Genomic DNA, 72,089 nt, shown 5'->3' with positions numbered 1-72,089 from the left:
CGTTACTGCATAATTATATGTCTGGATCCAAATGTGAGTATATACTAGTTGTATCTAGTATCGCCGTTATATAGAAATAGTTTCGATATCATTACCGTTACTTGGGCTTCCAATATAAACCATATCTTTGGAAAAGTAAAGCCATTTAAAAGAAATTATTAAACATTTCCGCTTTTGCAGATTGCTTTTCGGAGTTTAGGTCGGGTAATGGTTATTCGATAATAGTTTGAAGAATTTAAGCATATTAGAAAGCAAGCAATGGCAGAAACTGTGATCGAATATCATTTTTATTTTTCACACAAGGGCATAGTATTGTTGTTTTTATTGTACCAGGCTTAAAAAATAGTAATTAGGGAGTTCGGTTTTTTGCAGAAAAAATTTGTCCAAAGCGCTGTACAATTATGGTTGCAGTTTAATGACTAAAGCAAGATAATAATAAAAAATTAATACAATTCTTCTGAAAGTCGGCCCATATCAGTTGCTGTTTCAAATAAGATCAAATTTTAGGGAAATATTTTGATGTTATCGTATTAAAACTCTAATCTATGTATATCGAACGTTAATCTGACGACGACTTACTGCAATGTGTGGATCATTATTTTCAAACGCTATTCATCTATTCTTTTATTTGTTTCATTATTTGACTGCCGCCATGCTGGAGCACCGCCTGTTACTCGTACAAATCAACCCCAGCATTTATTCTTTGCAAGCCTAGTATTTATTCTGTCTGTCGCTTTGCCGAACCCCTAAGTTACGGGGACATGAAGACACCAGCATCCATTATGAAGCTATATTGGGGCGGGGGACAAACACAGACACACAAAAATACACATAAACACACACACACACACACACACACACAATACACACATATATATATACGGCAGCCTTCTTTCAGTTTCCATCTACGGAATCCAGGCTATAGAAGTAGGCCCGAGGCTATAGTAGAAGACACCTGCCCAAGGTGCCACGTGGTGGGACTGAACCCGGAACCATGTGGTTAGTAAGCAAGCTGCTTACCACACTGCCACTCCTGCGCCTATGTGCATGTGTAAATTGCTGGGATTTAAAAACTATATTTTGAAATTTGAGGTTTCCTTCACCGAGGGACAAATATGTAAATATTTAAAGAAGCGCGTTTTATTGGTTACAGAGTGTATCGTGTGATTCTTGTTTATGTAATGCCTTACACGAGCTTAAGGAAACATAACAGTGTACAATTAGGTTTAGACTTCAAAATCCATAATACAGCCATGTGGTTCTTTCAAAATATCAATATAGCAATTTGCGGGGAAATATTTCTTTTGCATTAACACTCTTGGATATGGGATTGTGTATGCTAGGCGGAAAAAGACAATTATATATAGACGGATAAACGCAAACATATTTAGATTCGTACGGACAGAAACGTCACTCATATAAACATTCTTATAATCATATATATTTTGCGTATTTCCGTTTATTGTATGACAAATTTCGTAAAAAAATATCTTTTCTGTATAATTATGATTAACTACTTATTTTACTCGAAGGTACGTTTCGGTAGTCATTGAAATAGGATGCAATGTAATTCATCTGATGCAAAATAATCAACCACTGTGTTTTACGTGATGAAAGAAAACAAAGGAAATACGAAAGATGCAGCTGAACACACAAAGCGAAGCATATGCCGAAAAATCAACATGAGTGCATTGCTCTCTTTTCTATACTAATATCATATTTTCTTTTGTTCTGCACAAATGCATTCCTTATTTCTAAACACAAATATATTTTCTAAGCAAATCGTTGCCAATTCGTAAGAATCCTTTGTCTATATATCTATTCAATCAACCCGCGCGACCGAACACTCTGGCATTGCGTACTTAGTTCTTCCTTGGCTTCTCAAAATCAGGAAAAAAAATTAATAGGCAGGATATCATTCTAAAAATACAGTTACGATAACGTCCTGAAAATATATGTTTTATTTAAAATGATCACTAGAGAGAATAGAGACCTTATTTTAATCTAGTCACTCTTATAGGTTTGAGTATTAAACAAATTGATAGACACAAATGCGTTTGCGGCAGCACAGATGCTAATAAACACAATATCAAAACATCCATTTGTATGATGTATATCTCTCTCTCCTCTCTTTATCTCTCCCTCTCTCTCTCTCTATCTATCTATCTATATATATCAAACTATATATCTATCTATCTGTCTATCAATCTCCATAAATTTCTATTTATTTATCGATCTACACACCCACCTACCTACCTACCTACCTACCTACCTACTTACCTACCTACCTACCTACCTACCTACCTACCTACCAACCTATCTTCCTACCTACCTAACTATCTATCTGCCTACCTATCTATTCATCTATCTATCCATCTGTCTATGTACTCACCTACCTACCTACCTACATAATACATACTTACCTACCTACCTACCTATCTATCTATCTATCTATCTATCTCTCTATCTACCTTCCTATCTATTTATCTATCTATCCATCTATTTATGTGTTCGCCTACCTACCTACATGCTACCTACTTACCTACCTACCTACCTACTTACCTACCTGACTATTTATCTATTTATGTATTAGCAATCTATCTATGTATGTATCTATCTATTTACCATTTAGCTATCTATCTCTCGTATAAGAATGTGTATACCTGATATATTTACACTGAAATACATGTATAATCACAAATGCTATATGCATAAACATACATATACACATGCATACACACATATATATATATATATAGAGAGAGAGAGATATGCATGTGTTCATAGCAACATCAACATGTATATACACAATTAACTATATGTAAATAGAAATAAAATATATGATTCCAGTATACATTTCTTGTAAACCCGAAGCTTAAAGGCAAGATATTGATTGCGGGATTAGAAATTTAAAAGATTATTAACCATCAAGCGTTTGCAACGATAAATAAACGTTTACCGTTTGATTTTTTATGAATAATATATACTTTACTGCTTATTTTATACATTTATTCTTTGGTTTTAATTGTTTAACTGTCTTTTTGTTTACCTACACACATCTTTCCTTCCTCCTTTCCCTTCTTTAGTTCGTTCTTTATTTCTTTCAAGCAAATGAAGTATTTAAAACTGATTGATGTTCAACTGGCATTCCACTTCAATTTGGTTGAAGGCTGAATAGTATTGATTCGACGTCTGTTATAAAGAAATCTCTATTGACAGAACTTTATAACTTGACTAACAATGCTGAATTTGTGTGATTCAAGATTTGATTTAACAAGCGTAAATTCCGTTAGCCTCATCTCATGTTGCTGCTGCCTAGAAAAGTAGCTTTCTGTATGATTTACGCTGAGGATAAAGCTAAGGTATATAGGGAATCATTTGATTTATCTATTTATCTGTATATTTATTTGTTTGTAGTATATTTATTCAGCACAAACAGTATAGATTTAAGAACAGATGTTTTTTGTTACTCTTTTTTATTTCTGTCTTATCTGACAGAAAACAAGGAATATACAAAACTGGCTTTTCACGTAGAATGAAAATAATTGTCTTCGTTAATCTTACTGATGGTATTGACAGGATATTAAATAAATAAATACAGAATAAGAAACGTTCAGTTATTTATTATCTAGATAACGACGAAAGAAATATGTTTAGTTAATTTAGCACGAAATAAATTCTGTACTTTGCGCACAATTCTTCCATTCGTTTTCGCTATATCGTTTATTTCCCTTTAAAATGACTCCTAAAAATCTATTAAATTTGCAGAAGGATTGAGGACTTTTGTTTTAGAACAGTATATTATTATTATATTGTAGTTTTCTTTTTTTCTTTTCAAGATGAATATTCGTTGGAAATATAATGATTATTAAAATTCGAAATTAAAAAGAAATATTTGTTGAATATATTATGAATATCGTTTTTTCTAACACACTGAACATAGAAAATTATATTCTAAATCTCAAATTTAAACTGACACGTATTCAAATAAATTTAATGATCATAAAATTTCTATTAGAATTATACAACGCCAGGCATGAAGACACACTTATACGCAAACCAATTAGAGGTACCGCACATACACACGCGCGCACATATATATATATATATATATATATATATATATATATATATATATATATATATATATATATATATATATATATATATGTATATATGTATTTATATATATATATAGATACACATATTCTTCGCGTCTATATACTGTAAATACTTGGACTGTTTAATAAATATTGTCATCATATTTTATCTGGCCTCTTGAAATCTATCTGTACCCACCATCTATTCAGTTTGTCGCAATTATATATTTTTTCAATAAATTCCTATTAACAAATGTGGCAATATAACATCTGTTTAAGAGTTTCCATTCTCATGTCAAGATTGTTAATGACATTCAGAAATATTGCGCACGTAAGCACACACATAAAACCTCACAATACACACCTGTGCATACACATTCAAAGACACACGCACACATATATCGTTTGTTTTCTCCGCAAGAACAAGATTTTCTTGTAATACACAATAAAGTATGCGACACTTCACGCCTTATGATGAAGTTCACCTAGGATCGAAGCCGAGTTAACTCCATGATCTATACCTTTGTATTGATATGTGCTCATGAATATGTTTAAATATAATTATGTGTGTAGATGCATTATGTGTTTGCTTCTATGTGTGCATCTGGAAGCGTGTATGTGCGTAGATATATGCGTGTATGTATATGTGTGTTCATTTGTGTATATATACGCGTATGTATGCATGTGTACGTATGCACATATATAGTGTGTATGTATACATTGGTCTCTCTCTCTCTCTCTCTATATATATATATATATATATATATATGTGTGTGGTGTGTATGTGTGTGTGTGTTATGTATGCATGTATTGATATGTTATGTATGTATGCATACGTACACATACACACATAGCTCTTGGCAATTTTTAGTGTGTGTAAATAAGCGTATATGAATACATAATGTTCACTATCGATTAATAAATGATTTAATCACTTTTATTAACTCAAAACCGTTTGTTATAAGAAGCATTGCTCTCCTGAGGCCTAAAACGATATCAAATAACTTCTTTGGAGCCATTTATATGTGTATAATATATCACACACACAGGTACACATATGTATGTCTACAGATTTCAATAGGAGAGTTTATTGAATGTTTGTAAAATGAATTACCTCTTTAGAAATTGCAGGTACAAAATCAGAAGTAAATTATAATTTCGTGAAATAACAGTACTCCCCAATGAAATATATTTAGTTGTGATACTTACCTGAAGGAAACATGTATACCTGTAAGTGCAAGTTCTAAAAATAATATTGAAATCTGAGCCTCAAAATGACCATTGCATTTTGGAAATTATGTCTAAGAAATCCGCTCGCAATCTTTGCTTCACTCAAACTTTGACAAAGTTACATTTACAGAAGTTTACATATGGAGTATGAGTGTATGCAACAATTCGCAAATCATCCTTTATATAACTTCTGGTACATCGAGGCAATAACACACAGCAATGAATACAATTTATCCGCAGGCTTTAATATATTCAGAACAAGTTTTCAGAAGAAATACCTTAACCAACTTCTTTCTTCTCTCTAAAGTCTCATAAGTATATTGCTAGTCGCAGGATATATAATTAAAGATATTTTATTCCGATTTCTTACACGTTTTCTACATTTACTTGAAGTAAGTTACAGGCGATCCCACTAACTCTCATACCTATTTCTTACTACCCACAAGGGGCTAAACACACAGGGGACAAACAAGGACAGACAAACGGATTAAGTCAATTATATCAACCCTAGTGCGTAACTGGTACTTATTTAATCGACTCCAAAAAGATGAAAGGCAAAGTCGACCTCGGCAGAATTTGAACTCAGAACGTAACGGCAGACAAAATACTGCTAAGCATTTCGCCCGGCGTGCTAACGTTTCTGCCAGCCCGCCGCCTTACTAACTCTCACACCATTCGCATACAACACACAGACACACAGAAAGACATACAGACACACACACGCGCAATGAAGGATATGGAAATTTCCAGGAAGGGACTGGGCATCCACGTTTGAGAAGCGGGTCGCATAAAAGCTGGTGCCATTCAGAAAGACCTGTAGATCCCATTTTGCTCTTGACTGAGGGCTGTGAAATCCTCTGAAACAAAGTGTAGTTATTGATAAGACTGCAAGTTATTCAAAGGCACTAAATATCCGTTCTCCTGGATATTTCAAAACAAATGCAAGCAAAATTGGTTTTCGAGTTCACCTTTTGCGGGACAATTATTTTGTCAAATTTCAGTTGTTGTACATCAGGACAGAAGCGACGAAAGTCGAACTCTCCATTATGAGTTATACGTAATACATTCATCCATGTTGACACGAAAACTAAGGTGGGGTAGCTTTTAAAAAATTGCCAAAAAAACTTTCGTTTTGTTACTTATTAAACCATTAAGTAAAGACTTTTTGTCACTGTATGTCATACTATGCAAAATTCTGGCGAATATATAATTGCGTGAAACGCCTCTGTCAGGCGCATATTTTTTGCGCGTGGAGAATAATTATTTAACTATAGATAGTGACTCTACAGAACATACAGCATTATTTTTGTACAGATAAATGCGCATTTCTTCACGAACCGTATATACGTTGTCATATTTGCCTGAAGAGACCATCCTCTTTTTTTCTGTCAGCCACACTTACGTCAGGCAGGAAGCTTTAAATCATGATCTTCATCGGTAAAACGGAAAGTATATTGAAGCCGATGCGGTGGGAAATTTTATTTCCCGAATAAGGAAATAACGAAACACAACATGTTCATTTCGAACCGGAGTACATTATTCTGAGAAAATTACATTTCCAGATAGTGTCATTCCGTTACCAAACACTCTGAAATATTCTGGCACATATATCAAAATGCTATCATCTTCACACATAAAATAAATTATATGAAGATAGAAGAACCACGATGTTAAACTTTACCCTACTTTCTCGTAAACGCCATCAACAAAATTTCCGTGAAACATCCTTCAGCATATTATGACACAAACACAGAAAAGTAACAATTTGCGAATTAAAATAGAAAACCACATTGACAAGCTCCATGTCCGATTTCCTTTCATAAATATCGAATGAATGAATTAGACCAGAACAGTGTATCCGTAGAATGGATGATAACAGAGTTTGAAAATTCACCCAATATGGTTGAATGTACATGTATGCTCTCATATAAACATCCATCTTCCAGAAGGCATTATTTTGCTGGAAAGCAGTCACAACGATTAATGATTGTGACATTAAAATAGTGTTCAAACAATCATTATTCTACCGTGACTATTTTTACTGTGATAGGAAAATAGGACTGCTGTGGACACAGTGCTAAACGTTTCCATGGGGATCTATGATTGTCCTCGATGATCGATTGTATGAATTTGCTCATACTTAATCTTGAAAATGAAATAGATCTGCAGAGCTGTACTAGGGATAACGATAATGGCCTGAAAATATCCTATGTTAATATACATCACGCTAGGGGATGATTATCGATGTTCTTCACAAGCGCAGACGAGAGTTTTACTTCACATATACCTATGCTTACCAACATAGAAATGACTAATTTCTTTGATATTGCAATTGACCATACGATATATCTCCCTGACTACCGCATTTGCAAAAAAAATATTGACTTTACATAAAAAGAAATTCTAAGAAAATTTCAACGATTTCACCGACTGCAAGAGGAATATTGGAGAGGGATTTCTTGCATGTGCACAATGATCGCTACTTTTGAATGACGGAAACGACGTTGATTGGCTGTTAGATGAACGCAGCGTTGTATGCTTTGGAGAGTTTTGCGTTCGTGTGTGGTCTGAATTCATATGTTGTCTGACAACACATATTTCGTGGAGATGTATCAATAATAAAGAATTTAACCAGATATCCTACCACATACTCGTTACATTTTCATGGATTTCGTTGTTCCTTGTCAAGAATAAATTCTTTGTAGCTGCTGTGAGACTATTTAACTTCACATTGTAAAACTACAATTTCTAAAGATATAACACCGAGGGGTATTTTAGAAACAGTTAGAAACACAGCTTTTTATTTCGTATCTTGAACGCGGTGTATAGAATAGCAATTAAATAAACCATCAAGCCATCTGTCACAATATCACAAGTATTTATAATATTTATCAGGTTCATTTATTAAAAGAAAATAGTAAAAGAAACAAGATATACGTTTGCAACACAAAGAAGAAAATATGGTAAGTTTTATATAGGAAAATATACAAGTACGAGTAATCACACCTGATTTTATATTAGAATATGTACTACGATATCTGATAAATTATTTAAACAACTAAGGATAACTATTTGTTTTAATCTAACTTATAAAATAATTAGCTTCAAGTTAACTCGCATTAGGAACCTATACAACTTCACGAATTTTTTCTTAAGATAACGTAATTCATGCAATGAGGAATTGAGAAAATTATCCGTTATTTAGGTAATGTGGCATATTATTACAGCAATCGTGTTAGGTGGGGTGGGGGTGATAGCTGCAAACTGGTTTGGAAGCTCTGTGGGTCTATGGTACGAAATTCACTTCCCAGCTACATGTTGCTCAGTACAGTACCTCTGCTTGATAACTTGGACAAGTGCGTTCTAGTATAGCCTCAGGTCGACAAAAGTATTGTTAGTGGAGTTGGTAGACGGAAACTGAAAGAAGCCCTTAGCGTATATGTATCTAACTTTATCCCACAACCACCATTGACAATATGTGCTGATGTGTTTGAATCAATGTAACTTAGCAGCTTAATGAAAATACCGATAAATGCCGGTCTCAAAATAAAATGTACTAGAGTCGAATCATTCGACAAAAATTCTCTAAAGCAGTGCTCCAGTATGGCCGCAGTCTAAAGCCTGGAAGAAGCAAGATGATAAATATATGGATATGAAAAACTTATGTTCTCTCAGTCATGGTTGTCATTGCCGAAGAAATTAAAACCAAACGATTACAACACACCCTACTTATATCTAGACACCTTTAAAGATATCTATTCTCGCAGAAGGCTTCCAGGTGACTTTTAAAGAGCTGCGTAATTCTCTGGATTTGATTCAAAGTAAATTCCTGATTGATACTGAAATTGTGATCCCAATATTCGAATATCTGAATACACTCTTCACTAAAAACTTGAATGTATTATTATTATTATTATTATTATTATTATTATTATTATTATTATTATTATTATTATTATTATTATTATTATTGGCCCCGCTTTAGCGAAGACAGAGGTATTGTTTTCCACTGCGTTTGTTTGTTTGTTTGGCCGTGGACGAGATATCTCAAGAACTGCTGGATGGATTCGGATGAAACTTTCTGAGATGGTTGACCTCGTGACTGGAAGCGAAATGAGTAGACTTTGCGATCGATCCAGTACAGGACAAGGATACTGGATTATTTATTATATTTGATTTACGGGTTTTCGGTCTTACGTTCACTTTCAGGAAATTCTCAGTTATCTCCCTTTAAGCTGTATCTATTTTGAAAGGTGAATTTGTTAACTTTGGCTAGTATTAGATAAGGATAAAGTATTTATTACTATTACTAAATTGTCTACAGCTACCTGCACGTTCTATGATTACCATTGGCATCGATCAGGTAACGGCAAGGATTCTGGGTCGTTTTTCTGGGTTTCTTACTTAACTGATGCCATCTGATACTGTTCCGAAGGACCCAGTCATAATTGACACTATCTTCACCTTCTTCATGTTCCATAGCCGTTTCTATTTTGTACTTAAGACGGTTGTATCTATATAATTTTCGTCTTCTTGGTTATTCGTAGGTCAACTTGGCATGCAACATCAATTAAATAGCATATATGGTGCATCTTGTCCACATCCATTAGGTCCGGTCTGGTAGGATCTAGCACTTGATCTGTTTCGATTAGGAAATTCGAGATGATTTTACTCTTCTCCGACTCTGACATTCTGCAGTTTGTTTCATTCCAAGTCTTGCCTCTCTCTGGACTCGACTTGCGGTGGAAGCGGTGGGCAGAGTTTTGTAGGCTGTGATTTCTACAACCTCTCCCCATTGACACGTCAACTTTGGTAATAGCGCTGTGCCAATTCGCTAGCGATGTACCTTATCGACGTCTCTATCGGTGGTGTTGTCGATTCTCTTCTTCATATCGTCCTTAACGCTTGTTTTTGGTTAATGTGCTGCGTATATAAATGCTTCTGTCTCCATCTCCGGGTCACTCCTCAATTTGTTTTATTAGTTCTCCGTTAAGTAATTCTATCCTTGCTAGGGACCATACCTTCCTCTTTTCATGTACATTATGCCACACTACTCGAGTCCGAATTCCATTCTAATATCAGCACTAAAACTGTGGACCGTGTTCATCAAAGAACTCCCTTGTGCCTCACACCTGCCATGCAGGTTCAAATCATACACGAAGTGTAGATGGTTGATTGTCTGAGATTGCCTCTTGAGCTGATATCACAAGTTCATTTTCCTAAGTTCTAAGGTCAGCTGGACCTTGAAGAAAACAAAATGCTATCATCCTGGAAAAATCCCTATTCCAATGCCCAGGGTACCCAAACTTTTCCACGGCACCATACTTCTCTCTAGAAAACACGTTACATTCCTCGCAATTCCAAACAGATCTAAGCACTCAATGATACCGAATGTGGAATCATATCGTAAGCTTTGCGATAGTCAATCCAGGCCATTCCCAAATTTGTTACCCTCTGTTTAAAATCTTGCATTACCATTTTGTCTATCAATAATTCCACTTTGGCGACTTTTCATCCCCTCCTACAACTTTTTTGTTCCATCGGTAACATATCGTCCTCCTCAACAAACTTGTACAGTCCTTCAGCACTTTCTCCTAACAGTAACTTCCATATAATGGGGACGCAGAAAATTGGTCTTTAATTGTCAGCAGCTCTTTCTTTTGATGAAATCGTTCGTTCTTTAGTCAAACAACCCAAGGTTTCCTCCTCTCCATCGATCAATGCATTATATTGCTCTGCGATCAATTTATAGCACGTATTGAACTTTTTACCGAAAATCCTTATACATCATCAGGTCCGGCTACTTTCCACGTGCTTATCTCTTTACTCATATTTCTAATGCTGTCGTCTGTGAAGTGAATAACCTCTTGCCGAGGATAAGAAGTAATTTTTATTCAGGCTGCAGAGCCATTCAGCTGTAGTATTACGTCCTTGCTCGCTCTATAACTTACCCCCAAACTATCAGCTTTCATAAACATCGGGAACTAATCTTCCCCGTACTACATCATTAATTTATTGATAAAATCGTTTTTCGTTGGTTCAAAACAATTTGTTTTGCCGCTATTGCTTCATTCCCTGTTCAAATGTAGCTTTCGTTGAAATTTTGGCAAGTATGAGCTGCTTCCGTTCTTCAATTACAACGATCAGACCTTTTGCATCTACACCATACATTTTGCACTCATTTACAAATTTGCGATCATTCTACATTCTCCAATTCTTTTCCTGGCAAGTATTGACACTAACATATTCAGGGAGTTTATATCTTCTTTTCTAATTCTTCTTTTCCAACAAGGTTGTTTATTTCCTCTTCTGACAGTCGATGTTCTGTTCTCAGTATTCTTCGATCCCATCTTTTCTGCGGCAATCTTACTTGTAGCCTTGATGAGATTATTTATTTGTGTTATGTCCGTTGTTTCAGTGTACATCAAAGCATTATTGACTTCACTTGCCTCTTGATTTAGTCTCCACTGGTTAGCCTTCTTAAACTCGCACATAAATTCTGTCCCTTCTGTATTTAATAAATCCTAAACTCTATTATCCTCCTCCTTCCCATCATCATCGTCATCATCATCATCCTCATCATCATCGTCATCATCATCATCATCATCATCATCGTCATCATCATCGTCATCATAATCGTCATCATCATCATTGTCATCATCATCATCGTCATCATCACCATCATCATCATCATCATCATCATCATTACCATTACTATTACTATTATTATTATTATTGTTATTATTATTATTACTATTATTATTATTATTAATATTATTATTATTATTATTTATTTATTTATTTTCCCCCCATAAACATCATTATTTCCTTCTTTCAACATTGTTCCCAATCCTTGTCGATTGTCTTCCAATCATAGAGGAGGTAGAACCCCGTTGTATACATTTGTAGGCCATTAAAATAAACATACCAGATAGTTCATTTACAAAGGCATGTGATAGGAAACGAAGGGGAAGAAAGACCGAGAGAAAAAAGGGAAAAAAGGAACAAAATGTGAAAATGAAAAATATGAAAGAGAAAAAGGAAAGAAAATCCAGTGTGACAAAGCTCTTCTGAATAAGCTCCACCTACCTGTAATTCAATCTCTTGTTCGTCCTGTATGGACGGTAAGACAGAGTTCATTCTTAGATAATCTTCAGTTCTCTTTTTTTTTTTCATCATTCCAAGTGCTCCTGAAATCATTGGTTTTCGATTTCAATGAGCAAATCTTTATATTTTTTTATCTGCTCAAATTCTTTTGCTGGGATACTATAATTAAAATGTATGCTCACCTCAGAATATAAAAAAGATGTTATCGCTTTGGTTTTTCACAACAATATCTCGATATAAACTTTGATGGTCCAGTCTGTATGTACTGGAAAGGCCCAACATAGCATTACATTTTCTTGCTCAGGCTAGAACTTATACCATTTGTGAGCAGTTTTGATTTTATTATGCCGACATATCGTCGAGTTTAAATATTGACCAAATCTGTTATATCTTGATTTATACTCTACAGGTGTTAAAAGCAGAGATTAGGTGGTCCACTGCTTTAGTTTCGTATTTACTGTATCGGAACTTTGAGTCTACTCCATTTTCATCCCAATAGCTTAATAGTTCCGAATCAAAATGCTCAGATATTGAGTGGGTAAAAATAAAGCTTTCGCTCCTACATTTAGTCATGATCTCCGTAGCCACACAATTTGTTTGCTCCGGGCGACATATTTGCCATGTACAGGTTTTTGTTCCGACCTTCAGCTAATTGTTCAAAACCATTTTCTCCTTTGTTATTGATCTCATCTTTGCGACAATTGCTGCCGCACTTCCATTTTCTTTCATACATAACATGCATGGCAATATCATGCCAATAATTCTAACAAAACTGTATAAAAGTTACTAAACCATTTCGTGAATGTCGCAAAAATTCCTCAACTATTTTATATCCACCTATACAATGCTGGGTTGGGACCTCCCGCGTCAGAAAAAGACAAATATCAAAATATCCAATAAACATAGCTGAATCTCTTGATGGCATAAAGATGCTCAGGAACACAAAATAACCACCACACATTTATACCGCAGGTTTATAGATTGTTCAACGTCTTCCAGTTAATCTGCAACTGAAACTTCTTGCTTCTTGAAAGAAGAAAATAGTGGATCCTCTTCAAATTCTATCCGATATATTTGCATGATTGTGTCAGCTTCGACGTCTTAATCACGGTCTCATCTGTTTTCTTAATCTATTCTTCTTTCCAGAATGGTAAACGTTAGAAATTCATTTCACAAAGCAATTCTCTTAAAATATTAATATATTTAGGTCAATGTGACCGGAATACACAAGTATTCAAACAAGACATTTTTTTCTCAAACATGAAATATTTATATTACCGTAACAATTATTACCGTAACATAAAATGTGATAAATGAGTCCGTGCTCGTGTCAGACTAAGCTGGGATCTGTGTATACCATTAATTATGTTTTTAAATGTTTTGAACATTTTTGGATCAGAATGAATTCGAAGTTATCTCCAAGTGTGGAACCTTATTAAATCACAAGAATAGAACTAATTAAAGACAATTCACCATTCTCCCACTGCGAATGAATTACGTGAGTTGTTTGAGACAAGCATTTTTCACTTCCCGTCTTTAACGATTTATAATATGTAGACGAATGCTTGTTCAAAATGGAAATGCAGCCAATTTTATAAGAGAATTATGGAACCGTCATTTTTGATAAATGTGCGAGTGCATTACTTAGTATGTAATGTATCCTACTCTAAAAGCCATCTTTATTTCAATAATCGTAGTTTAAAGAATTTTTCGTTTTTCCTTGATGTAGGAATTATATTCAAAATCATGTAAAAGTGATCACCGTCTATTTCAACCCCTTCACAACCTGCAGATTGTAGAAGGGAGAAAGATTTACATATCATTTTACGTTTTGCGAATTAGAAAACTCTCTATTTTAGCCCTTCTTCGAATTCCTTCTGATCCAGTAATCCACAAAACATTGTTAATAACCTTAGTATTTGCATTCGCAGATCAGAGCTTATCTGGTGACAACAAGAGCTCAGTTATCACATTTCCTGAGTTACAATTACAACTTGGTATGCGCTTACTAATAATGTTAACTTCATTTTTTCTTAAGGATTACTGGAACGGAATGTTTTAAGAGTAAGCCTAAAATTTGCAGTCGTATTACTTCACAACTTATACATTTTCAGCAACCATTTCTCTGAAAAGCATAACTAAGGTGTATGGAGAAAAGTGTGTTGAAGTGAAACAACAGGTACACTAAATAGGTTGCTGCTTCTGTAGCCAAGTGCCTTTTCTAGTACGAATGGCAAAAATTTTCTTTCTTATTGAGCTACAGTAACCACAACACATTTATTCTGAACACTATATTTTATTCCTTAAATAGGATTTTCATACTAAAAACATTCCAGAACATAATATTAAAATAGAACGCTATATCTAAAACGAAACCGTCATCATCTCTCTTTCATTCAGCCTCTTTCTTCTGCTTATTTCACATCATGCTGAACCGTTATTCCCTTCACGTTTCTTTTCTTTGTTTTTTTTGAAAAGAAATTCATTCACTCTTCTGTTTTCCCCTTAATCCTTTTCTGGCTAATGCATTAAAATATCGTTATAATTCACATCCCATGTCATCCATACTTATTTCTATATTTCGAAATGCCGTACAATCTCGCATAACACTTTAAAATGGAGATGGGCAGCAACGTTTCCATGTGGTACGATTGCAAATTAGAAGTGCCTTCAGCAAAAATCATTGGTAGCCTTGTTAACCCACAAACAAAAAGTGCAAACACACACACACAAACCCGTTCCCCCTCCACACACACGCACGCATACATATAGATTGGGTGGGATACATCTACCGTTTAGATTGATTGTTTCCTGTTTCCTGTGGACCGCTGAGGACTTGGAGAACAAGGGTCTCACTGGTTCATATTTTTTCCCACTCTAGGCTTCGCACCTCAATATTCTTCTCGGTCAAGTTTAAGCGAACCAATAAAATGGTTATTTCTAGTCTCAAATATATAACTACTTAAAACATTGAACGAAAGTTTTATACAATCTAATATGTTTTGCCTGACACTGACATCAAAGCGAACTTATCTACATGTGTATAATATATATATATATATATAATGTGTATGTTTGGGTGTGTATGCCTGCATGTAATAAAAGTCCATTCCTTGCGTAATAAATATAGTTTTGGTTGTGAGTATAAGATGTATTAGAGTACCAAAATATAAGCATTAAAATAGTTATTTCCTTCAACATCACGAGTTTAGATGATAGAGATATTGATTTTGCTCTTCATTTCACTGAGTTTGGTAAACTAAGTACCATTCATGCTCTATAGGTGATTCAATTTACTGTAATCCAGCCCACAAATATTTGGCTTTGATACGTCGTGTGAAAAATCAATACTGGTTTAACATCTAAACCAGCAATAAATAGCAGCAGTAATATAAATCTATGCTTCATTCATAGGAATTTGAAATATTTCCTTAAAATCAGAATCCACAAATTTTCATTTTACTTCTAGTATAGGTTAAGTAGACGTTATGGACTGCGTGGTACACTGAAATTTATTGTTTATGAGAAACAAGTCTACGGGCGTGGATATTCCTTTGAGTAGAAAATTCGAAAGCTATTTCTGATCATCCACATCAATAGCTCCCATGAAAGACATCATGACTATCACTGCTACTTTCAATGACGGATCAAATAAGGGTTATATTTATTGTAGGAGACATTAGAAACTTCCTTGGTTTACTCTTCAATCTAACCTGCATCGTATAAAAACAAACTAAACGTCCCACTTAGACGCAGAATATTGTAGTTTGTCAAAATACTTTCGTTATGGACTCGAATGTTTAATGCATGAAAAGCAACAGTTTTAATATTTCCTATGCCTATACGGCATTTATAGTTAGTAATATAATGGATGCGAGATCCGGGAAAATATAAACGGAAAATCTTTATAGAATAATTTCTGATATTAATAATCGTACGTTCCCTCATCATCTACGCATTTATTCATGAAATAATAATAATGTGTAGAAGCAGCCTCAGAGAAATATTTGCTACTTGAAAGAGTAGATGCCAATTCAATTTTGATGACATCCATATTGTTTAATTTCCCAATACACCAGTTTTCATGTAATATTGACGGGAAATCAGATGCTAACTATTGGCAACATATAAACCATATTTACATTCTGTTCTATTGTTAATGATATTGCCTTTTTGCGTAAACATTTACACTTTATTTCTTGCTCATAAGTCAAAAGCAACAATAAATTATACAATTTTGGGAGAATATATGAAACAACTTGTAATATATTAATACAGAGCACTATATTAACTCATAACTAGATATTATAAACCTAGACTTACTAAAGGACCGTTTACTGGAAATGGATTGGAAGGAAAAGAGGTAATGATTATTGAACATATTTAAAGGACTTTGATGTTACTAATGTATTCATCTACAACACGGTCGTCATGGTATTTCACCGAACCTGAAAGGAATAAAAGAACCAAGATTTGCGTGAATGCAAGTAGGGACTTGGTAAATACCGAAAAACATCATCCAGTGCGTGTGTTTATGTATATATTTGCGTATGTGTCTATGTGCATGCGTGTGTTTGTGGGTGTTTGTGTGTGTGTGTGTGTGTGTACATATACTCTTTTACTCTTTTACTCTTTTACTTGTTTCAGTCATTTGACTGCGGCCATTTGACTGCACCGCCTTTAATCGAGCAACTCGACCCCGGGACTTATTCTATCGGGCTCTTTTGCCGAACCGCTAAGTGACGGGGACATAAACACACCAGCATCGGTTGTCAATCAATGCTAGGGGAACAAACACAGACACACAAACACACACACGCATATATATATATATATTATATATATATATATATATATATATATATATATATATTATATATATATATATACGACGGGCTTCATTCAGTTTCCGTCTACCAAATCCACTCACAAGGATTTGGTCGGCCCGAGGCTATAGTAGAAGACACTTGCCCAAGGTGGCACGCAGTGGGACTGAACCCGGAACGATGTGGTTGGTAAACAAGCCACTTACCATACAGCCTGCGCCTGAATATATGAATATATGAATATATTTATATGATGATGGACTCTCCCGTCGTTAGACCACGTATGAGGATTTGTCAATTCCCTATCGAACGACCACACAGATGATTTGGTTATGGTGATCAAATGTTTGGGAACACATAAGCTCACTCCCTCCATCAAATCGACCTCACCTGTACAGGTGGAAATGTGTGCCACATGTCAGATAATGACATGACGGCAGAGCGACATGGAATGAATTGCTTTGCTCAAGAACACAACGTAACGGTCTGGGAATCGAACGCAACTCAAGAACACAACGGTCTGACAATCGAACCAAATATCTCGAAATCGTGAGTGGAACAACCTAACCATTATATGCATTTCAAGTGAGGTCACTCTTAGCGCTTTTACTATCATGTAACCCTGCAGAGCCTGTCTCATGGTCAGTGAATAAACTGACAACCTTACGATGCCTGTCACGCAAGAAGGATGACTTCCGTTGAGATGAAGAAAGGCAAAACTTGGCGAAGGAGAAATGAACTCTGTCAATGGCCTTTCCAACAGAAAAATGAGATGGCCCTAGCATCTCTTTAGTTATTTCTCGAGAAGGACATTCAGAAATAACTCCCGACTCACTGCGACACTGGAAATCTTGTTCGTACTTGTTTAGAGAATTATTTGGAATTCTATGCTATTGCATAGAATTCCAAATAATTCTCTAAACAAGTACGAACAAGATTTCCAGTGTCGCAGTGAGTCGGGAGTTATTTCTGAATGTCCTTCTCGAGAAATAACTAAAGAGATGCTAGGGCCATCTCATTTTTCTGTTGGAAAGGCCATTGACAGAGTTCATTTCTCCTTCGCCAAGTTTTGCCTTTCTTCGCGTTATTGGGCAAATTTTTATTGACATTAAATTTATCACGAACTGCCATTGTCTTATAACCTAGGATTAGATAATTTTTAGCGATGGTCACGACTCGACAGTCACCGAGTATGTGTCTGTGTCTCGGCTTAAAACACTCGCTAGGAAAAGTGCACAAGATGAAAGAAAACAAGCCAATGAAAACATTACTAAATAAGTGGTGATAAATTAGCGAAAACAGAGACGATAGAAATGTCTGCGACAGAATTTAAGACAGAAAGATGAGAAACAAAAGAAAAGACAATTAATGACAAATATTTTACAGAAGAGGTAAATCATGACAAAAATAAATTACGAACCGTCATCAGCCGCCAACTAAATCTTCATGATGTTTCTTGTAACATCTGACAGGAATGATGTGCTAAGCGGTGTTTCATAGTGATAGCACAGAGTTATCGGAATACTGAAAAGAGAAAATATGGAGAGGCCAAATTGTTAGGTAGAGGGTTCAAGTAATATAAGAAATTAATGTTTAGTTCAATATTTTTACTGAAACCAGAAGGCTAGCTTGAATATATATATATATATATATATATATATATATATATATATATATATATATATATGTGTGTGTGTGTGTGTATATATATATATATATTTAAGTAGTTGAATGAATTATCCTAGTATGGATAATTCGGTCAACCGATACCTGGGTAGAATATGCAGTCTTCGAAACATATGTCGAGAATAAAGGAATTTTGTTAAATCGTCGTTCGACTCCATTCTTTCATTTATATATATATTTATATATATACAACTTATAAACAGGGGCATTAGAGAAATTATTTCAATGCCAATATGTGATTTAAATACAGACATCCATCTAGACGTATACGAACACTCCAAAATTCTTGACGCATATGTGACACACGAAATTGCATAATCCGTCTTCAAGTATATTTTCACCAAATTTTATAAAATTAGTTGTGGATTCGTAACTAAATATTTGAATTATTTCCATGCCAATATGGTGAGAACAGACTTTAAATCGTCAATTTCCACATTTCATTTTACAATCACTGTGAATACACGTCGTGCTGAAATACTCGATTTCAGCAGGACGTGTATTCACAGTGATTGTAAAATGAAATATGGAAATTGATTATTTAAAGTCTGTTCTCAGCATATTGGCATGGAAATAATTTTTTTTTTGCCCTTGTTTATAAGTTGCTTATAATTTCAAACTTTAAACCTATTTTGATATGCTGCCACTTGTGATAATTTTTTTCTTTCTGAAAACAAAATGTTATCTCTCTATATATAAACGGCAGTTTGTCTGTGCGTGTTTCTGTGTGTCTGTTTGCTTGTACCCTCACCCTGACCACGGCTTTCAACAGATTCTGATGAAACTTGACACACACATAGCCCAATGTCATAATTCAAAACTAACGCAGCGAAAATTTTGAAAAGTTTCCCCCAGTTCTCAAAAAAATCAATAAATTCGACATGGGGTCGAGAATCAGAAACACAAACCTCAAACTGTCTAGGGGACGCAACTCCACCTATTTTTACTCTAAAAAAAAAATTACCATCATCTTCTTCCATTTTGTTGCGATTTTTTGGCTACAACTCTCTAAAAATGCTTTATAGTTATTTCCCTTACAAACCTGAGCAACGCCGGGCGATACTGCTAGTCCTATATAAATGTTAGTAGTGGTAGTAGTAGTAGTAGTATGTATATATATATATATATACATACATCAATTGTCTGCGAATTACTAACAAATCATCCGCATTATCGATTCAAATGCATAGCAAATAACAAATATTTTGATGGAGGTGTTGGAATGTCGATCACTTATGACTTAGAATTATATACATTATTATCTTGTTTATTGGACAGTTAAGCATCTTATTAAAGTTAATTACAAATATTTATTTACACGAGAAAATCCTAAATAGTATTCCTTGCTTATGTAGTGGTTGCACAGTTATTCTTGTTTTATGTATATATATAAATAAATAATCAGATCAGCAAAAGGGGAAATAATTATTTTAAGACTCAAGCACCAACAGATTCCTGATGGCAGCTATCACGTGATTTAGTGTTAAGCACTGTGTCACTTTCTTATTTTCCTTTCTGCGATTTAAATACAGACATCCATATAGACGCATACAAACACTCCAAACTATTGACGCATATATGTCACACAATGTTGCATAATCCGTCTTCGAGTATATTTTCACCAAATTTTATAAAATTAGTTGTGGATTCGTTAATAAATATAAAAGACTTGGTGTCCGACAGATGATATATATCAGCAGATACTGTTAAAATATAATGCAGGTGTAATATCATCTCCATGATTCAAATCAATATATCAGTTCATTGAGGATAAACATAAACAAATTATTCACATAAATGACTCATTGGCACCGTGAATATCGCCACAGGTTTAGCATTGCGGCGCAAATGGAATTTTGCTTCATTTCAATGCGCTTTCTGAGCATATTTTCGTGAAAATAATTATATCTTATAAGCACATCTTCTACATTTGGACATAATCCTTTAACGATAAACATTTTCAAACTTCATTCATCCTGTAGTGTTTTCCTTTTCTCTGTTTGAAATTAAACATGCCTTGTCGTGACAAAAGACCTTTTGGGAAACTAAAGGACATATATATTTTGAACAACAGTGCTTCTATAACATATTTGCATATTAAGCTCTTCTATGTGTGGACAAAATATAGCAGACATAACTAGGAAATATTTTGTCTGCAGCGTACGTTTTCCGTGGTCATTGAGAACCTGTTAAAATTCCGTGATTACAGAAGATTAGAGAAGTATTTTGGTTTTTAATATTTTCCATAGATAGTTCTCAGATTCAAAACATGCATGTATATGTTTACAGAAATAGAAATTAGTTTTGCAGGCTAAATTAATCTACAGACATGCCTTACGGATATGAATTAATAATTTATTACTCTGATATTCGCTAATAAATTGTATGCATATATATATATTATATATATATATATATATAATATATATATATATATATATATATATATATATATATATATATACATTGCAACGTCGAAAACGATATATGTAGACTTGTTCCTCCTTACCATATCCACTAAAGGTGATCTTTGTAAAGTTTTAGCATCACATTGATGCCGAATTCATACGGCAGATTTTATTGAGAATATGTATTTCATACGTTATCTTTCTTATACATGAGGTGTTGGTAATTAAAAAAAATATATTTCTGGGTGGAAAACTATCTAAGACCATCGTCTAAATATCTTGTAATTATATATATTTTCTCATTCCTGTTTAGGTTCACACTTCTCTATGTGGATCCCACGCGTCTTCCATACAAAACCTGAGTCTAAATCTTCTTTGCAATAGAAACTAAGCGGTGGCTTTTCAGAACGAAATATCAACTACATAGACAATTCGTTATGAAGAGTAAGTATAACAGATTGTCTGTGCATATTCATAAATATATGGCTTTATTAATTCATTGCATCGTGAATAGTTCTTTTAGAACTTACTCCAAATATATTATGCTTTACATATATACAAACAACACATCCGTTTATACAAATGAGAAGCCATAAAGATGAAAAGAGTTGACGGAAAAAAATGGAGGTAAAATGGAATTACTTCGGCAGCTCAACATTAGCAGTCGTATCAAAGGAGAGACTGATGAGATTTTCTCTCCTCACAGGAGGGATATTGTATTCAATCAACAAATATGTGTGTATATATGTGTATGCATGTATGCGTAGGTGTATGCGTGTGTATGTGTATATATATATATATATATATATATATATATATATATATATATATATATATATATATATATATATATATATATATGTATGTATATATGTATTTATATATATATATATATATATATATGTGTATATGCATGTATGTATGTATATTTATATACATACCGTTGTGAGAATGAGAGAATTTCATACATAAGGAGACTCATTTGCAATTCAGAAAACTTTCAATGATGGTGAAGTACGATAGAGTCATTGAACCTATATACAAATATACGTTTGGGAAATTCAAATGAAATAAATTTCGAAATACAGGCCAGTGTTGTATTATTGATTTATATACATACGTAGAAAAAATTACTTAAGTTGTACGTAGTAAATTGTCTTTGCAGCTAATATTCAATAGTGGAAAAATATACACCATAACCCGTAATTAAGACAGATTAACCGCTATATGTGCAACACATGATGAGGACGAGGTCTACATACACGACGTCTTGTTTGGAACGCAGATTCTCTCTCAGAGAATTTCATTTGAATGACTCTCAAAGATATTTCACAATTCTAATGCAAGTCTTTTTCAGAAGAGAAGCAGTATGCATAGCATAAAACGGTCATTTATGGCTATATTCCTAGATGTCTACAAAATGAGACCAGCGTAGTTACATTATGCGGTCTTTAATGCAAGAACAACTACGATATAAGATTTCAGTGTTAAGGCTATATTTTTCAATACAGGAACGTAAAGAGCTACAGTATACCTATTAGACAAAAAAAAATTGCGGGTGCAGGTAAGTCACGTAAGCGAGAAGAACGAAAGAGAAATATTCACGTGAAATGATGGATCCTTACTTAATGCCCAAATAACATACCGGGTGTGAATCTTTGACGGCAGTCAATCCTGGTGTACTTTATGTTGTAGCAGGGCTTCAAGCTGAGCAGATTTGCACGGAATGGTAAATATATATTTAACATATCTGATGAGCTTTAAGTGACTTTCAGCACAGAAACCAAAATTGTATACTCCGCCGTCGCTTGACAACCGATATTACTTTGTTTAAGTCCCCGTAACATAGCGGTTCAGCAAAAGAAAACTATAGAATAAGTACTAGGCATACAAATAATAAGTACTGAGGTGGATTCATTCGACTAAAGTGGGTTCTCCTGCATGGGCCCAGTCAAATGACTGACACAAGTAAAAGAGTCAAAGGAAAAAAAAAAAAATATATATATATATGTGTGTGTGTGTGTGTACGCACACATATATAGACATATACATATATAGATATATATACACACTAACGATTCACGTGCGCATGCACACACACAAACACACACACCACACACACCACACACACACACACACACACCACACACACACACACAACATATATATATATATATATATATATATATATATATATATAGGCCAATATATTTTAATAAATCAAGTTTCACATGAAACAGCATACCGATTATTGAGCAAGCAAGGCCAGGAATTAAAACAGTGTTAGTCACCTTGTGTCTGAGGAATGTAATACCATATGAAACCCACTATTGCAGTTCATTTATATGATATACTTATAACCCTTCTAGTTGAAAGATTTCGTACGTGTACAATATTGCAGCCAGTATATATCTATTTTAACTATGACAACATGTAGTACGCTATATTTCAACCAGTATTTTGTTATATAGCCTAATGTTGGTATGGGGATATCTAAAGGAAAAATACTTCACACGAATTCAAATTGTATTGAATATTTCCTCAACACTCTGAGAAAATCAGTCACTATTCAAATGTTTGCACAGTGAATTGATCAGTGTGCGGTCATAAGTTCGTATATACAATCGATTAGATATTGAGAGAAGTCTAGTGTCTAGTATTGATCCACCATCAATCAAAGATTTCGGTGTAACATTGATCATTGCTGTCGCCATTACGTCACATAAATTATTTTCTCGAACCTTATTGATTACCAATGGGATCTTCGTAAAAACGGATACCGTTATTCGTTTCATGCCACGAATAAATAAAACGCCATTATCATTCACCATGGATTTTCCCATCTGATTTGCCTTTTATTGTAAAATTGCAGACTTGTTTGGTAGAGCTATGAATATTTTGAGAGTATTAAAATTGGGTGAAACAAAAGTGCAATCTTGACTTTTACATTTACTCCAATTAACATTTAATCCAATTAACTATGACTAATAAAGTATTATAATTTACAGGAATGTATTGAGGTGATAATGTATGTGCTTATCATCGCAGTTATATACTCTCTACAGATATTTCAAGTTATCTTTGACACATGTTGTGCATGTGAATTGTGGTGATTGGTAACCTAGCGTTTCCATGACACATTTCTTTCAACAAACGTTATTCTCAATCGCTTCTAAGTCTGGCTCAATTATAAGGTTGCATTTCAATGTAGCACTTAAGTCTCTGTTAGACTTGGAGGATATCAGAGCAACATCATACTCAAATTTATAAGTCGGTCAATCAATCAATAAACTTGTAATTTATTCAAGGAATCTTTGTTCTCTTAAAGTGTATAATTACACGATTTTATACAACGTTACATTGAATCCTTCTGAGAGTTTGGAGTGTGTAACTTTGTTTACTATACGTGCTATGCGTAAGCATTTACGAATTAAACGTTATTGAAATTGCTTAAAATCGGTAAGTATGTAATGATACGCCTATTAGGAATTGGAACACAGGCATACACATAGACACTCATACATACCATATTAACTGTGTATTACGGTACCAAAAGTTTAATGATGGCAACAGTCATAAATGAAAACATACAACTACGTCTTTCAACTCCTTTCTTTGTAAGAGAAAACTAGAAAAGATTGCTATAAATCCTTATCTACTTTCCTGCCTTAGAGGTTATTCTCTCTTGAGAACAGTGGCGAACATCAGTAAAGCTTTTGATGCTTGTATGCAATTAGCCAAGCTATGATCTATAATTGCTGCCATTTACTTGGTCGGAAATTTATTGTCAGACTCTTCTGTCATACTGTATGTCGCCAGTTTTCTCTCTCGTTCCCATTTTACCAAGTCTGTTAGTAACCTGTAGGTCATTTCTGCATTCCCCACTTTCATACGCTATATTAAAACATTCAGTATCATATCTCTAACAATGCACATCCCCGATCAGATGATAGCACCTTTGGCTTCTTAAATTGCTACAAACAAGCGTCACCTGAGTTGAGACATTCACTAATTAAATATACATTAAAATATCCTTCAATAATGTCATGACACTGAATGTTCTCGCAGCAGCCTTCATATCCAGTTATTACAAATATCAAACATACCTTCACTTTCCATAAATATTTAACAGTTAACACGAGGTAGGTTGCAGATGCAAAGTTATATCGAATGCAAATATCTACCCCAAACCATATCTCAAACAAGAGCTTTCTGAATAAAGGTAACAGCATAATTCAAAACGATGTAGCTACTGTCATCCTCGTCCAATGCTTCTTTTATTTGATCTTTCTTTTTCTTCTCTTACATATATTTCTGTACTGACATTTCTTATGGTTAAATTATAAACAAAATCCACAGAAAACCAGTATACTTCTCCACCCGTTGAAATTAACTTTCCTTCTTCCATAACTTATTAATTTCATTAGTATTTCACATATTTAAAATTCATTATTAGGAAAAATTTCATTTTGAAGCATAAATTAAACTTCCGTCATAACACCTACCTAGGAGATACAAGAAAAAAAGGGTCGTGTAAGTTATGTTTCTTTTACTAGTTATAAGAGAATTAAGGGTTGACTGTTGACACCAAAACCTCATTAATAATTATAATCATTGATACAATTCCCTCCTTCAAGTTTGTATCGTCTACCTGTAAAATCAACATCAAGGGATGCATGTTGTTTGAAGATAGGGGAGTTAATTTGTAAGGTTGACACTCTATCATTAAAATTGTAAGATTTAATTGATGGGTGGATTGCGGTTCTTGGTAAATGCTTCATAATTTTTGTTGTTTAAGTATATCTTAAAAGTATATCAAATGGAAGTTATAGTATTAGAAATGTAGTTTACTTTTAAAGTTATTTATATTTATCTAATGTAGTATGATCTCCTTCACATTTTAAAAGTTGATTAATTTTACGCTAATAAGCATAAACGTGATGGAAAAGGAAATATATACAAAATACCAATTAGATAGAATTAATGTTTATCGCTACTTAAACATGGCTGTTCCGTTTCAACCGACGGTACTGCTATATTTAATCAGTTGGATATTCGATACAATCCGCACACCATATATACTCTAAGCAGAGGAGTGAACCTGTGGCCTCTTCGAGCCACAAGACCTCCAGGCTATACAGTTTCAACCTCTTTGTGATCACCACAGTGGTGGATAGTCATCCGCTACAGAGAGCAGTAGTTCACTGCCGCTGGCAATATATAGAGATCCAGTGACACACCATCATTAATCTTGTAATAAGGTCTCGTGACTGGAAGGAAGGAGGGCTCTACGTTCCAGCTTGCAGATTGCATAGAATAACCAGCAGAATGAGGAATTCTCCTGAAATTAAAAATAGTAGTAACGTCTGTTCTTACGGAACAGCCATTTTTAAGTAGCTGTAAACGTTTCTTCTCAGTATAGTTATTGCTTTCCTTTCTTATCTAGATTTCCTTTCTAGCTAATTTGCTTATAACTATTCACACACACACACACACACTCACACATTCAAACACACACACACACATTACACAAAGGAAATAAATTTACATTGAAAACGTACTTGATGCATGGAAATCTTTAGAAATCCTCAGCAACATGAAAGAAAATCTCATAATTTCTAATAATGTAATCGAAAACAAACTTTAGAACCAACATATGCTGTGTTATATTCACAGCTACTCACACAAAATATGAGAATATTTGTCTGGATACGTGATTTCAGTCACAATTCTTGCAAAGTAAATTGAAGAAAATAAGTAAATGTAAAATGCTTAATAAAAAAGGAGGTAGTAGATGTTCAAGTTGATCTCGTCAGTGAATGCTGTACTTAAATAATGAAGTCACCGTCGAGATTTTTCGTGAACATTCTTTAGCAACCGATTTGTCTTCCTAAATGTTAGCAAGCCATTAGCCGTTCATATTCTGCCAGACATATAGGGTATTCCTTAGTAGCACTCTCAGAACATATAATCATTTCACATCGATTTTATCTGCCGAATATTTAGAGCCCGCATTAGCAGGGAAATGCCTGTTGTTATTTATGTATATTCACGTACAATATTGATAGAAGAAATGAGTTCTATACAAAACGTACATCATTTTGAGGATTGTGTACGGTTCATCGACTCAATAGCGGCATATAGCATGGTTTCAGATATGATCAGGTAAAGATCCCTAAAATCACATTATGGGGACAGCATAGGTCCATAAGTTTTCTTCATTACACTTTGTGGTATCAGTTCTAGATATTAGTTGTATTATTATTATTATTATTGTTGTTATTATTATTATTATTATTATTATTATTATTATTATTATTATTATTATTATTACCTTACAATGCTTTGAACCAGGAATACATCTCTACTAATCGCTTTTAGATGTATAACTATATATATATATATATATATATATATATATATACATATATGTATATATGTATAGATATACATACATTTATATATATATATGCACACATATATATATATATATATATATATATATATATATGTATGAATATATTTATATATGTATGTACATATACATATATAGTTAAATATATATATATATATATAATATATATATATATATATATATATATATATACATACTTGTATAGTTAATTATATATATGTACATATATAAATTAAATTAGAGATAAAACCACTATTAGGCATGTCAAACAGTGAAAAACATAGACCAAAACATAAAAATAAAAATAATTAATATAATATACAAAATATATAAAATATAAAATTTGAAAATTAAAATTATTAAAATTTAAAATTTAAATTATTAATTTATAATTATATTTATATTTTTTAATTTTTTTATTTATTTTTTATTTATTAAATATATATAACTCTCAAATAGTATTAAAAAGTTAAATATGAGGTAAAAAGTGGTTTTACTTTTTATCTTATATTTAAATTTTTTATACTTTTTGATAGTTATATATATTTAATAAATAAGTAATAAAAAAATTATAAATATAAATATAAATTAATAATTTTAATTTTAGATTTAAATAACTTAAATTTTAAAATTTTATATTTTATATTATTTGTATATTATATTAATTATTCTTATTTTTATGTTTTGGTCTATGTTTTTCACTGCTTCATTTGCCTAATAGTGGTTTTATCTCTAATTTAATTTATATTTATACTGTGAAATTAGATTTAATCCTGAATTAAAAATCATATGAAATTGAATATTAAAAATGTTCAATTAAGGATGAAAACTTGTTACATACATCGGGGGCAGTGAGAAATCTCAATGATAGATTTAATAGTCAGAGAAATAAAAAGGATAAATTTAAGAGTTTTAAAGAAATGATTATAGACGGTTATAGCACCATAAAAGATGTATTTTGACGGCCGTTTCTGAGGTCCATTTGTCTACAAGGTATGAATCCTTTAGTTTCACACTGATAATGTCACCTTCATCAGGAAATAAGGAAATAGATAGTAAGGTTCGAAGAATAACACAAAGTCAAATTTAAGGTAAAATTATGCAGGTTGTCAGCTACTGTATTAGATACCGACCACTTTTCCAATGATTCACGCTTATATATGTATAGAAAGATTTACTGTAAGATGGTAGGACACCGACATTATTTTTTTACTTTTTGGGGGTTAGGCATGATGAGAATAAAAGTTAAAAAATTTATTTGAATAAATAATTACTAATTCCCTATATCACGTCGTCAGCAGCTTCATGAAGGATAAGTGAAATTTTTGAGTACAGTGTTATCCGAGAATTTATTTATGGTATCAGAGAAATTATTTAATGCGTCTGAACTGTATGATCAAAGGATAATGTGCGATTCCCTAATGCATAAATTATATCATTTTAGGGGAGGGCAGTTGCTATTATAGACCAAGAATTTAGATAATCGATGTTACTACTCCTTAAATTATGTATGTATGAGTCTAAAGCAGTCAAACTTTTATATTTAATGTTAGTAAATGGATTTAAATGCGTTCGATATATTTTTGAAATCTACAGTACAATTTACACACACACACACACACACACAGAAACACACACATATATATCGTTCTCTGTTATAGGTGTTGAGCATATTCCACAATATTGATACATCAGTTTACAAACCTACAGACACGAACTCACTCATAAATGCTAAAACACTGGCATTCATTCATTCACACACAAACATAAAATAGAAATTGAAAAACAGTAGGAAGCGAGGGACAATTTTAACATATCTTTTGCTGGTATAAAGGAAAAGAAATAGTCTTGACTATTCGTGCGCCTTTCATTTTTCAGAAACAAAAAATGAAGTAAAATCTGAAAAGAATGAGTGACGAAATCTGGCGGGGGGATGGAGAAAATGTGAAGGGACTAGGGTCCAGGCGTGAATGCAATTGTATGAGAAAAATAGGAAAGAAAAAGGGTGGGTATTGTGTGCTCATATAGGAGGGTATGTTTATAGATTTAGATATACGAAAACGCGTTTTAGCGGTATGTGTGAGAGTGTAGAAGTATGAATTATAAGGTTATGAGAATATCAGTGTATAGACCCATTATATGTAGGTGTAATTATGTTGTAAAGAGGAGGTGTTAGGTTCAAGTGTCAGAGGAAAAGGAAAGCATTGGCAATGAGTTACCTAAGAAAAAGCACCGGAAAATTATATAAATTGTAATAATAAAAACTTAGAATTATAGCGATGAATATTCTGTGAAAGTTATGTGTAGCAAGTCCAATATCTAAACGAAGTAAAACTGTGATGGAAAGAGTAAGTGATGTATGTGTAAACAGAAGAAAGAACCATATTCCTGTTAAATGCTAAAAGTATGTGGGGGAAAAATTCCTATAGGTAAAATAAAGATGCATGGGTTAAGAGCCCATAAATACTAGATAAGTATAAAGTATGAATAGGAAAGCAATATTGTAGAACATGTAGACGTTTACGTGGTGGTAATGTGTTCTAAGAGGGGGAATTAGGAAAAATCCAGAGGTAATTTATAGAGGCGAAAACGATGGATAAAACTACAAGAAAGACACATGGTGAAGGAAGAAGCTTGATAGAGAGAAGAGCAAGGAAAGAAAAGGAGATGAGAGCTTAAATGTTTGTCCTAGTTTGACATTGGTGTCGAGAGAAACATATACGTGTTCTTATTTGTCTCCACGTATATGTAAGCTGGATAGCATCAATGGCAAAGTTTGACTGTTGCTGATAATAATATTCAAGCTAGGAAGAAATACGTGTATGCGAGTGTATGTATATGTGTATGTAAGTATATTTGTGTGGGCATTTAAACAGTGAGTAGATACGTAGCATATGTAGTCATTGTGATAAGGTATATGTGTGCGTGTAAGGTTGAACGACGTGCGTATGTGTTAGTGTAAAACGCGTTGTTACATTGAGGGCAAATTGTAGGTGTAGGAGTCAGGTGCGTTGACCGTGGTGTATGTAGGCGTAATTATTTGGCAAGGGAATGGAGTGGGGGAGAGTAGGATCTCTGTTGATGGTTTGAATGGTGAGAAAGGCAATTAGAACTACGGGCTTAGAGAGAAGAAAGGAATCCGTTGAGATTGTTCGGTGGGGTGCGGGTTAAAGTCAGGGTCAATGAGATGGCCAGAGTCTTTTGGTTTCTGGATACCGGGGAGGAAATAGACGGCCTGGGAAAAACAAATTCTAAGTTTTATATCATATATATGTATTGTATGATCTGATTTATTGGATAATATTAATCATGATTCTTTCATAAGAAATATGCAAATATTTATCTGAAATACGTAATGGAGTTGTCATTTCCCTAAAGTTTATTCCTGTTGCCTTCTGGTTGTTCACGGCTGGTAATGATTTGTTTTGAATTTCAAATGTGACATACAGAAATATTTGCTGTGTCTCAGATAGAAAAGAAGACTGCAGGAAAAAAATTATTTTTGAGGCATCAATATATATGAAGAACTCAATAGAAGTTCATTATTGATTTTTATTAATAGAAATAAATGTTATTCCTGTGAATGTGTTTTTCAATGATTTCGTCGTAACCTTTAACAAAATATTTTGCTCTTGACTTTTTGCGATAACGCAAATGCTCATCATTGACTGTTTTTGATGAATTATGTTTGCTTTTTGGGTAGGAGCCGATATTCTATGAAAATAACATAGCATAGAGCGAAGGAATATTCAATCACTCGATATCTAATATTCAGGGAGAAGATAGAAAATTATAGATGTATTGATAAAATAATAATGATTTAGTACTTAGGCGCATGATAAATGTAATGCACACTATCTATTGAATTAGCTTCTTAGAATTTGTATTATTGACCCCATAACGACAAAACGTAAAATCTACAATAGCGTAATTTGGAATATAAACCTGCGAGGTAGCTTATTAAATATCGGGAAATATATACTTCGGCACTGTGGTTTATTCATTGACTCCAACACCATTGATGTCGAAATGAATTGTAAAAATTTATTTTGAAAATGTAATTTCCTTTAGGTTTGCTCTCACAAAATGTGTCAGACTCTTCTACATACCAAGTGTTTGTATATATAAGGTCATGTACACATTCATTTCATCGTTGAAGCACGAGTTCTGGAACACAGCTCTCCGTGACATGGCGAATGTGCCGATTTCCATGAATATAAATGCGAACAAATCTTCGTTCAACTCCATTCTTTTCATTTATTCGTATAAAAAAACACAAATTTCCACACACGAACACGGGGTTCAGCCCTTGGCATGTAACTTCAACCGTGTTTTACTGAAGTGAATTTGCTACCCAGGTATCGATTAACAGAATTATCCATAATAGAATAATTCATTCATCTACTTAAATATATATATATATATATATGTATATATGTGTATGTGTGTGTGTATGTATGTATATGTATATATTGCAAAATTCTAATTTTTATTAATACTTCTACATTGTACGTTTCTCTACACCTTTGCAATAGAATAACAATGTCCTTAGTATTACTGTATCGAATGTAATATTCAAATATTGCGCATACATAGCTATAAATACTTATGACTCAAAGTTTTAAACTTTAAGAAACCAAATTCTTCCTACCCAAAATTTAAACTGAATTTAAGTTGATCATTATTAATAAAAAGCGTGTGACAAAATAATTCAAATGTTATTTGATTAAGAATTACGTGTTGTTACAATCGGAAACGAGATATTTGTTTTTTCAATACGTGACAATCTGTCAATTAATCTATGACTTCATTTAAAATATATTGAAGACATTTTTGAAAAATATCCAAAGAAATCAATGAAAAGCATTAGCATTTCGGAAAATCCCGAATTGATAACGGTGCTTCTTTTTGTAAGTTTGTCCCAGATGCGTCTTGATTTGAGAATTATATATTGAAATTATCTAAGAGTAATCTTTGTTGCGAATATACATTTTATTTCGTGTTCGCCATGAAATACATCCAAATCTTTTAGACAAATCTTAGTTCCAAATTATATTGACAGATGTCTTGAATCGTTTTTGTCACAATTTTCACTACAGCAAACAGAAATATTGATAAAATCATAGTGAAATAATGGAAAATTATTATAAAGAAAGCGGTAATATGAAAATATTAGTCAACCACATTCTTCTGCGTTTAAACAGGGTTAGGAGCAGACAACTTTCTGTGGAATCTTCTTTCAGACAATATCATATCCCTTTCTATATCCTGGTTTTCAGACTATTCAATGAAGATAATATGCTCAGCAGTAATTGCAATAATAGGTCAGTGCGCAATTATTGTGGTAATTTCCAGTTAAATCATACCTGTAATTAGTGGGCTGTGAAGCTTATATAATGAATCGTAAAAACTAAGGAGCCAATTGGACAAAGGTTGCTGAAATTGTCACGTCATGTAAAAAGTGTGTGAACATCTCATTGTGGATTTTGGTCACGGAGATGGTATTCTTCAAAACCCGAGTAATCTCCACTTTATGTCATGTGAAATAAGATTATTATTATTATTATTATTATTATTATTATTATTATTATTATATTATTATTATTATTATTATTATTATTATTATTATTCAGTAGTTTTATTTTTATAGCGTGCTTTCACTTCACTACCGAGCGCAGCTCTGTGTGCCTTGGGTATGTGCTGTGATTTGTTGTTATTATTATTATTATTATTATTATTGTTGTTGTTGTTGTTGTTGTTGTTGTTGTTGTTATTATTATTATTATGGAACATAAATTACCGTACCACAATATGTTGATGCAGTGTAGAAGATCTACGAAGTGGTCAAATATATTCCATCCACATGAATGCGGCGAGCTGGCATGCCGGGCGAAATGCGTAGCCGTATTTTGTCTGCCGTTACGTTCTGAGTTCAAATTCTGCCGAAGTCGACTTTGCCTTTCATCCTTTCGGGGTAAATAAATTAAGTACCAGTTACGCACTGGTGTCGATATAATCGACTTAATCCGTTTGTCTGTCCTTGTTTGTCCCCTCTGTGTGCAGCCCCTTGTGAATAGTAAAGAAATATATATTCTATCCACATCAGTTTACATATTTAATGTAAGTTAAAATTACTTCAGATTCGTGAATTTGAAATATGAAAATATGATGCATTTCATAAGAAAAATATCTATTGTACTTAATGTACATAGCTTTTAATGAGAGATTTGCATAGCAACTTATTTGGAATCTATTAGCAGATACACATTAAATGTTGAATGTTTTACGTAAGATTTTTCATTAGATTCTAGCGAATACATGTTAGGATTAAACGGCATATTTCACGTGAGTGTAAAAATATGAATGTCTTGTATCTCAGGACTAAAATATGACAATCTCTCTTATTATAATATTTCTTGCAGTAAGACCGACCGATCTACCTACCTACCTACCTACCTACCTACCTACCTACCTACTTACCTACCTACCTACCTATCTACCTCCCTACCTACATACCTACCTCCCTACCTACATACCTACCTACATACCTACCTACCTACCTACCTAGCTACCTGCCTACCTACCTACTTACCTATCTATCTATCTATCTATCTATCTATCTATCTATCTATCTATCTATCTATCTTTACACTTTACATCATCGCAAGATCCCTATTGATCATTTTTCCCCCTCTTTTTACGATCCCTTTTGATCAAAAACCTATTCACCTTGTTCTTTTTTAACTTTTCCTTTTCTTTTCCTTTTTTTGTTCTCCTCAAAAAGAAAAGCTCTACTTTGTAATTTGCCCGCTTTGTGTTCAGCCCTGTGTGGCTAATAAAGACACATGTCTATCTATCTATCTATCTATCTATCTATCTATCTATCTATCTATCTATCTATCTATCTATCTATCTATCTATCTATCTATCTATCTATTCATTTATGCATCCATCCATCCTTCTACCTATCTATCTATCTATTTATTTATCTATCTATCCATCTGGCCATCCATCCATCCATCCATTATGTCTACGTTAATTCCCAGGGTTTTAAGTATATTCCTTGTTTCAATTAACCATATTCACAGTGAAGCTATGCGTTTTATATGTAATATGTTTAAGTTCGCAAATTGTAGCCTGGGTGTATCAAGATATACTAAGACGGTTACCTTTCTCTAGGATATACATCGAAAGATCTTTATATATCTAATTGTCTTTAGATTATGTTGCAGATATTTTCAGTATAAATATCGACTTTTAAACGCCACCAGTAAAAATAATTGAAATTGCTTTATATTTTTGTAAAAAGAAAAACGTGTCGTTTTATTACTACGTTGTCCCATTTACAATGACATCATACAAGGATGATCTACTTGAAATATTTCATATGTTTCCATCTACATATTTATGAGAATATTCTCATATTTTATTGGATGCCCATAAAAGTACTTTATTTTGAAACCTTAAGCAGTTACATAATATTACGCTCCTACTCGATTTTTTCAAGATGCATTCTGTATTTTAATGGTTCTTCAATATGAACATGAAGTATAAATAAATATGAGAAAATTGATATTGTTAACAACACTAACGACCTCTCTACATTTAAATTCAAATGGTTCAATTACTTTTAATTTACCACTTTGAGGGATTTTGAATAAATCTTCAAGTGTCTTGAGGCTCATCTCAGTATATGTTAGTCGATCAATAATGATCTCCTTTCAATATAAACAAGCATGCAGCCTACATAAGGCCGAAGTGAAAAATAAAAAGAAAAAACACAGAGGTTTTAAAAACTAGGACATCGATGGATTAAAAACGAGAAGATTTCGAATAAGTTAGGAAATAGTAAAAATTGCTATTCTGTTGTGTTTACTCCTATCGTTGTCTGTAGCAGCGGAGATTGTAGCGAAGACTAGAGATACACAGCTGGCAAAGTAGATAGTCTTTGTATTTCGTGTCAGTTTCTCTTGAGGAAGAGGAGGTCCGCTCATGTCTCGCGATCCAGGCTCTTCCGAAACAACATTTCAATACCACTATTCCTTCAACCACAGCTCAGAGATGCAAGGCTTTCCCTCACCGAAAAGGGGCTACTATATCTATAGCATGTAATGTTACAGAGCAAGCTGTCCTGCTTCATAAATATCGCTAAGAAACTTGCATCTATGCTATCGACTATAAATATTGCTATGTTGATAAGGAAGAAGGGAAGAAAAAGCAGTCACCTACCTTAATGGTATTCCTGTAAGCAACCTGGTTTATCAATTTCCCTTCTCTGTGTCCATCGTTTTGTTTCCTGATTGTTGGCCACTTGTCGGTCAAGAATATATACTTTTTATGGACACAATTTTAGCGACAGATGATTTGCTATTCGTTGTATTGGTAGTGTTGTTAATTCTTTTGCTACAGAGCCCGCTGATATCGCTGCTATTGCTCTGTTCATTGCCTTTCATGTCGTTATTTCATTTGCTGCTGCTGCTGCTGCTGCTGCTGCTGCTGCTGCTATTGATGATGAGCGAACGGTCTTCGTCCCAGAGCTCGCAAGATGGGAGAAGTCCGAAATGTGGTCTTTGCTATTCGTAAGACCCGCAGAAGGGGAAGCAAGTCAACCCCCCACACCGAGAGCATCGACGGATGGATGAATGCGCATCCAGGCTCAGCGGTTGCGTAGGATGTCGGGGACAAGAAACAGGAAGAAAGAGTGAGAGGAAGTTGGAGCGAAAGAATACAACAGGGGTCGCCACCACCCCTGCCGGAGCCTCGTGGAGCTTTAGTTGTTTTCGCTCAATAAACATACACAACGCCCGGTCTGGGAATCGAAACCGCAATCCTCCGACCGCGAGTCCGCTGCCCTAACCACCGGGCCATTGCGCCCCACTTGCTGCTACTGCTGCTGCTGCTGTGGTTGTTGTATATAGTGCCTATGTCAATGTTACTCCCGCTTTTGTTCCTTCTATCATAACTACTGCTGATTTGATTGTTTTCCAAAAGTTATTTCTGTTGTTGTTTGTATTGATGTTTTCGTTGATCGCAATATCTGTTCCAATGCTTGGATTCTCAACATCATATCTTTCTCCGTGGCTGAAAATATGTGCGTTTGTGATCAAGAACAGAAGTAGCTGGGCAATATCATCGCAATGTGTTGAAAGGGATTCTTTGGGGTTTGAGTATATGTAACAAATGCAAACTTTGAGGGAATATTTGCCGTTCTTCAAACGTTGTAGCGATGAGGAAATAGAAAACAACAATTGCAACCCAAGCACAAAAATCATGTTAAACTGTATATTTTGAATCCAACCGCAATTCAATTGTGTATCTTCTTTATTTTCTTTCAGTTCATTTTTGAAAACAGCATTAATTGTTTGTAATATTGCTACAAACTCAAGGCAACGTGTTGGCAGAATCGGTAGCACGCCGGGCAAAATGCATAGCAGCCTTTCGTCCGTCTTTAATTTCTGAGTTCAAATTTCACATGGTCGACTTTACTTTTCATCCTTTCGGGGTCGACAAAATAAGTACTAGTTTTGAACTGGTGTCGATGTAATCGAGTTACCCACTGTCCCAGAGTTGCTGGTCTTGTGTCAAAATTTGAAACCACTATCACTACAAATTGAAACGGAACATATTAGTTGGTTAAATCCTCTTCATTACTTGACGTCTGCTTTATATATTATGTCTTATACCCTGGATGGGCGAAAAAAAATGCTTACTTGTGTAAAATCTGAAGTCAGTACATAATGATAACTTAATATTGAATTATAGTTGTGCCAAATTAACATTTCTAGTTATTTAACCCACACAATTTTGATGAACGTATTTGTTCCATTCGATAAATCTGAGATAACCCCTAACAACTGATTTACCAGCCTTAAGTAAACGTAATTAACCGATACCTGGTGTATGCTTCCTATGACCAAGTCAACTGCTGCAGGGTATCCACACTACGTAATGATTCCTAAACATCTAATAGAAGAATCGATTCATTGGAGCATGACGATAACTATATCTCTTACACTGATATACAGCAGAATATACACATGGATGATATATGGGTATATTTGGATGAAATCATCACATTTGCTGGAATTATATTTCATTAATCACTGATGGATAAAAATTTAATTTGAAATCATCATTATTTGAATTTTTGAATCTGCACTAAAGCATTCTTACAATGTTCTCCAGTATATTCTTTTCAAGCAAGTCAAACATTTCATATTGAAAAAAATTCGAAAGATGGACTTATACACGACACATGCTGAAAATACAACTTTAACACTGGTTGAATTGAATCTGATCTTATTAACAGAGCTCTAGATATTGGGGGTTGATAAAAATATATGCTACTATTAAATGTTATAATATATTACTATAAAACAATCAAGGAGTTTTGAAAAAAAAACAAATATGATGTAGGAGAATACTGCATCATAAGCATTGTGGCTTGAATGGTCTGCAGATAACATTCTACTGTAATTAGCAAAATAAACCGTTAATCATTTAATCAAGTAGTTTTTCTTCTTTAAAAAGTAAACATATTTTAGGTATACAGTATCATTATTTCATATATTAGCTATGTGCTTTCACTATACGAAATCAAATAGTGTACAGGTGAATGAGTCAAGGCGCACACCTTCACATATTACGTAAAATATGATAATCTTCATATAATATTTAGCACATAGCACATACATATAAAATCATTTTCAAATATATATTGAGCTAATGTGAGTCATCGCTTTCCATTACTGATATATACTTTGTCCTAAATAACATATTTCATTACTTATAGGTAGGTTTTTTCCCCTCATTATTATATACCCTCATACGCTATCTTCCAATAAATAATTTCCTATTTCCCCACTCTTTGTGATTTAATGGATTACTTATGTATATTATTTCGTTATGGCAATATTAACAGTTTAACCATTTATGTACGCTTCTTTCAACAGATATCTGAATCATTTCTCCCTAGGTTTGCCGTTCCTTAGTAAACTCATTCTGATTGCATGTTTCAATTGTTACTGATCTTATGAATATCATTGGGATTGATCTAAAAATAGTAGACAAATATTATGAAATTGTTCGTGCTGTTGGACATCTCATCCCAAATAAGGGTTAAAAAATATGATTCTACGTTTCTCGAAATGTTTTCGAATCAACATAAACTTTATCGTCACTACATTAATTCCTTAAAAATATTATCGCCATGACACAAAAAAGCAACGTTTCCTCGGGGAAAAGGAACGGCTTTTCGGATGGAAAATCTTCCGAGTACTGTTTTGATATTGCCTCTGCTTCAGGCTGTTTTTGAACTAATAATGTGTTCGAGTGACCTGGTTAATAAAAAATATGAAAGTGCAAAGTTTGGTAAGTAGAGAGGCTGAGGTGAAGTGTACAACCCGAATGAAATCATCTTTAATTTGGTTATCTTCGCTAAATGTGGATCTGCATTATCATGTTCATTAGTGGATTACACTAGGACCGGTTACTTTTTGATCAAAATATGATTAACTAGTTCAAACCGTTGACAAAAATTGTTCAACAGTTTTTTTTTTTCCATTGTTCCAACATCAGAAGTGAGAAATACCAAATGTATGCCATCGAATGCACATCAAAAGTTTTACTGCGGGGAAAACTGGGATGGTAGTTGTAACTGGATATTTAGTTGGCGATAACTTGTGCCTTGTAAGTTTAGGTTTGACATAAACATTCTATATTTCACCAGTGTTATATTTCGACGAAATCATGGTACTTGTCAATTTCTGATTAACAACTTGCTGCAAAATGTTAATCGTACTGCGATATTCACGGGTAAGATCACCTAAGGTACATTTTCTATACACTTTATGACACAAGGCTTATTAAGGCTTATTGTGGGATAAACCCGGGTACTCTCAAGCCGAACCCTTGAATTGCGATTTGCTACGCCTAGTACATTCCGTTTGGCGACATTTTGGGCAATAAAGAGCAAACGTTTTTCTATAGGGAAGGGAAGGATTGCTCATTATCACTATGCCTGATATATCTCACCTTAGATATATATATATATATATATATATATATATATATTATATATATATATATATATATAGAGAGAGAGAGAGAGAGAGAGAGAGAGACGAATACAGTGTACATTCAAACACATAAGAGATAACCAATAATAAGATATGTGACTCACTAGAAAGAACAGTTAAATCTCCAAGCCACTAATAGTTGCAATTCTGAAAGGGAATGAAAAATAAAAACATTTAACACATATTTTTCCCAGACTATGCATAGTTTCTGCAATCTTATATAAATTAAAATAAAATAATTCCAATTTATATCTGGCGCTGTTTCGTCAGTAGAATGCTAGGGATCGAACATATAGATACGAGGCGACAAGTAACATGCCACGTGTCTATATGTTATAATTTTTCGAATCCACTGCGCAAATGCGGGACTATCCGAGGTAAATTAATGATAAAAGATTCTTTGTTAATTTTGAAAGAAAATCGGCAATTTATTTACTTTTTATTTTATTCGGCAATTTTATTTACTTTTATCTTTCATTCCCTTTCAGAATTGAACAATTAGTGGCTTGGAGTTTTAACTGCTCTTTCTAGTGAGTCAGATATCCTATTAGTTGGTTATCTCTTATGTGTTTGAATGTATACTGTATTCTTCTCTGAATAATGTATATTCTATTGACTAAATTTTTCCTTCTAGCTAGACCACTGGCAACAAAGAATATCTGTATAAATATTTTTGCAACCCTAAGATTTTTTAATAAAAGATTTTTGAATATATAAAAATAAAAGTATGTATATATTCTTTTATTCTTTTACCTGTTTCAAATATTTGACTGCAGCCATCCTGGAGCACTGCTGTTAGTCGAACAAATTGAGCCAAGGACTTATTCTTTGTGAGCCTGGTACTTATTCTATCGTTCTCTTTTCTCGAACCGCTAAGTTGCACGGACGAAAACATAACAACATCGGTTGTCAAGTGATGGTGGGGGTACAGACGTGGACGCAAAGACATACACGCTAACACACACACACACTAATACAGACACACACACACAAACACACATGTTAAATTATTGAGAGAATAAAGCCAAGACTGTGTGGAATTATCAAGACATCTATGAGGAGTAAATTAATCCTACACCTATTTCTGGGATATTAGGGATACCCCTTCATCAGAAACGATGTGACATGGTTAAATAGAGTGAAATATTGGAGTACAATATGAGGAGGTATTTTGGAAAAGGCAGGAAATAAGGAGTATATAGGGAAATAGGAGGATGAATGCAGAAATAAAAGTAAAAATATATAAAAATGTTGTAGTTGCAGGTCTATTATCCAAGGAATGCGGTGTGTTGAAGTGGTAGTAATTCATATTTTTCATTACAAATGGAAATTGTGGAGACGTAAATTTCATGTGCTGTTCATCCAAAGTTAACTTGTTGTGTGAATGAAAATGTGAGAATTTCGTGGTTGTATTAAGTGGATAGAGAGGAGAAAAGAGATGTGTATGTGAAAATGAGGAGTAAGGTTAAAGGGAAAGGTCAGAAAAGAAGGAAAGTAAAAAGGAAGAGGAACTGTTAAGTTGAACAAAAATGAGAAAAATTGAGGGAAAAGGAAACGAGTAAAAGATAGTGAAAAAATGTGAAAACGGGAGTGTTATTTTGTGGACAAGATATAATGGGGTGAGTGGGAGAATAGTAGCGGAGGGCTAGGAAGAGATAAGACCGTAAGTAATGGATATGCGTGCGGTGTGTCAGGTTGGGTGATATGTTAGAATGGCACTAAGAGATGGGTACAGAAAAAAAGGAAGGGGTTTCTAAAGGGAGTAGTAAACCTTAAGACGGAAGGGAAGAATACTAAGAATGGTCAAGTTTCTATAAATAGACCTATGTGTTTAGTGCTGTAGCTAATGTGATAGTGTGGTTTGAGGAATCGGAGAGAAAGAAAGAAGTGTATACTGATATACGCACGTGCACATACATATAAATATGTGTGTGTGTATGTGTGTGTATGCAGTAATATATAGGCCTGCGTACTTGTGTATTTAAAGTCGTACGCCGGCATGCATATATATATATATATATATATATATACATATACGCACATATATACATATACGCACATATATACATATATACGCATGCATGCGTACGCATATATATGTACACGTACATATATATATATATATATATATACGAACACGCGCCTATACACACACACATATATATATGCACAAACACGCATACCCACGAATATATGCATATACGCATAGACGTGCGTTCATATACACGCACACGCACATGCACACTCACGCACGAACACATACACACATATACACACATATATACTCACGGTTTCTCAATATTTTGAATCAGTCTTAGTAACGTAAATAAAAAAAATAAACATCAGCAAATTTTCTGCTTACGTGTAAACTATAAAATTGTGTTTAAATGTTTTAAGTATTTTGATGGTGTTACGATTTGGTTTGTGCGTTGCACGTGAATATTCTGTGAATATAATATCAAAGACCAAAAGCCTATTTAAGCACTAGTTTTCTTTGTATATAGTACGTTTGCAATATATTATGTATAAAGAATTGATATGACAGAAAGATAAAATGATTATTATCCTTTCAATACGAAAACATTAGGCGAGTTGTAAACAATATAATGTACATAAAACCGAATAGACAAGTTGAATTATTCAAAAGAGCATACAAATAGTGAAAGCTTTGGAAACAATACGGTTTCATTTTTTTTTCTTTACTTACGTATCAGCAGAATATGTTAAAGTATTGATATATCATAATTTCGTATATATGTTTTAGTATGTCATATTATAAATACTTATAAAATATTAAATTTTAAAATTCTAAAACGTAAGATAGAGGCATGTGTGTATAGTATAGTAAAATTCGTATCAACGATTTGTGTCATGACTTACTACTCAAAATTTGTAATAAAACTTGTGGCTCTAATACATCTTAGCATTTATTACAAAACGACATTTACGCGCACGATACGTCCAAATTGGTTTCCCCTTTATTAAAATAATTTTGCCGAAACTTTTTTAATTATTAAACTTTTTTTAAATTATTAAACTAATTTCAAACAAAATTCCCTAGGCATAATCAAAGTAATACCAGGGGATGGTCATGCTATTTTCAATTTTTTTAAACGGAAGAATAAGTTCTACGTTTTGCACACAAGGAATTTCAACACACAAAATGGTTGTGTACAGACGCTGTATATGGACACGTATTCTTATATAACTGCATACAGAGACGCCAAAATATTACTGGATATATCTATAATGCACAGCTGCATAGATCTAGTTATTGATATATTCATTCGTATGCAATATCACTAGGTAGATTGCCAATGTATCTACCTAAGTAATACTAGTGGTGTTTAAGAAAGGAAAGGCGCTAAATGTTTTTAGAAGATATCGAATAATCTTGTCATAACTATCTTCCAGAAGCAATGTTCTCCAACCAAGAATCGACCGGTTTTCAGTAGCTTTACACAAGTAACTAAATCGAACTTAAAGTCTTCCTTAAATATGTGGGAATGACGCCCAGAATGTTGACGCAGTCCGAATGCCTTCTGTGTTTCTTTTTGCTGGCCACAGCTGCGTTTTCCGTGTTGCAGCTGTCTACGTCACGTCTTATAATCTTTAAAGTATTCACAGAGCATAGAGCAGTAGTCAGGATGTTTGCAGTTTGAGGCCCGGCGCGAATCGTTATGATACAGTTAACTTTTTTCAGAATACCAATTTGCGTAAGAATTCTTCATAATGCATGTAAAATAGTAACACAGCTACATACAATGAGGGTTAACACATATTTTCTCCCATGTGTTTCCTTTTAATACCACCCGTGCTGGAAACAGAGGCAGAAAAAGGGCTTATGTCATTAGCAGGTCCTTCGAGAGTGATCAGATTAATACGATAATATGGCCAGCGCTTGAATTAAGCTACAATTAAACCTATATACTACATGCGTGTAGTAATCCAGAATGGTATTACCAGAAGAGAGGCATTGGGTATTGGGTCTATTAAAGTGCTTGTAGAGTTTAAGACAACATAAAGGGTAACGCAAAAAGAATAACATGCAATTAGAGAGAGCACGGACGGCCACTGGAGTTTGCATTTATTGCAGAAATGTGATTTTATGCGTGTAAGTCAGATCCCATTTTTCATGATATGTTTGTATGAAACAACAGTGACAGTGTTATCACAGTGTGGAAAAGGGATTCTAAACTAGTTCAAAACTGAAATACATATTATGTAGTTGTTTGAATTGAAAGCACACTGGTTTTAAGGAGAAGTTCTGACCTTGGATGTGAAACACCTGGTTTGAGAATAAGCGTTGATATTCTTAATCTAGAACGAATATTCACATTCAGTTTTAGCATCTGAAGTTGCAGCAAAAGTTCTGGAGATATTCTCAGCAAGTTTAAAGGGCGCGGCCTGATTACTGTTCCTTTATATAAGACGCAGGAGTGACTGTATGGTAAGTAGCTTGCTTACCAACCACATGGATCCGGGTTCAATCCTACTCCGTGGCACCTTCGGCAAGTGTCTTCTACTATAGACCCCTGTGCGTAACTGCCATTCATTTTATTGACCCGGAAAGGACGAAAGCAAAGTCGACCTATGCGGAATTTGAACTCAAAAAGTAGCAGCAGACGAAATTTCGCTAAATATTTCGCCCGGCGTGCTAACGATTCTTTTCTACTCTAAGCATAATGAAATTTTTAGGGAGGGGACCAGTCGATCCGATCGCCCCCTGTACGCAAGAGGTACTTAATTTATTGATCCCGAATGGATGAAAGGCATAGTCGACTTCGAATTTGAACTTCGAACGTAAAGACATGAAATTCCGCTAAGCATTTCGCCCGACGTGCTAACGTTTCTGCCAGCTCGTGGCTTTATACGTATGCATAATAACCAGCGCTTCTGTTTCTAGATGACAAATTATTTATAAAAAGAACTTAACACACTACTAATGAATTACTCAATAATACATGATCTTATATGTTAGCAATAACAAGGGTGAGAGTAATTTAGAATATTCGGTATCCTAGCAGTTGTTAAACTATATTTAAGTAATATCAATGTGTGTATGTGTGTATGTTGGTGTGTGGAGGCGCAATGGCCCAGTGGTTAGGGCAGCGGACTCGCGGTCATACGATCGCGGTTTCGATTCCCAGACCTGGCGTTGTGAGTGTTTATTGAGCGAAAACACCTAAAAGCTCCACGAGGCTCCGGCAGGGGATGGTGGTGATCCCTGCTGTACTCTTTCACCACAACTTTCTTTCACTCTTACTTCCTGTTTCTGCTGTACCTGTATTTCAAGAGGCCGGCCTTGTCACTCTCTGTGTCACGCTGAATATCCCCGAGAACTACGTTAAGGGTACACGTGTCTGTGGAGTGCTCAGCCACTTACACGTTAATTTCACGAGCAGGCTGTTCCGTTGATTCGGATCAATCGGAACCCTCATCGTCGTAACCGACGGAGTGCTTCCACAACGTTGGTGTATGTATTTATCGTTACTGACTGACATTGCCTCCGAACAAGATAAACAGGTAATAAACAGATTCGGTAGAAGCTGAAAAGGAAAAGAAAACAGAAATCTCGTTTTAATACGTGCTTTCTTTGGTTCTCTCCTGCAGGCTTAATTGAGTAATTAAGCGGCGCTGTGGATTGGATAAAATAAACAGTGCATTGTTTCTTAGAAGCATTGATTTGTAAGAGTTTCATTTATTGTCCTTTGTCTTTGGAATATATCTGTCTCATTTGCCTCCTGAGATATTTTGTTGTGTTTTAAGTATTCTGTCTCTATCTAAGAGAATATAAAAGCAAGGCCTGATAATGTTTTACACTTAGGGAGATTAATATTAATTCAATATATATATATATATATATATATATATATATATATATATATATATATATATTATATATATATATAATATATATAGATATATATATATATACACATACATACATATATATGTATATATATACACACACACACATATATATATATATATATATATATATATATATCCACACACACACACATATACATATATATATATATATACGGCGGCCCATTTATCATCTACATAGTAAATAACTAGAAGCGATACCTGCATGAATGTTTCATTCTTTAGCATGAAAGTATAGAGAGACTTAAATAATTCCAAGCACTTATAAATAGACTTGGCGTAAACATTCAATTCACAATGGAATATAGCCATCAACAATTTCCCTTCTTCGACATCCTCATTAGGAAATCTAAAAGCGTAACAGGAATAGATATATACTATATGCCCATAGACTCCAAGCAATATCTACCGTTCAACTCATGCCACCCAAGACACATGAGAATGTATATCCCCTTCAAACTAATAAAAAGGATATATACTACAGTTCCTAATGCAAACGCCAGAGACACACGACTACATGAAGTAAAGTATACACTCATCACCGGGAACTACCCACCTTCACTAATTGACATATGCTTTCAACGTGCCATACACCTCAACATCCACGAACTCAATTATCTCAAATTAAAGAAGGATTTACAAACACAATCCCTACCATACATCACACACAACCCTTTTAAGAATAATGCCTTCGACACCATTCATCAAAATATTTCTCTGCTAAAAAAGGACCCCAGAATGAACTTAATCCTCCAAACACACACCATCATAAAAAGCAAGAGACAACCCAGATCTATGAAAAATCACCTAGCACAGACCGAATACGCTCAACAACACAGAAGCAGTCAGAAAAAATAAAAAGCGGAAGACCTAACTGTGGGGTGTGCATCAATTTAATTGAGGGATCAGAGTTCTCCAAACAGGGTCAACGATTCACAGTGAAAAGCAGCTTCACAAGTGCTTCGGAGAATCTGATATACGCACTAAGCTGATCGGGGTGCCAAGCGCAATATATAGGCCAAACAAAACAGTCTACGTCAAAAATGGCTCTGCACAGATCCCAGATCAAAATTCCCAAAGATAGAAGAATACCATTCAGCTAGCTCAACGCCAATAACAAGATTCCAAGCTTCAGAATTTTTCCCCTCTACCAATTCAAGGACGGAACAACCTGTAGCCAACGAATTAGTAAAGCCACCCTCTTTATTACAAAATACAGACCCCTTTTGAATATATCTGCAACAAACGAAATATCCACCACGGCCTTAGAATAACGCAAACATCAAAAATGATACGTTCAAGAGATACCCAAGAATTCATTAAAAACAGTTCCAATCACTGCTATAATCCACAACGAGCTACTTTTAGGTTACTTGACTATTTATCATCCTACTACTAACATACCACCTACATTCCTTCATATTCTTCCTTCTCTTTCTCCTTCTTCTTGGTCGCCTTGTTCCTCTCCGCCACCCCTTCTTATCTTTACCACTATTGCTGTTTAGAATAACACCTACGCATATTTTATAAAGAAAAAATTCAAAAGTGATGTCTCAATCATTCAATCATTACCATCATCCACGACACACTTTCAAGGCACTTGACCATTTAACATCCTACTATTACCATGGCACTCCCTCTTTCTTCTTGTTCTCGTCCTCCTCTTCGTACTTATTCCTCTTCTTCTTCTTCTTCTTCTTCTTCTTCTTCTTCTCCTTTTTCTCTGCCAAGAATTCACAGACTCGCGGTTGAGGGATCGCGGGTGTGCGTTTATTAGCGAATCACCTAAGCTCCACGCGGCTCCACCAGAAGGTAATGGCGAACTTCTGTTGACTCTTTCACCACAACTATCTCTCGCTCTTTCCTTCTGCATTTCGCAGCTCACCTGCGACGGACAGGCGTCCCGTCCAGGTGGGGACCTTATACGCCAAGGAAACGGGGAAGAGGCCCTATGAGCCAGGCCTGAGTCGAGAAGGAACAAACCATGTATATATATATATATATATATATATATATATATATATATATATGATTAAATGTGCGTGCATGTGTTTGCATAAAACCTTATTCATAATTACTGCGCACAGATCTGCAGTCAATGTACTGAAAATAACAGTGTACAAATGAGAAAGCAATAGACAAAGACGTTGCACTCTTTATTTACAGGTATTCACCAACATAAAACTATCAAGAAAAACGTTGGTTTACTCATATGGATCTTCACCAACCTAAAAACAAAATGTAATTAATATTGATTTGTGCTTATAGACCAACCACTAAGTAGAACTTTAAAAACCTTCACATAATGAAAATCACTATGGCGTATTAATTATCAATATAACAATACAAGTCACACACACACTCATATATATATATATATATACATATATATATATGTATATATATGTATATATTTATGTATGTATATATATAATATATATATGTCTACATATATATACATATATATATATATATATATATTATATATATATATATATATATATATACATGTAGATGTAGATAGATAGATGGATAGATAGATAGATAGATAGATAATAGATAGATAGATAGATAGATAGATAGATAGATAGATAGATAGATAGATAGATAGATAGATAGATGGATAGATAGGTATGTGAATGTTTGCAGAATCGAGTGGTAAAGCCATGAAATTAATGGCCAAGATCTGCTGCTTTAAACAAAGCTATACATGTGAGCATCTGTCATTCCGTTTATAATTCGCACAAATTAATAATAAAGAATTATTTTCAGTGGAGGTTTAATCAATTCCATATAGGGATACAGAGTTTCCAGAAATTGCTATTCGAACGCTGCAAGGAGTAAAACCAAAGGTTATTTTAAACGTGAATTGTCTATCTAAACTTGGTGATTGATGTTACCTTTCAAGGTTTACATGAAGCTTCGATATCCTCCTTATCGTTTAGCACTTTTACCGTATATTCTAGAGAGAACTTGTTTTTGAAGGATCGTCATCAAGCATTAAAGAAAAAAAAGAATAATTCTTTCAGATTTTGCAACAATACATGTAATTCGAAGGATGGGGCCATTTCAATTATGTAAACCTTAATTGTTAGAACCGAAATTTGTAGATAAATAGATGGATTGATAAATAGACAGACATATAGGGAGAGAGATAGATAGATAGATAGATAGATAGATAGATAGATAGATAGATAGATAGATAGATAGATAGATAGATAGATATATAAATAGATAGATAGATAGATACATAGATACATAGATAGATAGACAGATAGATACATAGATACATAGAGCGACAGCTAGTTAAATCGCGGTACACCGTAAGTTACGATGACGTACGGTTCCAGTTGATCCGATCAATGGAACAGCTTGCTCGTGAAATTAACGTACATGTGACTGAGCAATCCAGAGACATGTATACCCTTAACGCAGTTCTCGAAGAAATTGAGTGAGACGAAGCTAGCCCTTCGAAATACAGGTACAAGAGAAACAGGAAGAAAGAATGAGAGAAAATTGTGGTGAAAGAGTACAGCAAGGTTCGCCACAATGTCAGTGGCTCGTGGAGCTTTAAGTGTTTTCTCTCAATTAACACTCAAGGCCCTGTCTGGGAATCAACTGCGATCCAATGACCGCGAGTCCGCTACCCCAAACACTGGTCCATTGCGCATTTGAATTTGGGACATGAGGAATCGGAATGAATAATTCTGGCTATTTTCTCCTAATTTGTAACAATTCTGGAGGCACCACCAATAATATATTTTTATACACCTTTGCTTTTGTCGTATGGAATGCGAAGTGAATCTCGGTGGAATTTGAACTCGAAACTTACACTTGGCAGATAAGCTGCTAACCTCTTGCTTATCTTCGGCATAGTAATCAGTCTGCCAGTTCGGCGCATTTGCATAATTTTAAATATTGGCTAAAAAACAGAAACTTTAGGTGCAAGGAGAAGTCGATTTATTCGACTCCATTCTTGAACTGGTACTCATGTTAGCGACCGCCAATTGATGAAAGGCACAATCGACATCGGCAGAATTTGAACTGAGAACACGAAATGTCAGTAAAAATATCATTAGACATTTTGCCCGAAACAATAATTATTCTGCGATCTCACCGATTTGCAATTGTCTTGTACACATTAACTGTCAAATCTTTTTATTCATCTGTTTTTACGCTTTGCGGGGTGTCTTGGGAGTTAAAATAATATATAGCATTTAAATGTTCTTCATTTGTGAAGTTTTCGAGAAGTCCAAAATTGAGATCGCTGAAGGAAAGCATATTTTTTCTTTTATATTCAATTGCAACAATAAACATGTTATTTTTTTTTTTTTTGGAACTATAGTATCAAATGCAAATGTGTAGGAAATGTCAATGAATGGGAATGCAAAATACAAAAATAACAAAAGCAATAACCTCTTCAAAACAGTCAATATTTTTGTAGTTAAAAAATTGACATTTATGACTTAAAATGTCCTCTAGAATTGGCCAGAGCTAATAATGACAAATTTTAACTACTAAAATGAGCAACTGGAAGTGAGACTGCTTTTAGCGGATTCCCAAATGGGTCCCATGGCAGGTAATGAGTTAAAGCAGAACTGAGCAGTAAAACGACAAATAAATTTCTCCTACCTCGCATCTCACTAAAGCGGTATTTGTGGCTGCGTGGTCAGAGATTTGCTTCCCAAACACATGAGCTCAATCCCCCCGCTTGACACATTGGGCAAGGGTCTCCTACAACGTCTCTCGCCCGAGTAAAGCATTGCGAGTGAATTTTCTAGAAAGAGACTTAAAGAAACCACTCGTATTTGTGTGTGTTGATATCCCGCTACCGCTTCACAAACAGTGGTGGTTTGTTTACCTCCATGTAGCTTAGCCATTCGCAAATGGAATTGATACACTAAACACTGAGGTCAATTTGTTGAGATTTAATGACTAATAAGCGGTGTTCTACACCAGAAAATATTTCAGATACTGTCATGGTATTTTAGTAAGAATCATGGCATACATTGTGTCTCTTAATCGAAATATCATTCCGATCTTATAGAAATAGAATTAGTTTTCTAACCTTGAAATAGACATAATCAGAAGTTGATGATTAAATATAGAAACATCTATAATTGATGATTGAATTGTTTCTCATTTAATATATGTCTTTAGTAAAACGGAAATATATGAGAATGGATTCATAAAAAATAACAATCACAGCTCTTGGAATACAATAATGTTAATGGAACAAATAGAGTATCGCGACTTTTTCGAAGTTGCTTTAGTTTAGTGTTCATATTTATCCAATCGATTGAATAATGAATTACAGAAAATCTGATATTTATTAAACCGGTCTCCATTCTAAGTCCCAAGAGTGATTTATTGAGATCAAATATAGTGTGATGCCATGGAATGGTTTCTTGTTATTCATAAGATAAATTGTGAGAGATTATCATTGAGGCGAGCATTGATAATACATTATAATTTCCGACAAATTACATTGTAATTATATTGTTAGCACAATGCTGAAAGGACTCCTGAAAACAGATAATAACACTAAGAATTATCTGAAACTCCCTCATAAGACTGGAAGCAGTTACATAATATATGAGTTTACCATTAATTGTTCAATACATATTTTAATTTTCTAAGGTTCTCTTAATTTTATGGGTGCTACACCAGCACGATGAATATTCTGCCCTGCAATATAAGTGAGAGAATATTATTAAGTTCTTTAGGTCCTGAAAATTTCACCTTACTAATATGAACGTTCAGTTGATCCTGTAATCAGTTCTTTCATCACTGTCGACGACAACTAAGTTCAGCACAAGGGAGATGTAGAAAGGGCATGGTGTGTCCGCTTGTGGCCGATTAGTCCGATGTGTGCTTGCAAGTCTCTGTCGACTATTGGTGGTCAGTTGGGAGTGAAAGGAATGAGTCGGTTCTGGACTGGCGTATTCTGCGTTTTCATTGAGCCCTTGAAATCGTGCTCTGTTCGGATGAGAAGATTCTTCTGTTGGTGCAGCTTCTTCAGGCAGAGTAGTAGTCTTGTGCTTGTGTTTCCCATGGTCTGTGGTTGATCGGAAAGTTCTTTATCATTGATCCCTTTTTTCTGTCTGCCCTGACTACGCTACACTTTCATCAGTTCACTGTAAAACAGCCTCTTGCGGAGCCGCGTATCAGGCATTAGAACAAGGTGGGATAGCTACCTGTCTTGCATTCTCATCAGCATTGGCAGATCAGCTCAAGAGAGGACTTCCGTGCTGGAGACCCTGTCTAGCTTGGATCTTTCTAACAGCGTTCTCACAGCGGTTCATGTTAAAACGGTTCAGAGGTTTGGTGTGGCATTCGTAAACCGTCCAAGTCTCGAAGGCGTAATTCTATTTTAACAGGATCAATGCAGTGTCTGCACGTGATAGACTCTGGTCGATGCAGCTCAATGCCATACTTCTCTAAAAAAAATTAAATAAAGTCAATAAATAAACTGAATTTTTAAGCAAAATTATAACCGTATATCTATTTAATGCCTTCTCTGAATAGATGTTACAGATAGGATCCTCATGGAGAAAGTCGTCTGGTGATAAATTGCATGGAAATACAATTTAATCCATTATTTAGATGACTGAGGGAGATAATAACTGAGGATTTATAAAAATAAAGATGTTTTGAACTATAAAACTTCATATTTACAGCTGAAACTTTATCAAAAATACTGCTACGAGTAGCTGTAAATAATGGCGTAAAAATTCCTTTTTAATGTTGAGATTAACAATAAAAAAAGTTTTTAATGTTTAACTTATTATATTGGACTATAAGAATAATTTTTGTCTGAAATCTCTCCTCAGTGGAGAAAACAATAGGCACTAGATTGTCTTTCATGATCTGACCGATCATTATCTCGACCATTAATAACACATAATAAAGATAAAAACCAGCATCATTCAGAAAAGTCCGTAATAATCATATCTATATGTTATACTTTCGCTTTTGTCGTTGCTAATCACATATTTTCATATTAATATTGTCATCATTATGGTTCATTCAGAGGTTTTATCTTTGTTCATCAGCGAACCTAACGCCAATTTAAACTAACCATTTGTCCGAGGATTCCATGTACTTTTAAAATCACAAATGTGTATGTATAAATACAAGCCTACACACATACATTCACACGCAAACATACTCACACAGATATTAGATATATATGCATTTATATATAAATCAATATGCATTGCAATGTAGAAAACCAAATAAGAGGATCAGGCATCATTAAATACCAGTGTGGAAGTAATTACAATTAGAATTTTAAACTCACTGTAACACGGATTCATGCAGATTTCGATATTAAAAGTGAAAGCTAATTATAGAATTCTATGAGAAACAACGCGTAGGATGCGAAGTTAGTGCTAAGAAACTCTCAAGACAGCTGAATAGTAAATGGTTTTCAGAATAAAAGTCTCAGAATAAAAGAGTTGGATCTTTGCCCTTTGACGAAAAATACATCGCCGATAGTTGTTGCTGACAAACAACGGCAGTAATTTTATTCCGCTGAATACACGTCATTGAGTGGTTGAAATTACCGAAATAGGACTACTTTAACGTGAAATAACTTCGTAAATATAAGTTTTTCTCAAAAATACTAAGAGTAAAAGATGTTTTATATGATACATTCTACAGGTGTTCGATGTTTGAAAGTGTTTAGTTACAAAAGTGTTTAGTTTCAAAAGATAAAGATCTAAAGTGTTTCTTCACAGTTTCCTTCACTCTAAGTAGGGATGGTCAAAAAATGGTAGCGGTTTGTGAGTTGTGTCTGTAACTTCAGGGAGAAGGTAAAACATTTTTTCCTATGTAATTGATTAGAAATGAACGTGGAATATGCTAGATATTTGTATCAGTGGTATAACGTGACATAGTGGAGGCGCGTGGTTTAGTGTTTAGGCTGTTGAACTCATGACCGTAAGTTTGTGGTTTCGAATTCTGGACCGGGCGACCGGTTGTGTTCTTGAGCATAACACTTCCTTTCAAGTTGCTCTAGTTCACTCAGCTGGCAACAGTGAGTAATCCTGCGAGGGACCGGCGTCCCTTTCTGGTGGGGAATATATATGCTATGGAATCCGACCCTTCTGAGACGGCATGGCTCGAGGCGGTAGCTTCAAATATTTTAACTTTACTTATATTGCGACTTATTTCAGTGGTTTATTTAGGTTGAACTAAACAGGTCAATGAAGTTTATTTCGTGTGGAATATCTAATAAAATTTGTGGAGGCACATGGCCTAGTGGTTAGAGCAGCGGACTCGCGGTCGAGGGATCGCGGGTTCTAATCTCAGACCGGGCGATGCGTGTGTTTATGAGCGAAACACCTAAGCTCCACGCAGCTCTGGCAGAAGGTAATGGCGAACATCTGCTGACTCTTTCACCATAACTTTCTCTCACTCTTTCCTTCTGCATGTTGCAGCTCACCTGCGACGGACTAGCGTCCTGTCCAGGTGGGGAACCTATATGCCAAGAAAACCGGGAAACCGGCCCTTATGAGCCAGGCATGGCTTGAAAAGGAACAATCAATCTAATAAAATTTACTTCAATCTAATTTGAGAGTGTGGGCTCACTCACAGTCTTATTCCTAAATAATGACTAAAATGGACGTTGCTTTGATTTGCGGTGTTACCGTCGTAATGAGAGATGACGTATGTAATTACGAACAAACTGATATACTGGAGCGACAGATATCTTCAAACTGAACAATTCTTTTTACTAACTGCATTAGAAACGGACTCAAATTTTAAACTACATCAACAACGGATCTAATCTCTAGAAGATTATTTCCTAAGTCCTGATTAAATTATTTCTCTTAGATTTCCTACAGTTGAAGTCCACAAACAATTTGTCTTATATTCATTCAGTTTTTGTATAAATAATATTAAGGAAAAATTTATATTTACCGTGGACAGCAGGAAATAGCTAAAGCAGGGAAAACTATAAATAAAAGCAGAATTAAAGCAATATTCAAAAGAATTAAGAGACAATTAAACCAGCGAAAACTAGGAAGAGTGAAATACCGGAGAATCAGCTGAAAGCTGATTGTAAATCAGAAACATTAAAATTAACGAACAGCTTAAATAAATGACACTAAAAATCGAATCTTTTCTGGTATATTAAACAAAATATGTGTGTGTTAAAGAAACGTTTAGTTCATGTATTCTTGTGTTTCTAAAGTAATAGATGATTCGATATCCTGAGCAGAGAGAAAAGAAGAGCAGGGTTATGTTATACATAGAAAATCAGTGATATATGTAAATTAAAAGCGGTTCTGAAGCAAAAAAAAAAAAAAATCTGTTCACCATGGGTAGATTTCAATAATGAACTCAGCTTAATTTACTGAATTATGTATGTAGTAAATATACATTTCTCACATAAGGTACTTTCCAAATTCTTTATACAAAATATAATTTTGTTTAAACAATAATAAAATGAAAAGAAAAAAACTTTTTGGCTAAATTGCCAAAGAGATTAAGAAATATATCCATGGCATTAATGTTTTAAAATAAATACATATATTAAATATGTATATATATTACTTGGTCACCCAACAGGGTGTCGTGTCTAGAGTTTCTTTTTATGGCTGAATCACTAATATAACTATTGAAGAAATTTCAGGTGTGGAAACAAGATTTAGAGTCAAAGAACAATTAGGCTTAACCTAGCATAAACCAAATTCTTCGTGAGTAGGAAAGCAAAGAAGTCATAAATGCCTTCAGGTAGATTACATTGGTCAATGTGTCGAAGGTACATAGGGAGAACAAAAACTAAATGTGTACAGAAAATAGATTCCATCAAATGCCGGGGCGGGATGAGGGTAATTTGGAGTTAGTTGATAGCTTCCAACGGTAGCGGAGGTCGATGCTTCGGGAGCGTAGCTACGACAATAAGAATAGGCTGGGCAAAGTTCAGAGAGCTCTATCTCTGTTGGCAACAAAGTGCCTGTGCTTCAAATTGAAGGGCAAACTGTATGACACCTGTGTGCGTACAGCTATGTTACACGGAAGTGATACATTGGATACGACCTCCGAGGACATACGTAGGCATGTAGGAAATGAAGCTAACTCGCTTCGCTGGAGGCGGTGTCAGAGTGGAAGGGTCTTTAGAGAAAGGTTGGGCATAAGAGGCATCAGATATGGCATGCCAGTGATACGATTACGCTGGTATGGTCATATGTTGCGTATGAACAAGGACATCTGTGTAAAGACATGCCGATCTCTAACTGTGCGGTGAAATTTGTGGAAGTGGTAGACCCAGAAATATATGGGATGAGGTGGCGAAGCAGGATTTTCGAACGTTGGGCCTCACGGAGGCAATAACTAGCGACGCGAACATTTGCCGATGTGTGTGATTGAGAAGAACCGTCAAGCTAAGTGGAATCGTAGTCCTAGCCGATGCCAATCTCAAGTAATTAGCACCCGTGCCGGTGGCACGTAAGCGATTTCTTTTGAGCGTTGGGCCTCACGCAGGCAATGGGATATGACCGAGACATTTGGCGATATGATGTGCTTCAGCCGAATATCAATCCAAGTGAAATCATAGTCCTGGAAGTTACTGGTGTCACGCAGCAGGCACCTGTGTCGCTGGCGCATATAAGCACCCGTTACACACTCGGAGTGGTTGGCGATATCTAGCCGTAGAAACCATAATAAATCAGACTGGGGTATGGTGCAGACCCTCACCTCACCAACCCAGGTCAAATCGTCCAAGGACTCTAAATGTTGATTATTATGTATATATATATATATACATATATATATATATATCAGCTAAATGATAAATACACCAGAGTATTAGTATTTGCAAGAAACAGTCTTTTTTTCTGAAACCAACAAACACACACACACTCACACACACACACATACGCATATATATATATATATATATATATATATATAATATATATATATATAATATATATATATATATGCGTATGTGTGTGTGTGTGAGTGTGTGTGTGTTTGTTGGTTTCAGAAAAAAAGACTGTTTCTTGCAAATACTAATACTCTGGTGTATTTATCATTTAGCTGAGGTCCTCTTCTCGAAGACAACTGTATATATTTATGTATGTGTGTGTTGTTTGGTTGTGTGTATGTATATATACACCCACAGGCACATACACGCACATGCATATGTTTATATGTGAAGTGAAGTTGAAATGCACGAAGAATCTTTTAGGTTTAAAGATTTCCTTATATTTTATACTAAAGGAATACACTTGGCCGGTTTCACCATAGATTTTCAAAATTCCTTGTAGTTTAGGGAGTTATGTCGCGAATTATATCTTATCTGGCCGTTGTCAGAAAACGTATGTTGGTTTTAAACATAAGAATGTGGTACTCAGTGTTAACGTACAAATTGATCGGTTAACGTTCATGTGTTAAGCACATGTGACAATAGTGAAATGGCGGTCATATAATAATTTTTCTATATAGAATATGCCATATGATAATCAGGAAAAGGAGATATATGTGTTATATTTCTTTTACATTGTTTTCTCTCTCGTTTTATTCCTTGAATAATAAATATTGAAAGCTGCTTTTAATAAAAATAAATAAGTGTTTACATAAAAGTATTATGGATAAGTAATGTTTGTTACCACTCATCATTATTTTTCCGTCGAGTTACTTCCTGCGTCATTGTAGAGGTTTCAGAATTAACTGCCTTGTTTGTGGTATTATAGATAACTCTCTGGAAGTAAGTTACTAGTTAATATTAGTTTACTCCTATTGAACATGATGAAACGTATATGTTATCTGTCATCGAGTTCTGGGCAGATGTGGAGTAAAGTCGTTAGCTATTAGCTACTATTTGAGTCTTGGATTTCTCATAACAAGCGAAATAAGATATAACAGAATATATTTTTGAATAAATACTTCTACAATAATCAGTTAAAAGCGAATCGCATATTGCTCTTACTTTTATAGCCCGTTCAGAAGTGGCTTCTATTTTTATAATAATAGAATTTTTTTTATTTAATTTGTAGTATTATCCGCATATTCATAAAGTGGAAAAACAAGTAATTGTACAGATTTGGTTTTCGCGCATATGTCCAGATGTTCCAAAGGCAGAATTTGTCTAATGATGGGATCTCAGATTTTTTGATGATGAATTGGTAATAAAATTTATAAACTGAATTTTCTTTGTCCAATGGCATCTTCGTCCTATACATTGCATTTGATGAGCATATTTATATATATACGCATCGCACGCACGCACGCACACGCACACATATATAAAATCAAAATAAGCAACAGGATATCAAGTAGTGATGCAGTACGACCGCATCAAGCGGCCCCATTTAATTGAACAATGCAATCATTACACCAGCTGAAACATAATGCCATCTTCAGCTGCACTGATAAATAAATGGAATTTTAACACGTAGGACATATTAATATAATTTTTCTCACATATTTTAACAGATCAAAAACATGGAAGATATTTACGTTGTCGCTACTGTAGCTAAGAACAGACTTACACATCTAAGAATCGAATGGAACAATTCGATCGCTACTTCTCTCATTACCATATGCCTGATCGCTATTATAATAATCTTAATTGAGACACGCAGATATAAATTATAGTAATACCACTGTAAACAAAGAAATTTGCGAGTTCCAAATGATAACATCAAATTCATAGTAAAGATAATATTGAACGATATTTCAACTGACAGGATGCAACACAAACACTCTTATATCATCTACTCTATTAAATTTATACCAGGAAGTGTAAATTATGAACAGTGATTTTCAGTGGAGAGAAAAACAAGGCAATTTTAGTGAAATTCCTGTAAACTGTTTGTGTATGTTACCCACACTCAATTTTGTCCATTTCCTTCATCTGCTGAAATTTTATAAACTACAATTCTTTAACACTAATTATTTTTCATTCTGAATAAAACCTTCTGGATACAAAAAAATTATAAGAGGATTCTAGTATCTGAAGATGAGTCACTGGTTATTTGCTTGTAAAATTATTTCTTTAGAGAACGAATTTTAATAACGAATGATAAGAACAGAAAGTTAATTGAAAAATCAGCTTAAAAAATTATACGTTATAATGATAATAGAGAATTAACTCGTTAATGTAATGAAACTACGTTGTTCGTGCAAAGCTTCTTAGCAAAACTTTCTATAAACAGATATGAAGTTATGATTATATTGAAACGTAACGTGAAGTTAAACAACAGAACACTAGAAAATAAATTCATATAATATACAAGGAAGTAGATATTTTTGTAGTCTTTATTAATTGAGCTGAAACTCAATACATAAAGAGAGAAAAATTATATTAAGAATACCAGTAAAGAAAATGTGAAGTTTTCATTATTCAGAATTTTGATTCGTAGCTCACTTATTACGATGGATTGGATTCTTAGAAAAAATAATCATTTACTTTATATAACATGAGTTATTATCAAATATTCCATCACCGGAGAAAGTTACATATGAATTGTTACAAACATGAATTCCTTTCCTTTCTAACTCGTTACTAAGATACTTAATACGAAAATATTCTTAATACGAAAATTCTTTTTTGTGTGACTGTTACATATACATCAGTGAGATAATGTATTTTATTAACTTATCATCTGTTAACTGTTATCCAATGGGCGGAGAAACATAACATGCAGCTAAACGAGAAAAAGTTCAACGTAATCCATGCATTCTAACAACCAGACACTCTTCCCTCGGGCGAAGCCCTCGTTGCATCTATCACTACAAGAGACCTGGGTGTTACAAAATAGGCTGGAGTGCTCACACAGACAACAAACTTGACATGGCTCGCAGGGTGGGCTCCTGGATCCTCAGGATTTTCCGGTCTAGAGATGCCCCTCTGATTATTATACATTTTTCTGCTTTTGATCTCCCTCACCTTCAAAAGTGCTGTCCGCTGTGGCTTCCCACCCCACCACACGATAGAGAATATTATGAAAATTGACGCTCTCCAGAGATCAATCACAAAACAATAGATGACATTGACTATTAGGATCGAGTAAAAAAGACCTGGCTTTACACCCTGCTATGCCGCCGTGTGCGCTATATCATCTGTATGATGTGGAAAATATCCCAACAATATTGCTCAAATAATATAGCTATCATCACTAAAACTCATCCGGGGCTTGGTCCCCGTGCGATTCGTCCATTACTGAAATGATATTCGTGGTTGTACCTCGACACTACGACAGCACTATTTCGTCTAACCTGGCCGTGCTCTCTTCAACATCGTGCCAGCCCACACAAAAGAGGAAAGTTATTCCATGGCACTCCTTAGATAATATGATTACCTCCAACAAATAGCACGCAAACCACCCACACCCGAATATGTCTCTGAAACAACTTTCTGCTCAAATGGGCTATGGGGCCCAAGAGCTGACTGTGTATCTCCTCCAGGTGGTGCTATTAAATTTGAGATAGCATGAGCCAACTTCGGCCAAAACTTGCCTGAAGTTGTATGCAAGTAAGTATTACATTGAAAAAAGTTATAACGAATAAATTTTTCTTTCCCAAATACAAGACTTGTTCGACTGAAAGTTAAAACATTGGTTTCGTTGTATCTATTACGGAACGCCTGAAATCTCTTATGCTCTAGTTTATATCCGAGGTTGAGATTGGTGACTCTCCTGTTGGAAACATTAGCACTATATTTATGCATAATTTGGTTTTTATTGGGCCGAGAAACTTTTGTAGTTGAAAACAGGATTTCTGTAACATTGAATGGTTTGATTTTCTTATCAATAGCATATACTTGGAATTTTTTCTATCAAAGATTAAACGGAAAGAAAGAAACTATTTAGATTTCTGTAAATAAGTGGACATTTATTACAGAGTTGGAATGGAAGGAAGTTGTTTCTTCTCTTGATTGTGGCAGCTAGAAAAAATACAAATTGTAGCCCTGAGGCCTGCAAAAGCCTCGCAAAATTGATCAGGCTCTGCTAACAGTCTGGTGATAACCGGTTGAAATTTCCATTTGTTCACATGCAGTTTTAAGGAAAGCACATCTGGTCAACCATATATTATCTGGGTGTAGCATCTTTTTTGGTTATCAGATAGAGAATAGCGTAAGGTGTTGGTGATGTCGGTAAAACATAGTTTTCTGTTTTGCACACTCTAGCGAAATTAAAGCCAGAGTCAATATCTCGGTTACTGTGAAGTTATTAAGTCGTTCAATGTGCAGGAATTATCGATTGGATAAGATAACTAATTAATGTTATTAGATGGGAATCACGGTTGATATCTCTCAAAATGAAGACAGTATATATATATATATATATATATATATATATATAATATAATATATATAATATAATATATAATATATAATATATAATATATAATATATATATATATATATATATATATATATATATTCATACATACATAAATACATACATACACACGCACACACACATATATATATATATATATATATATATATATGTATATATATATATATATATATATATATATATAGCGAAGGAAAATGATTTAATGGTCTAATCTGTTTATTGGAACTTTCGACGATATGACGATAAGATTATAACACTGATATATGTTGCAGTAGCAGTGAAAATGGCGCATGATTTTATGTTACTAAATATCATTATTAGCTGTTGTGTCATAGGCAAAAAGTGCGTGATCAAATACAAAATTGTAACTTCATTTGATGGTGCCAAGTGAGAGTGATTAATCCCGGAAAAAATTCCACTCTTATGGCTTCCAAGGACCTAAATGGAGATCGTCAGTTCGATATCAGGTAAATGAGGTGTTTTACTTCTTAGTAACATTTTGCCGAACTTATACGTTGTTAGGAGAATCGTAAACAGCAAAAGTTAAGCCTACCATAAAGGGAAGACCACAATATCTGGTAGTAGGAATTCCTGTTTAAAGTTTAAAACCTCCCTTAGAATGAAACACACAAGGCTTATATCGTTAAAATGGCTGAAGGATACGATTAAGTTTAACGAACGTTATCACTTCAGACTGTCGTTCGAAAATTATTCTTAAGCACATAACATGTCTAAATTCCCATTGTTATCATAACGATTTCCTCCCTTAAGCGTGATATTCCATTCTGTATGATACGGATGATAACCCATCTTTAGATGAATATGTGATGTACATAGATTCTCTTCTTAGCACTCCGTCGGTTACGACGATGAGGGTTCCGGTTGATCCGAATCAGCGGAACAGCCTGCTCGTGAAATTAACGTGTAAGTGGCTGAGCACCCCACAGACACGTGCACCCATAACGTACTTCTCGGGGATATTCAGCGTGACACAGAGAGTGACAAGGCCGGCCCCTTTGAAATACAGGTACAACAGAAACAGGAAGTAAGAGTGAGAGAAAATTGTGGTGAAAGAGTACAGCAGGGATCATCACCATCCCCTGCCGGAGCCTCGTTGAGCTTTAGGTGCTTTCGCTCAATAAACACTCACAACGCCAGGTCTGGGAATCGAAACCGCGATCCTATGACCGCGAGTCCGCTGCCCTAACCACTGGGCCATTGCGCCTCCGTGCATAGATTAATGCATTATATTCGATTTAGTCTATCACCAGTATTCATTGACTGTCGAGAATGCAGTCAGTTAGTTCCTCAGGATAAAAGGCTGGATCACCTTAAGCTAATTTGAAAGAGAATAGAGAATATAGTCAGATTAAAAGTACATAAAATGCATAGTCTTTGAATCATCAGTTCGAACTTTAGATGCAGTTGTTTTCGTCATTTCTTGCACGTTCTGACACTTGAGCCAATTCCACACATTTTCCTTCTTGAAGGACACACCGACTGATCAGAAAGGCAGATGCATCTCCTCGTTGCCAGCATTCGTATTTCTCTATGAATATTATAAATGAATATCATTATTCTACACATTTTCCAACATCTCTCTCATTATATCTATATGTATATGTCGTTATTTGTATTTATACATTTATATCGTTCATGCACATATATACATATGTATGCCTGTCTGTATATATAAATAATATATACGTTAGTTAGTCCTAAGCTGACATTCTGTCAAGTGCTACTGCTTAGAGTCCGAGGGGCCCAGGTAGAAATAGCAGCTAAAAGTGGAAGTCCTGAACCAGCGATGAACTGCGGGATGCCAATTGAAGTCATACCCAAGACATTCCATCAGAGGTTTGGGACGCAAAAGTATATTTGGTTAATATCAGAGCTCACAGAAAACTCTCTGGGAGTGAGGGACTGCTAGCTGTTGGTGCAACATTCTTCTTGGAAAGGGATGTTGATGTACAACCTTTCATATCATTAATTATCATCTCACTTCGGCCTGACAATAGCTATTAATCACTATGACACAGAGAGTAGTACTCGTGTTGTACAAGCGCTTACCATGACAATCCAATGAAACACAGGTGTCTGTGTATGGTAGCCTCATTTGTCATTCTATATGTTTAAAGACCTATAGCGTTGGAAGAGTGGTGACATGTGTAGACCTAACTAGTTTCAAGCGCACAATACCTTGAAACCTCCATTTCTCACCTGCGCTTTAGACCATAATCACCTGAAAGGAATTATCTGAGAGAATATGAGAGGAAAGTCAGAAATGCTATTGACAACGCGGAAATAGAAAGAAGCGGCAATCATTGGTGAAAATATAGCAATTAGCCAAAGATAGACACACGCGCGCGCGTAAGTTATTTTCAAGGCAGAAAGATGTAAATATAATTTTCAAAGAATTTTCTCCTTGCAAATATACTTCGATACATTAAAGGGAATTAGGATGATATACACAATATGTAGTAAAAGACATAAAATATAAAATTAGTGCTGTCTTCTCGTTCGAAACTGCTGCGAAGTAAATAAGAAAATAAAAAATAAAAAAAACTCAGAAAGACCGTTAAATGTCTTGTATACAAGATTGATATAATTATTGATGATGTACATCCTCGCATTGTTAATAAAATTTTCAGAGCATAATCTTTTACATCTTCATCATCGTGACAGTAACAGTAGCTTTGCTTTATATTACAGAGTGTAAGAAAATAAAGAAACATTATTGGATTAGTCTGAAATGTATACTTGGTATAAAATGGTAAAAAATGATATGAAAAAATATGAAGGAACATTAAACTGGTTTTCTTTAGGACAGGTACGGAACGTAATGGCGGCATGCAGAAATTACCAGTAGGCTTTCGCCATAAAGAATATTGTATGCAGAATGAAATAGTCTTATATTAGACTTCATATAATTTAATTTGTTCTCCCGTAATTGTGCGTTTTAGAATTTCATTCCGAAAGTAATTTAAACAATGTTCGATGGCAGTTTGCTCAAAAATTATATTTATTCTAGCTGCAGGTCGACCAACTATTTTTCTGAAACGTTTGTTTGACTAAAGATAAATGAATGTTTCTCGACAGAGTTGTTCATGTTTAAAGTAGTAGGTATATTCAGCCACACGACGGAGCATCTTCATTTCGACATAGCGTGATTGTCCCTTCCTTCCATCAAATCTTTAGGCCCTGGAAACATTCATACGCTAGAAAACTCCTTCTTGATAATTATGTTTTACAATCTTCTATTAGGAATAAATATATTAACGGCTTAATTTACGTACGTTTTCCCGATTTGTTTACTTTAGTAATAAAAAAGAACGAAACGTAACCTCTCTATGACTCCCCATTCTGATGGAAATAGCAATGAATCTCCCTCAAATAAAACAATGTTATTTCGGAATGTAATCATATTAGATAATTCAATCCATTGTAACTCTAAAACAACATGGTGAGATAATAAATTAATAACAAATATTTTGGTCATAGATATTTCATTCGATCAGAATTGACCCGAAGCAAAACAAGAATTATTGTTCGTAATATTTTGTTATTGCTATACAAAGTTGCTTTGTGAATAAAAAAACATTTAGAGATATTGACCTAGGAACATACTGTTATGCATTGAATCTGTGTTCGCATGAGATCCTTTCTCAAAACGAATCCCACATTTTTTTTAATAAAGGACACACTCGAGGTATTGGATGAGATCACTTCGGCTGGAATAACAACAGCCTATTGTATTATGAGTGCTTGAAGCTTTTCTGTTCATACACATACATTGAGAAATATCTAATATCTCAAAATATTTATGATTGACTAGTTACCCCTTCCGTCTCCATCGTAACAAAAAGAAATCATTTAAACGTTTGCGGTAAATAAATGCTTGTTTTCTCATATTTCTATTTCAACAATGGAATCGCTGAGGATGTTAAATGTGCTGGTACATGAAGAAAAACAAAAGAATGGGTTCCACTGAATAAGCAATAATGACAGTGTTTAACATTTAAGTAAACACACGAACACAAAAGTCATAGTAATTATCATGTGTCCCAAATAATTTAATGATATTCTGGCCTCACAATTATGCAAATAACCTGATTCATTGCTCTTTTATATTTTCTTTCTCTTGAAAATATCACTTGTTATAAGGATGTGGTCCTTTATATACAAACTGTGTAGCAGACATTTTACAAAGATCTTATCCATATTAATATTTTTTTCTACTCTAGGCGCCAGACCCAAAGATTTTGGGGAGGTTCATGTCGATTAGAGCGACCCCAGTACATAAGTGGCACTTAATTTATCGACCCCGAAGGATGAAAGGCAAAGTCGACCTCCCGTTATTTGAACTCGGAACGTAACGACAGATGAAATACCTATTTCTTTATTACCCACTAGGGGCTAAACACAGATAGGACAAACAAGGACTGACAAACGGATTAAGTCGATTACATCGACCCCAGTGCGTAACTGCTTAGCGGTGTTTCGTCTGCCGTTACGTTCTGAGTTCAAATTCCGCCGTGGTCGACTTTGCCTTTCATCCTTTCGGGGTCGATGAATTAAGTACCAGTTACGCACTGGGGTCGATGTAATCGACTTAATACCTACGTCTGTCCTTGTTTGTCCCCTCTGTCTTTAGCCCCTTGTGGGTAATAAAGAAATAGGTACTTAATTTATCGACCCCGAAAGGATGAAAGGCAAAGTCGACTTCGGCAGAATTTGAACTCAGAACGTAACGGCAGACGAAACACCGCTAAGCATTTCGCCCAACGTGCTAACGTTTCTCCCCGCTCGCCGCCTTCTTATCCATAATTATATTGTTGAACATAATGTATCGTCGGTGAAAAGGGAAATGAAACTTTGGGTTTCATTTTCAAGATGAAACTTAACTCATTTGATGTAGCTGACTAAAAACAGAAAATATTACACTTAGAAGAAATAAAACAGATCAATAGAATCACGACGCGACATATAGAATATTAGAATTTTAGAGAATGACAAGGTATGCGAGTTGCAATATGAATATTCGAGTTCCCACAGAAAATTGTGTTTGCTGCATTAGACATTTTAACAGTAAATGGGTTATGCTAAGATAGGAAATAAAAAAAAAATATCAGAAAACAAGTCTTTAACCCAGATAATTCCATGTAACTGATTTGTTCAGTGCTGATTTATTAGAAGTAGAATAATTAGTTTGCTGTAATTATACTGTAATAGTATAATTATTTCCATTATACATAATATTAATGGTTTATTTATCGTGAATACAATAGAGAGATATCGGAGAATTCAATCTTTGCTACATAACATGATATAAAACAAAGTTTGTTTTTGTTTTGTTTTATAATGAAGGATGTATTCAAACTATCATGTGTAGTAACATTTTCTGTCTTTAAAATACATCTTCCTGCACGAAATAATTCGATTAGAAAAAGCCGTTTGATATAAGAAAAACTGCTTTTAGTATTCTTAAAGAGATTTGTATAAATGCGCTTTCAGGTTACCTAAAATGTATACTTATTATGAAAAAACACGCAAGCCTCACCTTTGAAATCTTTCTTATTGTTTCATGTGTCACTAAATGCTAGCCTGGCAATACAGCAGAGCTGCATATTTATCAAGTGATATAGAAACGTTTGACAGTTTAACGATTGAAAATATTTGCAATCATATTCCTTACGATGAACAAAGAAAACGCCTTTATGGAGAAAGTTATTGAATCCATGAAAATCCTTGGGAATCCTGCAACAAAGATAAGAGGTTAATACACTTAACTTCCTTTAAAAGCTAGCTCTTCTTAAGTGATATTAGAGAAAAAATTTTCATTCTGTACAGCAGTGAGGAAATTCGGCATCCTATTAATATATTTACATATACCCTTTGTTTAATCCACTGCACTAAATTACTAGGATCAAAATATTGATTTTTTTTTTACACGGTCAAAATATCTGAGATATTATATGGGGAATTAGAAGTTGCGATATTCATGCAATTCCTAGGAAGCATTATTGATTTAATGCTAATAGAATAGCTGCCATCATGATTGTAACATCGATTTAGACCGCTGGGACTGCTGGCATTAACATGTATTACACTCTAAGTCTAAAGTATTTCGTGTTCTCTCTCACTCTTTCTTTCTCTTGTTCCCCCTCTCACTCTCTCGTACCCTACTCTCTCTCTCTCTCTCTCTCTCTCAGCCGTTCTACTGTGGCTATGACAATGAAGCGTAATATTCAATTACCCAGTTGATCAATTCTTCAGAAGATAACCTAAACTTCAATAGTTCTTTACTCTAGATCCGCCAGCACTTTAAAAGTGAAAAGGTGTTTGCCCAGCCTCTAGAATCGAAATCAGTTCCTCGTGGTTTCTGAGAGGTTGTTTGATCCACTAATATCGTAATTCTACAGTCTGTATTATCACTAACATGGCTGAGTGGACTCTGGAATTATTACATACAGAATGTTTTCGACACCAGGATATAACAAGATTTTAGACGTTGAAGGAACAAAAGATGTAACAACATAACACGATGGAAATTCAGTTAACTCGGCTTCTAATATTATACACGATGCATAAATCACGTTGTAATAGCTATGGCCGTGAGTCTTTGAACTACATTGTGAAACCATAACAACATATTCAGGAAATGTGGTCTCCCTTTGTCTCCAATTATTTGGAATGTTTAATATCATGAGTAATCAAAAAAAATGTTGTAATAAGGAAACTTAGAGTGCTTCCATATAAGAGTTGTTGGCCACTGCTCGCAAATTACAAAAGCAGTCTGAACATTATGATTTATTTTCTCCTACAACATATGAAAATATTTCTTAATACAATGACGTACATTTCACTTTTGCACACACACACCTATACGACGGGCTTCTTTCAGTTTCCGTCTACCCAAGGTGCTACGCAGTGGGATTTAACTCGGACCCATATGGTTGGTGAGCAAGCTACTTACCACACATCCATTCTTCCGCCTATAGCCACCCCTGATCATTTAGATTCTTCCAATGATAAAAGACTTGGTAGTAATAAACAAAGAAAGCTTCATCACCGGAACGTAGATAATGAAAACAGTGTCACATTTTATACTTGAGACAAGTCTTGCTTAACTTTACAACTCCACTTACAGGCTGTATATGCAATGTGCAAAATAGCTGATTTCTTTTTATTAAAATCCAAACCTAGCGAGACTGTTCGTTAAGCATTTACTCAAAACGCCAATCATTATTCATATCAATGTAAATTTGTCATATGTATTTGTGTATGTATGTATGTCATTATTCAGTTTATTTCAAGAATTCTTGCCAAGAGAGAAAGAAGAGGTTTCTACACTAGATTCACGGTTCCTTCAACATAAACAACGTTAATTTTGAAGGTATGTATGTTTGTATGTATGTATGTGTAGATTTGTATGTTTTACGTATGTCATCTCATGCATATAGTGACCTGCCGGACGAGATAGTGAAGATGCCGACGACCGCTCGGTTCAAAGTCTCCCTTGACAACAAATGGCCTGAACTTTTTACATGAACACCACTCTGTACGTAACTCCATGTCTCCCTACATGGACTTGCTTTTGCTTTTTGAGCCAAAAATTAACTAACTAACTAACTAACTAACTACATTTAAATGATAAACTTCTAGAAAATTTACAGATTTTTACAGTTCCAGTGATGGACTGGGTCTGTAGTCTTCGAATTAGCTTTCTGATTTCTAGTATTGAGAAGCCTAATTTCTCAAGATTGGTATGTAAGCAGTGTATTGCATATCCCAGTTCCCCAGTAAGTAACGGTATAAACCTGAACTAGTAATCTGGATAGAGTAACTGTAGATTTGGCAAGAGTTCAGCATAGGCGTTCTCTTTTTTACTGACAAACAGGTGAAACCAAAGAGCTCAAGACCCCACCCCCAGCGCCCCAACTACAACGAAATAAAAGAAGAGATCGCGGAATTCTGTAGAAAATCATAACTTACGAGAATGGTCCCCTCCTTTGCTAACCTATTCATGGGATATCTAGAAATCAGTCTTTATCGTAAGGTACTAGAAACATACGGAAAAATAAGGAAACCCATTTTCCCACTACATAAGAAGCACTTATAAATGAACTGGATATAAACATCTAATTTACAATGAAATATAGACATCAACAACTTCCATTCCTCGAAATCCAACAACGATATATTATAAGCCCACGGACTCCAAGCATTATCTACAATTCAACTCATGCCACACCAGACACACACTAGAATGAATATCCCCTTCAACATGGCAAAAATGGATTTGTTCTACAGTTTCTAATACAAGCACCACTGACACACGACTACAGAAACAAAAAGGATACTCTTATCAGTAGGAACTATCGATCATCACTAAGTTATATACGATTTCAGCAGGCCCTAAAACTCGACCAAAAGCCCTACCATAAATCTCCACAATCAACACTCTTAACAAGAATACCTTCGACTCAACCCTCCAGAAATTCCTCTAATAAAAGGAACCAGAGAATGAATCTAATCCTTCAAACGCACAACATCATGAAGAGCAAAAGACAACGCAAGTCAATGAAAAGTCTTCTAACACAATTCGAAGTAGACTTGATAACAACATTGAAACAGTCAGTAAAAAAATGTGGAAGAGCTAACTATGGTATATGCAACAACCTAATTGACAGATCGGAGTTCTCTTTCAAACCGGGTCAACGTTTTACGCTGATAAACAATTTCACATGAGCTTCGGAAAGATTGATATGTGTATTAACTTGCTCTGCGTGTCGAGAGCAATACATAGGCCAAACCAAAACATTCTATGGAGGATGAACCTCTATAGATCCCAGATTAAAATTCGGGAAATCAGAAAAATAACATTTAGCGAACACAACGACATTTGTACTACTAACGAAGAACCTAAATTCAGAATTTTTCCACTCAATAAATTCAAGGACAATGCAACCTATAAGTAGCGCATTCACACAGAGTTATTTTATTATCGCAAAATATAAACTCTTTTTGAATACTTCCACCACAGTTGACACTACTACAACGACCTTAGAGTAATACCCATGCAAATATTAAAAACGATATATTCAGAAATATTCCAATCACTACCGCTGTAACCACAGCAGGTAACTTCTAGATCACTTGAGCATTAAGAAAGCATCTACCAAAAGGCTACTACTGTCGAAACACTCCCTACTGTACTTCTTCTTCTTCTACTTCTTCTTCTTCTTCTTCTTCTTCTTCTTCTTCTTCTTCTTCTTCTTCTTCTTCGTACTTCTTCTCCTTCCCCTTCTTCTTCTTCTTCTTCTTCCCCTTCTTCTTCTTCTTCTTCTTCTCCTTCCTCGGCCACTGCTGCATAAACAATTAACATCCACAACCAACTTCCTTCATATTAAATATTTCTTGAGATCTGCTACTACCTACCTACCTACCTACCCACCTACCTACCTAACTAACTAACTAACTAACTAACTAACTAACTACCTACCTACCCATCTACCAACCGAGATTTCACAGAAGTAAGAGAGAGAGAGAGAGAGAGGAGAGAGAGAGAGAGAGAGAAAGAAAAAAGAAAATGTCCCACGTATTTGAAACGTATGAAAATATCTTGAAAAACATTTCATTAAATTTGTCTACAATATAATTTTTTTTTATGAAAAAGGCACAAAGTTTGAAACCGGCACTAAAATGTTCTTCGTGATAAAACCATTTAGCATTTACTACCTTGTTCTATTCTACTTATATATATGTGTGTGTGTGTGTATGTGTGTGTTTATAAATATATATATATATATATATATATATATATATTATATTAAATTAGAGATAAAACCACTATTAGGCAAATCAATACTTTTAATATATATTTTAACACTTTTGATATATATTTAAAATAATATAAATTAAATTAAATTTATGTATTGGCTTATGTTTTTCATTGTTTGATTTGCCTAATAGTGGTATTATCTCTAATTTAATACAATATAATATAATATATTTATACTATAAAATTGGATTTAATCCTAAATCTGATTTTTCCCTGTAAGTTTGAATTTATTCCCTAATATTTTAGTATATTATATATATATATATATATATATATATTATATATATATATACACACATATCTATGTATATAGAAACAAACACGTGCGCGCACACACATATGTGTATATACATATGTGTGTGGGTGTGTATGTGTGTGTGTGGGGGGGAGTACATTCGTATGCAGAGGCAGCGACACAAATGAATATAGACACACATCTTTGGAATATTATCGCAAGTGTGCACACAAATATCATTATGGCTGATGAAAGAAGTATTTGAAATGCAACGTTATTAATAGCTACCAAACCCTAATTCAATAATCTAAGATGCCTCTGTTATCGGTTAAAGAATATTTCCTATCAATGAAACTCGAGCGTGAGTCAGCGGAAATATTTAGATGAAAAAATACGAATGAAAAGTGCTCTATTCTGGAATAAAGGCATTTTTGTCGAATAACTATTTGCGTAAAAACTATTAATAGAAGCTTTTGTTCCCTCTGTATTCCCTGTATAAGAAACTAAACGTACTGGAAATTACTATGTAAAATATTCCCTTGAGGTGTTTCCCATCAGTTTATATTTTTTAAGAACCTCAGATCATTTCCTCATTATACATTATCCATTGTTAATCTTCGCAAAAATGGAATATAGGCGTCAATGTGCATGTCTAATAAAGCCGAGCACCCATTTTTGTTCTACACCAAAACATTTTAGATACGTTCATCGAGCGACTGCCTATATTCCTAATATATAGCAGAAAACCATTAAATGAATTCCTTTTATTGAAAATACTTTCCGCGTTCGTTTTTCTTTAGAGTTCTTGAGTCTCAAAGGGAGAATTAGTCTGCCAATTACATAGATAATCTCACTTTATCTTATGTACTTAATGGATATTACATTTTGAGACGCTTATCGGATCTCGTCTATGCATTGATGACAATTATATTTTTGTCTTCTTCATCTC

This window comes from Octopus sinensis, linkage group LG5, assembly GCF_006345805.1.
Source record: "Octopus sinensis linkage group LG5, ASM634580v1, whole genome shotgun sequence".
NCBI lineage: Eukaryota > Metazoa > Mollusca > Cephalopoda > Octopoda > Octopodidae > Octopus > Octopus sinensis.
This window is presented reverse-complemented; position numbering follows the sequence as displayed.